Genomic DNA, 72,089 nt, shown 5'->3' with positions numbered 1-72,089 from the left:
TCCATCCAGACTGCACTGACCCTGCAGTTCCCCTACTGTGGCTCACGGAAGATTGCACACTTCTTCTGTGAGGTGCCTTCACTGTTGAGGTTGGCCTGTGCTGACACAGCCGCCTATGAGCGGGTGCTCTTTGTGACGGGTGTGGTGGTCCTCCTGGTGCCCATTGCCTTCATCACCACCTCCTATGCCTTAATCCTCGCAGCTGTGCTCCGGATGCACTCTGCGGAGGGGCGTAAGAAGGCCCTAGCCACCTGCTCCTCCCACCTGGCAGTCGTCAACCTCTTCTACGGGCCCCTTGTCTACACTTACATGTTACCTGCATCCTACCACTCTCCTGGCCAGGATGATGTAGTATCCGTCTTCTATACCGTCCTCACACCCATGTTGAATCCTGTCATCTACAGCCTCAGGAACAAGGAAGTAACAGGAGCAATGAAGAAGGTCATAGGGAAGTGTAGGGTAGGTAGGACTGTTTAAGACCCAGCAGAGAAGGATCCTCACCTCTAAGATGTGCCTGTGGCTCCAGGTGCCCATTCTAGGATTGCCTTCCAGAATGAGCAGTCTCAAATCCACATACAGAAAAGTGAAAGGGGCACTCCTCATTCCCTTCCAGCTCCCACACTTCAAAGAGATGCCCAGATGGTTTGTGTCCACTCCCCACTCACCTTCCCCACCTCGACAAACTCCAGGCCAGCTCCACCATCCATCCCTTGTCTGAAGCAGCAGTCATTCATCATCTCCATGTCACTGAGTGTCCAAGGGCTTCCCTTCTCTGCAAAGGGCCTTCATTGCTGGCTATTTCCCCAAACATCTCCTTTATTCTTCTCCTCCAGCCACAATAACTCTCTTGCTGTTGCTCAAAATTCCTAAGTACAATCCCACCTAGGGGTCCTTCAATGCAAAGGTCTCAATCCCTGGGCACTTCCCCCTACATGTTTGCATGGTTTTTGCCTTCACTTCATTTAGGAACTGCTCAAATGTGACCTTTTAGGGATTCCTTCACTGGCCATCCTGTCCAAAATGTCATTCCCACTCCATCATCTTTTTCTAACTTCATTTGTGTATTCTACGTTTCTATTTCCCTTTAAATGTACAGGAGTACAGAGGCTTTGATTCTTAATTCTGATTCCTAGAAGAATGACGGGCACATGGTCCATCAATAAATACTGGTTGAATCAACAGATAAAGCTAAAGAACATTTTCTTACTTTATCCAATGTTGGCACTGTTGTTAGTTCCTCCTTGAAGATCTCTCTTCTGACCCACCCCTTCCTATTGAGTGATGAGTGCCTCTGGACCTGGTGCCTATGCCTTCTCAATTCACACTCTCTCTTATCACTCTAATTCATGGCTATGACTTCAGTTACCACCTGACACCAAACTTGGTCATATATTTATAAGCTAGCCAGATATCTCCTACAAGACCTTTAATACCCAACTCCACATGACACCCCACTGGATTTTTCAAAGGTACCTCAAATTCGTCACGCCAAGACACAAAGTCATGATCTCACTTTCATGTCAGGTTGAGTGAATGTCTCACCAGCTCAGTAGGTGTGCATCGCCACTCATATTCAGTCTCTCACAAAGTCCTCAACACCGTCCCTTTGACTGTCAATGCTTACCTTCCCTTAGGGTGCTTTCCCTTAGGGCTGCAGCTACCACTACCGTATCTCTAAAGATACAGTGGATGAGTCACGAATGTCCAAACAGGTCTCCTTGCCCCCATTCTTACCACACTTCATGTACAAAACCACAGGTTTTTTCCTCAACATGTAGCCAGTGAGATTTCTGGACACAAATCTAACCCCATGCCACCGACTTCACCCTATAGCCTCCCCTTAAATTGTTTTAGCAATTGCCATTGTTCCTTCACTTGTCATCCTCTGACACATGATATATTTTTACATACATATATTGTTTGCCACCTGTCTTCTACTCTAAGGTAAGCTCCATGAGGACAAATGTTGTCTTTGTACTTGACACATAGTTAGCATTTATTAAATATTGAATAATGACTACATGAATGAATTAATGCACTCAGGCAAAACAAATAGTCTTTCCCATTGCTTACAAAGCCCTGAAGAGTCTGGTCTTCTTGGCTTCATCTCATGTTTCTTTCTTCTTAATCCTGCTCCTCTGCTCCTTCTTCCTTCCGGGTCATTTCCAGAGCTGTTCCTCTGCCTGGGATGCTGCTTTCTCCTCTGTGCTTAAAATCCTTCCTTCCTTAGCCCAAGTATCATCTCTTCAAGGAATTCTCCATAATTCAAAACTAAGTCAAGTTCTTTTAGATATGTCCCATATCCTTCCTAGCCTTTAGTTCTTCAATTAAGTCTGTCTCCTCACAGTGCGTGAGAGCAGGGAGTCTCCATGACTTCACCACAGTGCCTAACTTTGCACCTGGCACATTACAATGCCTCAATAAGTATCAAAAAGAAAGAAAGGAAGAATACAGGCAGAAAGGAGGGAAAGCAGAAGGCAGCAGGAAAGCAGGGAGGGAAGAAGAGATAGAGACTGATTTGCAGTCTTGTACCTCCAAATTAGACCAACTTTGCACCATAAATCTTTGCTTATATAATGCAACTGCCATAAGAGATGCCACCAATCACTCTATGTATTTTAAGATGTCTCTAAAAGTCTTCAGAGGCCAGAAATCCATCCTGAAAGCCCAATCTACATCCTTTATGCCAAACCTGGATAATAAAAATTGAGAACAGGCCAGCGTTTTCTTCCACTTCTGGTCATATATAGTGAGGATCACATTGTGCTTCCAGATGCTTCAGGTGCATCTTCAGTAGGAGTTAGCAGTGTAGCAGAAGACATCAAGACCAAAATCAACCAGACTGTCCCTTTTGACAGTTGCTTCCCCCACCAGGATCAGACCAGGAACTACTGACAGAACTACCTGACTTCCACTGCTATGAGAAGGCAATGATTGCTAAAGCGGGAGAGAGAAGGGGCATGTGCTAATGGTACCTGCATGTGTAAAAGTCCTTCTACCCCACATCCTGGGTATCAGCCGGGAATGACTGGCAGACAGAAAGAGTATTTCCTGGGAAGATGTGATCTGGCTCCATCCCAGTTCCTCTGTCCTCCATCCTTCTCCCAGTGTGGTGAAGGAGAACCTAAGTACATGGTGACCCCCACCCTAGGATCCTGAATCATGGCTTAACTAATGATAAATTACTCATTAGAAAAGTCGGTGGGGGTGGGGGATGAGAACATCATTGAGAAGTATGTTTTCACCCAAACACTTTAACCACTTTCCCTTCTCAAGAAGAGATTAACTAAGGGGAGAGTGAGTTCTATTCCAAAGGATTATGTGCAGGCCAACGTCTTATAATCTCATCCCACCACAGAATTCCAGAACAGGATCCCCTTCTTCACCACAATTCCCAACTCTGTACATTATAAGCATGATCTTTAACTCCTTAGCACTTGCCCAAGCAAAGGAGAAAGCCATAATTTGCAGCTATTGATATGTCTGACCTCTCACTCATCAAATAGGTAGGCAAGTTTTGAAAACTGACAAGTGGAAGATAACCTGTCTACTCATGCCTTCCTTTGCTACAGAGAGCAAACTATATTAAGATATAAAGTTTGATCTTCTTCTTTGTAAATATACCCCAGTTTCAACTGAGCAGACACTGCCTAGAATACGTTTCCCGGTTATCAATGCAGCTAGGTATGGCTATGTACCGAAGCTCTGAATGGTGGCCCCTAAGCACAAATGTAGCCGTTCAGCAGGGTCCTCAAATGTCAGGGCAGTGTCACATTCCTCTCCACCCCACCACACTTTCCTTCTGGCTGACATGTAGTCATAACAAATGGAGCTTCAGTGGACATCTTGGAATATGAGACAGAAACCAGGAAATGAGAATATCAGAACAGCAATAAGGAAGGAAATTGAGTTTCTGAAATCATGGAGTTGATCAACCACTGTGTTTTCTGGCACTTGCAGTGAATCTAATTCTAATTAACAACACTTCACACCACAAAAGTGAAAGGAAAAATTGACCCTTTTCATGGTGTGGCAGGAATGGCTGTATAGCCCCATACTGCTGTAATGCCAGGGAAAAAAATACTTTCTGAAAACCAGGTTAAACACACCAAAATGTACACACCAGAATACAACATGAGGACTGTAAGTAGCTTTGAGAATTTGATCTCCACATGAAAAAAAAATGTCAAACTCCAATTAGAACTGGCATTTAAGAAAGTACACATCATAGAATGTCCAATTTATGATGTAGGCTACTAGCTTTTTCCTTTTAATAGAATATGAAAACATGAAAATGGGAAGATTTTAAAACTGACTCAGCAGGAAATATTTGGCAAATGACATGGGAAAGCCTGGTTCTATTAGACATGAGAGATGCCAAGCATCCTTTATCATAAGTCCTATACTTAGGAAGCAGAATAAATAATAAGAAACATAATCTAGATAGGGATCTTGTTATGTCTGTTATGTGTGTGCATGTGTGCTCAGTCATGTCCAACTCTTGGCAACCCTATGCACTGTAGCCCACCAGGCTCCTCTTTCCATGGGATTTCCCAGGCAAGAATACTGGAGTCAGTTGCCATTTCCTTCTCCAGGGAATCTTCCCAACCAAGGTATCAAACCTGTGTCTCCTGCATCTCTTGCATTGGCAGGTGGATTCTTTACCACTAAGTCACCTGGGAAGCCCGTAGATAGAGATCTAGATAGATAAAGCTTTTAGATATAGATCTCAGATAGATGATAGGTCATATATACACATATGATAGATAACAGATAGATGATAAATAGATCACTGACTAGATAGGTGATAGATACATGTATACATAATCACATTTTCTTCATTCACTCCTCCATAGATGGACATTTACATTGTTTCTCTATCTTGGCTATAGTGAATAATGCATCAATGAACATGGGAGTACATATACCTCTTCAAGACACTAATTTCATTTCCTTTGGGATTATCCAGAATTGTGATTGCTGGATCATATAGTAGTTCTATTTTTAGTTTTTTGAGGATAATGTTTGTTTATGCAAGTGTAAGTAGTGTTTCCATCTTCTTCATGGCCTTGATATTCCTCTGGAGAGGTGATTTATAGTACTTTTACTATCAGCTTCTTCCTGAGAGTAGGCCCACCCCCAAAGAAAGAATTGATGGCAGCCTCATTCCTCAGAAGTGGTTGCTTTTAGTAAGATAAATGAAGCTCTGAGAAGGCTTCTTTCTTTCAATCTGTTAATGTCAAATATCTTCAGCTTAAAATAATCTTCATATCAACTCAGTTTCTGAGCAGGTCCCCACACTTCACTGCATAAAGGCATAAAGATTCTCCAGTTTCCTACCAGTTGGCATTTTCTCATCCTTAGCAGCCAGTGTAAAGGTCTTGCCCTCAACTGGTAATTCTCACTGCTTTTTCCCCCCAATAGTAGCAGCCCTGAGATTTGGGCTGAAAGCTGGTATCCCATCAAAGGTCTGATAACTCCACTTGAGGCATTTCCTTGAAGGATCCTTTCCAGCCTTTCTTTCTCCCTTCTTTATCTGGAGAGAGACCTGGGAGACTATACTCAATAGGCAGATGGAGGGGCAGGGTTTACATACTTTCGGATACTCCACCCCTGATCTACCCAAGCCTAGGACATCACCCACACCTCCTTGCAGGGCCTTTTCCAGCTAGTCTCTCACAGAGACTCTCGTTCCCTTGGTCACTTTGGCAGTGTGCCTACAGACTACCTCCTTGCCCTCGGGTGCAGGAAAGCACACACCTGGGACAGGAAGTAGCAATGTAGCCAGCTGTGTCTCTCCCTTTCTTGCTCTCAGCTGGGACATAGACAAGGCAATCTCAGAAAATCTTTGACTGTTCCATCTGTGACCTTCACCACTTCTTTTCACTTCCAAGTCAACTTCCTCATCAATTATTTTATTTTTTAAATTTTGGACTATTTATTCAAAAGATCATGGCACCTGGTCCCATCACTTCATGGCTAAAAGATGGGGAAACAGTGGAAACAGTGGCAGACTTTATTTTGGGGGGCTCCAAAATCACTGCAGATAGTGACTGCAGCCATGAAATTAAAAGATGCTTGCTCCTTGGAAGAAAAGTTATGACCAACCTAGACAGCATGTTAAAAAGCAGAAACATTACTTTGCCAACAAAGGTCCGTCTAGTCAAAACTACAGTTTTTCCAGTAGTCATGTAAGGATGTGAGAGTTGGACTATAAAGAAAGCTGAGTGCCAAAGAATTGAGGCTTTTGAACTGTGGTGTTGGAGAAGACTCTTGAGAGTCCCTTAGACAGCAAGGGGAGCCAACCAGTCCATCCTAAAGGAAATCAGTCCTAAATATTCATTGGAAGGACTGATGCTGAAGCTGAAACTCCAATACTTTGGCCACCTGATGCAAACAGCTGACTCATTTGACTCATTTGACCACCTGATGCTGGGAAAGATTGGGGGCAGGAGAAGAAGGGGATGACAGAAGATGAGATGGTTGGATGGCATCACCGACTCAATGGACATGACTTTGGGTAAACTCCGGGAATTGGTGATGGACAGGGAGGCCTGGCGTGCTGCAGTTCATGGGGTCTCAAAGAATCAGACACGACTGAGTGACTGAACTGAACTGATACTCTGCATACTAACACAACATTGCAAAGCAACTACACTCCAATAACTTTTTTACAGTACAGTGTAAATATAACTATCAAATCCACTGAGAACTCCCCCCAAATTATGTGACTCCTTTTATTGAGCTACTTGCTTTATTGTGTTGGTCTGGAAACAAGACCTCACTATCTCCAAGGTATGCCTACATGTTACTAATGTTAATTTCACTTGTTTATTTTTACTTTTCTTTGTAAATTTAAAAATACAAGTGTAGCTCATTGTATTTTTATTGGACTGCACTGGTCTAGATTATTGACAGTCCAGTGAAATATTTACCTTAGACATTTTGTATTGTCTCCTTTGTAAGGTGCTGTTCTGTCTGTTTGCTTATCACTTTATGTAGTCTCATTATTAAAAAAAATTTTTAAATAAAGTTAAAAGCTTTTTTTCTTACCAGAGAAAAGAAACAAGAAAGTGTCCAAGTGCCCAAACAGTTATTGATGTTGCTAATTATTGGTCTGTGTTAAACCTTAAACCTTTTCACAGAAATTCCTCTCTTTCAAGGCACATGGTAGGATTACTCTGCCCCAGCCCCCTGAAGTTAGGCATACCCATTAGAATGTGATCTGGGGGGACATTTAAGAATCAATCCAATGATTGATTTGTGTATATCCTTGCATCCCTTGAATAAATCCCACTTGAATATGGTGTATTATCCTTTTAATATGTTGTTGGATTCTGTTTGCTGCTATTTTGTTGAGGATTTTTGCATCTATGTTCATCAGTGATATTGACCTATACTTTTCTTTTATGTGGTATCTTTGTCTGAGCTTGGTATGAGGACAAGCTTGGTGTGGTGGCCTCAAAGAATGAGTTTGGGAGTGTTCCTCCCTCTGCAATTTTTTGGAACAGTGTCAGAAGGATGTGTATTAACTCTTAGCTAAATGTTTGATATAACCCTCCTGTGGAGCCATCTGGTATTGGACTTTTGTTTGTTGGGTGTTTTTAATCACATTTCAATTTCAGTACTTGTGACTGGTCTGTACATATTTTCTATTTCTTCCTGGTTCAGTCTTGGGAGATTGTACCTTTCTAAAAATGTGTTCACTTCTTCCAGGTTGTCCATTTTATGGGCATATAGTTACTTGTAGTAGTCTCTAATGATCCTTTGCATTTGTGTGGTATAAGATTTGCCACACTATCTTTCCCCTGCTGTAGTGACTGGGGAAGCTCAATTTGAGACAGAGCTTCCTGCCACTCCATGGCAACAAGGAGTATAATTTAGAAATAAAATTATATGTTCATGGTGTTAAGTTACTGAAAATTGTGATGATTGTTACTACAGCAAGACCTGACCCATTTTGACTGATGCATATTCTATCACTGGTAATTTAGACAGGAAGCCACCCTGATCAGGTATATACACAGTGTGTGTTGCTGTATCTTATAATTGTTGGACTCCAGTCTCTTACTGGACTCTGAGTTCCTTGAGGATAGAAATAGTATGCACTTAATTTCTTCACACCACCATCAGATCTGACACATAGTTAGAAGTTAGCACATATTTGAAGACTGAATGGAACAAATGAATTAATCGATGAGTCTCATAACAGGTAGCTAAGTCTTTTGGGCAGGGAGATTTCTCAGAGGAAGATAGAATAGAAGGAGTAAAAAGATTGCCAAATTAAGCTTGGAGCTCAAATAAGTATAATAAGCATAAGTTTATTGTAGCATATAGCTACAGATATGAGTGTTCATTTTTGGTTTTCATTTTGTTCTTCTGTTTGCTTGCTTGCTTGCTTGAGTTTTTTGTTTTGTTTGCTAGCCCTGTTCTAGTGCCTGTATGATTCCAGAATCAGATGTTGGCAGGTCACCTGACAAGAAAGAATACACTAAAGCAGTGAAGGAATGAGTCACTAAAGAGACAAGAACTAGAAGCTAAACTTGATCAGCAATGATAAGATAACTCCCCAGTGGAAGGTGATATAAAGGTGTGTTTATAGCAGTTGAGGCATTAGTGGAGCTTGAAAAAGTAAATATCAGCTCAAAATCTTCCCACCATTGATCAGGCTGGGAGAGAAGACATAGATAAATACCAGGTGCAAAGTTAACAGGAAACATTTCTCCTGGGGTAGGAATAAAGTTTTTATCTCTTCAGTTATAAAGTTGAATGACTATTGCTTTCTTAATGAGAAACTTGCCTAAAAAAATCTAAGTCACTTTGCAGACAAATATCTTTAATCTCCAACCTAGGAGAAAAGGTGCAGATATGAGATTTTAGGCATTCACTTCTTTTTTTTTTTCCCATTTATTTTTATTAGTTGGAGGCTAATTACTTTACAATATTGTAGTGGTTTTTGCCATACATCAACATGAATCAGCCATGGATTTACATGTATTCCCCATCCCGATCCCCCCTCCCACCTCCCTCCCTACCCCATCCCTCTGGGTCTTCCCAGTGCACCAGCCCCGAGCACTTGTCTCATGCATCCAACTTGGGCTGGTGATCTGTTTCACCCTTGATAATATACATGTTTCGATGCTGTTCTCTCAGAACATCCCACCCTCCCCTTCTCCCACAGAGTCCAAAAGTCTGTTCTGTACATCTGTGTCTCTTTTTCTGTTTTGCATATAGGGTTATCGTTACCATCTTTCTAAATTCCATATATATGCGTTAGTATACTGTATTGGTGTTTATCTTTCTGGCTTACTTCACTCTGTATAATGGGCTTCAGTTTCATCCACCTCATTAGAACTGATTCAAATGTATTCTTTTTAATGGCTGAGTAATATTCCATGGTGTATATGTACCACAGTTTCCTTATCCATTCATCTGCTGATGGGCATCTAGGTTGCTTCCATGTCCTGGCTATTATAAACAGTGCTTGTATCTTAACATTGTCATTTCAGCGGTCCACCTCACAGTCCAAACCTGACAAGGATCTATCTACATATAGTGGTGCTTCACTTTGAACTTCATACAAATTTCTCCCAAGTGTCACTCTTCTCCCAAATTCTGTAATAATTCTTTGTTTGGTGACATGTCCCAGAGTTCCTACTCAAATCAAGAAACTTAACTATGTGGGGCTACAGGGTTATCCTCCGTTATCTAGTTGTTGAGTCTAGCAAAGTTTCTCAGCCTCAGCACTATTAACATTTTAGGTCAGATAATTCTTTGTTGTAGCAGTGAGGGAGACAAACCTGTGCATTGTTCAGCATGCTCAGCAGCACCTCTGACCTCTAGTCACTAGACACCAGTAGCACCCCCAGTTGTGACAGCCAGAAATGTCTTGGTACCCTGTCAAATGTCTCTGGAGATTACATTCACCACCCGCTGAGAGTCACTGGGCTAGGACATACATTATCAATGGTGACCATATCACCAGTAAGATCTTCAAATTTTTAAGTTTTGTAACTGGAGTATTTTTGAGGAAGGGGGAAGAAATCTTATATATCACAATAGTGTGTGGCCCTCCAAAAGATCATAGTACATGTACAAATAAACAATATAACAGCGGTATTAAAATTTCACAACAGAGGAGCCAATAGGAAGAAAAGGGGTCTAAACAGGCCCTTGTAGAAGGGCAATAATGGAAAGAAGTTGAGAAACTACAGGCCTGGATAAGCTGCAGTGGAAGCGGAAGTGAGAGTGTTGGAAGGAACTGAAGTTAGAGCATGAGTAATGGCAGACTCCATTCAGGGACATCTGTCTGGGAGTTAGGAATCCTATTCTGTGGTTGTGTGGGAGTGCAGGGAAGGCAAAATGCAGAGGAGAGCAATCTGATAGCTCTGGGGTTTAGGCTATTTGAGTTTAAAGTAATTTAACATTCCAATTTACCGCCTAGCTAGCTACGTTCTAAGCATACAACCACCTCCAGAGCAGAGGGGGGCCACTTCTACTGGTTACCTTGGGCTGCTGTAACAAACTACCAAAATGAATGGCTCAAAACAACAGAAATGTATTTTCTCATTGTTCTGAAATCAGGTGTTGGCAGAGCCACCCTTTCTCCAAATGCTCATGGGGAGTGTCTGTTCCTTGCCTCTTCCTGCTTCTAGTGGCTGTCAGAATTCCTTGTGGCCATATGAGTTCAACCTCTGCTTCCATAGTCTCATAGTCCTGTTCTCCTCTCTGAGTCTTCTCCTCTGTGAGTCTCTCAGAACTCCTCCTGCTGCTCTCTTCTAAGAATACATATTAAGGGCCACCCAGATAATCTAGGGGAAAGGTCTCAAGATCCCCAACTTAATCAAATCTTTTGCCATCTAAGGCAATAATCACAGGTTAAAGATTAAAATATGGATATAACTTTAGGGACCCATCCAACCCATCACAGTACTATGCTAACACAGATATAGATCATTTTTTGTTGTGACCGAAAGTTCTTTTGCACAGGGCTATAGCAAGGAAAATTATAAACCAAGAGTCAAAACATTTGATGAGGGCTTCCCTGGTGACTTGGTGGCAAAGAATCCACCTGCCAATGCAGGAGACACAGGTTCAATCCCTGATACAAGAAAATCCCATATGCTATGCAGCAACTAAGCCCATGAACCACAACTACTGAGTCAGCACTAGACTCTGTGCTCTGCAAAAAGAGAAGTCCCCTGCTCGTCACAAGTAGAGAAAAGCGCCCCCAGAAACAGAGACCCAGAACAGTCAAAAACAAATAATTAAATAAAATTATTTCAAAAAATTTTGAAGAGTCGTCAGAACTGACCTAGCAGCTAGTGAACTTATCACAAAGAATGAAGTCAATGTAAATGTCAAGGGAGTAGTTCGTGTTTTTTTTTAATCGCGGTTTTGAAAAGCCATAAAATTTCCCATTTTAATTATTAAGTACATAATACAATAGTGTTAACTATAGTCACATTATTGTGCAACAGATCACTAGAAATTCATATTGCAAACCTGGACCTCTATACCCATTGAACAACTACCCCTTTCCTCCTCTCCCCGCCCCCCATCCCCAGCCCCTAGTAACTATTGCTTTGCTTCCTGTTTTGAAGAGATGGAGCAGAGATGTTTAGAGTTGACAGATAATTGGATCAGCCACCATAAGATATCTTTAAGCGGGTATGTGAGTGAACACCAAACAACGAGGAAAAGCGGTAACTCAGCTTAACTCATTTCTCTCAATTCTCTGGACCACGGAAACAGCCCATCAGCCTTTTTCCAGTCACGTGAGCTTCTGAGGCTCTAGCATCTCGTTGGCCACAGCTCCCGCGAAGTGTGGGAAGAGCAAGAGGAGGGACCAGTAGGGATGGGCCAATCAGGAAGCAGAGGCCCCGCCCCTGCGCTTGCGCAGTACTCTCTGGCCCGCTCCAGGAAGAGCTGTGTTCCCGGGTGCAGGTGCTAGGTAACACGTGTGGCCACTTGCCTGGCCACACAACACACCAGGGAGCTAGACACAGCCTACTTGCTCCCGGAACCCTATAGAAAGTAGCGGACAAGCCGGAAGGAGCCCCAGACCACTTCTGAATACCAGGTGCCTCCAAAGGCCAAGCTCACAGTGGCCCACCCAGCAAGTAGGGCCTCAGGAAGGGTTCACAAGTGGCAGAAAGCCTATTCCTGTGGGAGGTCGATCCTGGACAGACTGGGTGTTTCTTCCTGTGGACCTGGGCTGACTAGCTCCTGTCTTTCAGAAAGAAGGGGACAAGGTATCAGCCATGCAACAAGCAGCTCCCAGCAGCCTTCTCTTGGCCTGTAGCCTGGCCTTGGCACCTTTCCTCGCAGGTACGTGTACAGGGTGTGTCCCTAGCCAAATTCTCTCGTCACTGCTTCCCCACCCACATTCCTGTATCCCTAGCTGAGTTATCCTCTGTATTCCTCTTTGCATTCTCTCATTAATGCGCTCATTCCTGCATTCCCACCCTTGTTCTTCCATTCTTGTCTGTATTCTGCAGACCTCAGTGACACTTTCCCTGTGGGTGCTATGCTCGGCATGGACATCTGCAGTGACTATACAGGCATCATCCCTGCCCTCATAGGTCTTACAATGTACCGACCAGTGCTGGGAACAGAGTCCTGAGTGTCAGTTCAAATCAACTCCAACTCCTTACTGCCTGGCCTCAGGCAAATAACTGAGCCCATCCACAGGGCTTCCCAGGTGGGGCTAGTGGTAAAGAACTCGCATGCCGGTGCAGGAGACATGAGAGATACAGGTTTGATCCCTTGTCGGGAAGATCCCCTGGAGAAGGGCATGGCAACACACTCCAGTGTTCTTGCCTGGAGAATCCCGTGGACAGAGGAGCCTGGCGGGCTACAGGCCACAGGGTCACAAAGAGTCAGACACGACTGAAGTGACTTAGCCCTCACGCACATGCCTCTAGTATGGGCTTCCTAAGTGACTCAGAATCTGCCAGCAATGCAGGATACATCCCTGCATTGATTTGATCCCTGTGGGAGGAGGGCATGGCAACCCACTCCAGTATTTCTTCCAGTTCAGGTATCATTGCCTTGAGCCCCAGAGGGCACAGGGAGGCTCGAGGGCAACTTCAAGGGGAGAGGAGGAAGTAATACTGCCACACTTAACCTGGTGACCATTTTTCTTCAGATTTGCCCTCATTTACTCTGCTGGTCAGAGCTTGTTTTGTGGTTATGATTTATAGTGAAGTTTGCTTGAATGTTCTCTACCATAAGCCTTTTTCCTGGTTTTATTAATATAGAATTAACATACATCACTGTACATCACTGTGTAAGTTTAAGGTGTGCAGCATAATGGTTTGACTTAACATTTATTGTGAAATAATTACTGAGTACGTTCAATTTTTCCCTTGTGATGAGAACTCAGGATTTACTCTCCTAACTTTCAGTGTTAACTATAGGCATCATGTTGTATTACGTCCCTAGTACTTTTTCCTTATCACTGAGAGTTTGTGCCTTTTGACCACGTTTTCCCAATGCCCCTTTCCATTACCTCTGGTAACCACAAAGCTGATTGCTTTCTCTATGAATTTGTTTTAGATTCTGCATATAAGTGAGATACATACATATCTTTTTCTGTCTGGCTTACTTTACATAGCATAATGTTCTCAAGGTCCATCTATGTTTCCACAAATGGCAGAATTTCCTTGGTTTTTATGGATGATATCTATATATATACACACACATATATATAAAGAGAGAGAGAGATCTCACAATTTCTTTATTCATTCATCTATTGATGGAAACTTAGGTTGCTTCCATTCTTGGATGTTAGGAATAATGTTGTTGTGAACATAGGGGTGCAGCTATCTTTTTTTTTTAGTGTTTTCATTTCCTTTGAATGTATTCCCAGAAGTAAAATTGCTGGACTAAATACAGAGGTACTGTATTTAATTTTTTGAGGATCCTCCATACTGTTTTCCATTAGTAGCTATGCCAGTTTACAATTTCTTTTCTCCACATCCTCACCAGCATTTGTTATCTCTTGTTTTCTTTATGATGACCATTCTGTCAGGTGTAAGGTGAAATATTGTGGTTGTGATTTGCATTTTCCTAATGACTAAATATTGTGAGTCATTTCAGTCCTGTTGGCAATTTGTGTATGTTCTTGGAAAAAATGTCTATTCAGGAATTTTGCCTATGAATGTTTGGTTTTTCCAGGCCTTTTCTTAAGGGACAAAAAAAAACTTTAGGACCTATCTTTTCTATTATTTCCCATTGTTTTTATTTACTTATATTTATTTGTTTTTAATTAGATAACTTTTGGAATAAATAATATATGCCCCGGTATAAAATGAAAAAGGTATAGGGTGGAGACTGTCTTCTCCTCTGTAGACCCCCAGCTCAGTTCTTGGAGCTGTGGATAACCAGTTATCCCCTTCATGTTTACCTTTCCGAAGATGGTTCATGTATTTATAAACATATTCAAATGTACCATTTTCTTCCCATGGCAGCATTTTATACCTAGCATTCTACATCTTCCCTTAAAGGTACACCTTGGAGAGCTTTTCATATCAGTGCATGTTAGAACAACATATTCTGTATATATCCATTTCATGGACATCCCAGAATCCATGTAACCATGAGCATTTCAGTCACTTTTAATCATTTATTATTACAGGGAATACTTCAGTAAATGACTTGGTATAATTACACATGTAGGAAAATACCTAAGAATTGATGGATCAAAGAGTTTGTGGGATCTAAATTTTTACTCTATATTTATCAAGTTGCCCTTTAAAGAAATTATCCTAATTTACTCATTAGAAACAGATAATGCCTGTTGCTCAAACTCTCACCAACATGCTTTAGTTTCAATTTTCAATTTGTGTTCATCTTACCATGAAAGACTCTAGAGCAATGCTGTCCAATGGTATTTTCTGCATCAGCAATAGGTCTGTGTCTACACTGTTTGGGACAGTGGTCACTAGCCACTGTCACATGTGGTTATTGAGCATCTGAAATGAAACAGGTGAAGCCAAACTATTAATTTTTAAAATTTTAACTCAGTTTCAATAGACACCTTGGAGAAAGTAGCTTCAATCAGAGTGGGGTGTAAAAGAGTTTGGAAAGAGAGAAAGGGGCATATGAGACATATTGGTGAGAAACTATGAATTGGAAAACCTCTTTAATGACTTAAAATTTTTATAATTTGTTTGATTTTTTAAATTAATTTTGCCTTTCTGTATGTGTTCCATCAAGCAAGACTCTCTAGGGAAGGCAGGCCAGGTTACCCTTAAAAACCTTAAATCTCAAGGTTTTATTTTGTTTGTTTGTTTGTTTTTTTTTTGGGGGGGGGAGTTTAGTTACTAGTAATGTAACAGTGTAGGTTTTTTAATTTTTTTAATTGAAGTATAATTGACTTATAGCACTGTTAGTTCCAGGTATACAACAGAGTGATTTGATATTTCTAACATATTACAAAATGACCATGATACATCTAGTTACCATATGTCACCGTGCAAAGTTACTACAATTTTATTGACTATATTTCCCATGCTATACACTTCATCTGTTTGACCAGTTTATTTTGTAACTGAAAGTTTGTACTTCTTAATCTCCCTTATCTATTTCACTCATCCTCCTACACCCCTCCCCTCCAACCACTTGTTTGTTTTCTGAATTTATAAGTCTATTTTGTTATGTTTGTTAATTTGTTTTTTAGATTCTGCATGAGTTAAATCATATGCTATTTGTATTTTCCTTGATGAATTATTTAACTTAGCATAATATCAGAGAAGGCAATGGCAACCCACTCCAGTACTATTGCCTGGAAAATCCCATGGATGGAGGAGCCTGGTAGGCTGCAGTCCATGGGGTCTCAAAGAGTCAGTCACGACTGAGTGGCTTCACTTTCACTTTTCACTTTCCTGCATTGGAGAAGGAAATGGCAACCCACTCCAGTGTTCCTGCCTGGAGAATCCCAGGGATGAGGAAGCCTAGTGGGCTGCCATCTCTGGGGTCGCACAGAGTCGGACACGACTGACTCGACTTAGCAGCAGCAGCATAATATACTCTAAATCCATCTATGTTGTTGAAAATGGCATTCTTTTCTACTGCTAATATTCCATTGTATATATATATATATATATATATATATATATATATATATAACACATCTTTATCCATTCATCTATTGATATTTAGATTGCTTCCATATCTTGACTTTGTAAGTAATGCTGCACTAACAGGGGTGCATATATCTTTTCATATTAGTGTTTTTGTTTTCTTTGGAAATAGAAGTGAAATTTTTAGATTATTTAGTATCTCAAAGGGTTTTAATCTGGATTCTGCTTCTTCCTCTTCGTATGGTAGCATGTGACTCTCAGCCCCCAGAAGCCAAGCCCCCAACCCCTGCTCTTGCCCAGGATGGAAGGCTTGCTGCTCTCACATTTGCAGCACCCAGGGCAGCACGGCTAAATATTTAAAAGGTACACATTAGGCCAAAAACAAAAAGGTGTAGATGGAATCTTTGTTTTACTGGACAAACGTACCTTCAGAGTGACCTAAAATGCCTGGGATTTCCCCGCTCTTTGGGATCCCATGCCAGGGAATGCCAGCACTGAGAGATTCCCGCCCTGGTCTCCAGCCCACTTCCTCTCACCACCCCACCTTCCCCTTCACTGACACACCAGTTTTCAAGTTCAAGCTCCCCCATTCCACCTGCTCTGCAAACTGCTTGTGGTACTTGAGCAAGAAATTTCAGGATTGTTGATATCCAGGAAGGATGAGGGGAGGGTATGCAGACACCAAGTGGGCATGTCCCCCTGGTGTCACTCTACTCTCCCTGTGGGGCTTGGCAGAGCCAGAGAGGGGAGGTCCTGTTGGAGGGGGAAGCTAACTAATTTGAAATCACCTTTCAGTAGTCTGAGAAAAGTTTTGCTAATAAATACTGACTTTTACTCCCTTTTTTCAACTTGCTCTTACTTTCCACAGGTTTCTACTTCTTCATCCATCGTTTCTTCTATTCCCTGCTCTGCTGCACATCTTTCACTGGGGCAGCCAGATCTAGTCTTTGTTCTTAACAGTAGCTGGTAGTGGGGACACTTGGATAGAGGTACAGGGGCTGGTCAGTGGACTTCAGTTCACTAGGATGTTATCAAGCCCCAAAGGCAGAGAATGCAGGGGTTAAGGCTCCCTCTTGTCGGCCCCTTCTTTGAACATCCCATACCCTTTATTTGTAAGACTTAGTTATTCTGTACAGGTATTTGGAAGAAGATCTCTTTTAGGACTCCATTCAAAAAAGTTTCTCTTTCAGTGAGAACTTCCCAAACCATACTATAAATTGCAATCACACCCTGCCCTTCCTGTCCTGTTTTGTCTTCTCACTAGTATTTATCAATTTATCATCACTTGACATACTGTGTCGTTTCTGTCTGCCTTCTCCATCAGAATGTAAGCGCCATAAAGGTAGGAATTTTTGTGGTAATTCCAGTGTTAAATGTCACACACAAAATGCCCGGGGAAGGTATTGGGGAGGGTGAATGGGGCAGATCTAACTCTAATTCTGCTCCATGAGCGTGGCTTCATTTGCCTGCCAGTGGTAAATAGCCAGCCAGTTTTCTTCCTTTTATTTTTGTATACAGTCTCCTGGGAGATTAAAATAAATGACCTCGATGAGAAGGATGTTAATAAATTCCAGTCCAATGGCTATAAGTGTCCAACATGCTTTGCTGTGATGGGAAGAAAGTGTCACACTGATCTCAAGTGGTGCCGAGCAGATAGACTGCAGTGTGTTGAATTTTCTGGCATCATAAACACAGGTACGTCTCTAGGTACTTGTCCTTCTGGAGAAGAAAATGGCACCCCACTCCAGTACTCTTGCCTGGAAAATCCCATGGACAGAGGAGCCTGGTAGGCTGCAGTCCATGGGGTCGCAAAGAGTCGGACACAACTGAGTAACTTCACTTTCACTTTCTAGGATGCAATGTAGACCCAACAGGTCGCACCTAAAGTAGCAGTCTCTCACAAGCTTATGGGGCATAGGCCTTAAGGGTGGGGTTGAGGAGAAATAAGCTTTTGTTCAAATCTCTTAGAAATAAGGATACCCAGAGTGGCTTGATTCTGAAAATATGTCTAATTAGTTTTCTCACATTCATTTGTTCATATATGAATTTTTGCATGCTCGTATTAACAGACTTTCTGATATCTTTGAGGAAGTTATTTCAGCATATTGAGTGACCTTTCAACCTCTGCAAACTTTGGTTAGTTTTTTGAAACACGGGTAGTTTGTGTTACCTCTAACCCTGTTTTTCTGTTTTTTTGTGTTTTTTTTAACTTTGAAAGTAAAAACTTTGGAGAAAGGCAGTGACTAAACTTAAACTTTCCTCAAAGGTATCATAAAGCATAATTTACTGTGCTTAATTTGAGACGATCCTACATAAAATTCTAAACCAACTGAAGACACAAATTAGAAATTCATTACGAATAGTAGCATAGTGTGGGTCTTCCCCAGTGGCTCAGCGGTAAAGAGTCCGCCTGCAGTGCAAGAGGTGCAGGAGGCATGGGTTCAATCACTGGGTCACGAAGATCCCCTGGAGGAGGGCATAGCAACCCACTCCAGTATTCTTGCCTGGAGAATCCCATGGACAGAGGAGCCTGGCGTGCTACAGCCCATAGGGTCACAAAGAGTCAGACACAACTGAGGCGACTTAGCACACATGGACACAATACAGTATAGTGTGAAGAGCAGTGGGCAGAGTACCGTGAGGATTGGGTTGTTTTCATAGCTCTTCTTCTTCCTCCTGCTAATTCTGGGGAGTTCAGCCTTCTTGAATTCTTCATTAATGAGATAATCACAGGGGCTAGTCATTTTGGTTGGTCTCTGAGGTTCTCACATTTCTACTTTCTATAATTTGCATAACAGTGATTCTTTGCTTTAACAGAGCAGTCACTGGAAATGGCACCCAGAGGAGGTGAGGTGAAATCACCAACAGCTGCATGTGAAAGGATGTATCTGAAGGCACTTTGAAAGGCAGGGAATACAATCAAAGTGATAGCCTTTTTATGGCTGATATTGATATTTTTAAAAAGATAAAGAATAGGAGATTGGATTTATGTCCTTAAAATCAGAAAGGGTTTATACCTAACCAAAACACAGAAACATCAAATCCTTATAGATCAGCAGCATGCAAGATGCTACTAACAAAGTCATTTGAGGACCAATAAAAGGAAGAGATTCTTATTATTATCTGCATGCTGCTGCTGCTAAGTCACTCCAGTCGTGTCCAACTCTGTGCGACTCCATAGACGGCAGCCCACCAGGCTCCCCCGTCCCTGGGATTCTCCAGGCAGGAACACTGGAGTGGGTTGCCATTTCCTTCTCCAATGCATGAAAGTGAAAAGTGAAAGTGAAGTCACTCAGTCGTGTCCAACTCTTCACGACCCCATGGACTGCAGCCTACCAGGCTCCTCCGTCCATGGGATTTTCCAGGCAAGAGTACTGGAGTGGGTTGCCATTGCCTTCTCCGATTATCTGCATAAAATGTCTAAAACATAAAATGTCATAAAAACACAATGCTAGATCCCCAAGTGATAATAGGAATTGGAAAAAAGCTTATTTAAAGAAGGTTCATAAAGTTCCATGAGGGTTCCAATATTTGACTGAGATGGGCTGTGAGGGGATTTGAGGATTTGAAGGCCCTGTGTTTGGAGAATACCAACCCTGTTAGAGAGAATCATATTTAATGACTCACACTCAAATTGTGTGGCCTGGTTTCTATTTTACTCCAGCCCAGGTTGGGGTGGTAAAAAAGGGATTATAAAGAAGGATGAAGTGGAAGTAACATTTATGGTTTCTTGCAGGTCTTAAAGACATGCCTATTGAAGTGAAAAGATGCATACAAGCAGATCTCTGCGAAGAGACAATAACTTATATGGGTTTTCCAATTGCTAACCAGAGTAAAAATTGCAGACCAGCCATCAACAGTGGGACCAGGATCAGACTCCCACCTCCCGTCATCTTTGTTCTCTTCCTGGAGAAGCTGCTTTATTGAGCTCCTGCAAGGGCCCAGCCATCTCCATTTATGAATTAAACAGTTATTTTTTTGGTTTATGAATTCTTTCATGTCTATTAAATTTTCCCTAGGTGTGTTCAGTTGTCAATTTATTTATGATTCAGCAAGTTTTATTTGTGTATCCACCCTCACACAATCAGTGTTGGCTCCCTTCTTTTAAGAAGATCCCAGGGCATTTTGAGAATAAGGATATGCACACATTAAATGTTTAAAAAGCAATGCAAAAAGCAAGAATGAGAGTGGAACCCCTGCTCAGGTAGCCAAAGCTGATGGTTCTAGACACAAGCTAGATAGAAGTGGGAGAGCATGAATTTGATTAGGGAAAGGTTAAGAATTTACATGAACTTTGAGGAGATCTGTACTATTTGGCCCCAGGGATAGTGTGCATTAAGACACAGAGATGGGAAAGCGGGCAGAGGCTGCAGCACAGCAGCTAAGACTAATAGTAAGGAAAGTGGTCTAGGACTAGCACTATGTTTGCTAGACCTGGCATTTGCTCGGTACATAAGGTTCAAAATTTCCTTTCCTTTTTTTATTTATTTTATATTTTGCAATTTTTTTCCCATAATATTGATTTAAAAACAACAAAAAAACACAAAAAAATAGTAAAATATAAAAACAAATTAATGTTTTATAGACCATGGGAAAAAGAATTTTCAGCAAAGTACAAAAATTTAAAGCATTCCTTTCTTTAATTTTGTAATTCTTTACTGTGGAATAGCTCAGAATGTCACTTCTGTTTTAAGTAACAGAATTGATAACTGAGCAAGGAAACGTAATTTGGATTATAAAATTCTTGCTTTAATAAAAATTCCTTAAACAGTGAAAAAAAAAAAATAGTAGGGAAAGTGGAAGAAGAAGGTGTCAGTAAATATATGGACCTGTCTAGAAGCCTCTATCTGTGCCTGATGGGAAGTGCCACCAATTGGTGAACACAGTGAGCTGAGCACAGGCCCCCTCCCTGCAGGTTGGAAAACAGTTCCCCTCGGTCTGCTAGAGATACCATCTCAAGACTGAGACCTCTCTGTGGTTCTTGCTCCTGATTGCTCTTAGAATCACCTGGCAGTTTCAAGTTACAGTGCTCACTTGGGCCATCATTTGGAAACATTTTTTCCTAGTCATTAGGTTGTCTTTTTGTTTTATTTATGGTGTCTTTTGCTATGCAAAAGCTTGTAAGTTTGACTAGGTCCCACATGTTTATTTTTGCTTTTGTCTATTTATTTATTTTTGCCTTGGGAGATTAACCTGAGAAAACAAATAAGAGGCAGATGTTTTTCTTATTGCTTTATTTCACTGGAAGTGTTTTTGCTCAAGTTTTCTAAAGCAGCCTCTATGACAAGTGTTACAACTCTAATAAAAATAAATTTTAAAATACTTTTAAAATAAAAATTGTTTAAAAAATTAAGGATAAAATAAAAATTAATTTAAGAAATAAAATAGTAAATAAGAAAAGGAAAAAGGAAAATACCATAGAAGAAAAAAAGGGCCACAGATAGATTTAAAAGTCATTGAGTGTGCAGTGTTGCAAATGATCATCAGTTTATGGAGCCGTTAAATAGAATATAGTGAATTTAATAATCTTGTGTTGTTTGCCAGTGCTTGTTAAATGAATCATAGAAGAATTTTACAATTATCGTCGTTTGCCCCAATTCAAGATTTCCTTGGAAAAAAAGGAATACTTACCAAGTGTTTAATAATTAAGGACCAGGAAGGTAATTTACATTTTCCCATTGATATTACACTGCACAAGCATGAGATAATATTTTTTTATTGAAGTATAGTTGATTTACAAGTGACTCAGTTATATACATTCTTTTTCATATTTTTTCTACTATGGTTTATCACAGGATATTGAATGTAGTTCCCTATGCTATATAGTAGGACCTTGTTGTTTATCCATTCTATATATAACAGTTTCTATCTGCCAACCCAAACTCCCACTCCATCCCTTCTGCACCCCCTTGGCAACTGCAAGTCTATACTCTGTCTGTGTGTCTGTTTCATAGATAAGTTCACTTGTGTTCTATTTTAGATTCCACATATATGTGATGTCATATGGTGTTTGCTTTTCTCTTTCTGACTTACCTAACTTACTATAATAATCTCTAGTTCCAGCCATGTTGCTGCAAATGGCATTATTTCATTCTTTTCTATGAGTAATATTTCATTGTATATATGTACCACATCTTTAGGCTTCCCGGGTGGCTCAGCAGTAAAGAATCTGCCTGCATCACAGGAGCCGCAGGAGATGCAGGTTCAATCCCTGGGTCAGGAAGATCCACTGGAGGAGGACATGACAACCCAGTCCAGTATTCTTGCCTGGAGAATCCCATGGACAGAGGAGCCTCGAGGGCTACAGTCCATAGGGTTTCAAAGAGTCGGACTTGACTGAAGTGACTTAGCAAGCACACACCACACCTTTATCCATTCATCTGTTGACAGACATGTAGGTTGTTTCCATGGCTTGGCTATTGTGAATAGTGCTGCTATAAACAGAGGAGTGAATGTATGTGTTTGAATTGTAGTTTTGTCTAGATGTATACCCAGGAGTGGGATTGCTGGATCATATGGCAACTCTATTTTTAGTTTTCTGAGGAACCTCCATACTGCTTTTCATAGTGGCTGCATAACTTACATTCTTACTAACAGTATAGGAGAGTTCCCTTTTCTCCATATCCTTTCCAGCATTTGTCATTCATAGACTTTAATTATGGCCATTCTGACCAATGTGAGAACTTAGTTTTGTTTTGTTTTGTTGCTCTTTATTAAAATACAAATTTTTTTTTCCTAAAAAATTCCTTTTTACTTTATTTTTTTCCCAATTATTTTTATTAGTTGGAGGCTAAGTACTTTACAGTATTGTAGTGGTTTTTGCCATACATTGACATGAATTAGCCATGGATTTACATGTGTTCCCCATCCTGAACCTCCCTCCCCATCCCATCCCTCTGGGTCATCCCACTGCACCAGCCCCGACCACTTGTCTCATGCATCCAACCTGGACTGGTGATCTGTTTCACACTTGATAATATACATGTTTCAATGCTGTTCTCTCAGAACATCCCACCCTCGCCTTCTCCCATAGAGTCCAAAAGTCTGTTCTATACATCTGTGTCTCTTTTTCTGTCTTGCACATAGGGTTATCGTTACCATCTTTCTAAATTCCATATATATGCATTAGTATACTGTATTGGTGTTTATCTTTCTGGCTTACTTCACTCTGTATAATGGGCTCCAGTTTCATCCATCTCATTAGAACTGATTCAAATGTATTCTTTTTAATGGCTGAGTAATATTCCATTGTGTATATGTACCACAGCTTTCTTATCCATTCGTCTGCTGATGGGCATCTAGGTTGCTTCCATGTCCTGGCTATTATAAACAGTGCTGTGATGAACTTTGGGGTACACGTGTCTCTTTCAGATCTGGTTTCCTCGGTGTGTATGCCCAGGAGTGGGATTGCTAGAACATAGTTTTGATTTGCATTTCTCTAATAATTAACAATATTGAACACCTTTTCATGTCTCTGGTGGCCATCTATGTCTTCTTTGGAGAAATGTCTATTTAGTTCTTCCCATTTTTTCATTGGATTGTTTAATTTTTTGTTGTTCAATTATATGAGCTATTTGTAAATTAAGCCGTTGTCAGTCATATCATTTGTAAGTATTTTCTCCTGGTCTGCAGGTTGTCCTTTTGTTGTTGTTGTTATGGGCAGAGAATGTTTTTCCTATGTTCTCTTCTAGGAGTTTTATGGTATCATGTCTTATATTTAAGTCTTTGAATCATTGAGTTTATTCTTGTGTATGGTGTGACGATGTGTTATAACTTCATTGAGGTTGTCAAACTTCCCCAATACCACTTGCTGAAGAGACTTTCCCATTGCCCCCCTTTGTCAAAGGTAAATTGATCAGAGGTGTGGGTTTATTTCTGAGCTCTTCATTCTGTTCCATTGATCCATCTGTTTTTGTGCCAGTACCACAACTGTTTTGATTACTATAGCTTGGTAGTATTGTCTGAAGTCTGGGAGGGTAATGCCTCCTACTTTGTTCTTTTTTCTCAGAATTGCTGCAATTCTGAATTTTATGGTTCCATGTAAATTTTAGGATTATTTATTCTAGTTCTGTGAAAAATGTCATGGGTCATTTGCTAGGAATTACATTAAACTTGTAGATTGCTTTGGGTAGTATGGCTATTTTAAACAGTATTAATTCTTTCAATCCAAGAGCATGGAATGTCTTTCCATTTCTTTGAATCACCTTCAGTTTCTTTTATTAATGTTTTATAGTTCTCAACATGTAAGTCTTTTATATCCTTAGTCAGGTTTATTCTTAAGCATTTCTTTTTGAAACATAATTTTACATTCCCTTTCTGATATTTCCTTGTTAGTGTAAATAAATGCAGATTTCTGTGTTGATCTTGTATCCTACTACCTTGTTGAATTTGTTTATCAATTCTAGCAGTTTTTGTGTAGAGTCTTTAGAGTTTTCTATATGTAGGATCATGTCATCAGTATATAATGACAATTTTACCTCTTCCCTTCCAATTTGGATACCTTTACTTATTTTTCTTATCTGATCACTTCCAATATCATGTTGAATATAAGTGTTGTGAGTGAGATTTTAGTAAGAATATTGATCCAGATTTTGCCTTGATCCAGATTTTAGTAAGAAGGTGTTCAGCTTTTCACCACTGAGTATTATATTGGCTATAGGTTTGTCATAAGTAGCTTTTATTATGCTCACATATGTTCCCTCTATACTCACTTTTATGAGTTTTTATAATTAATGGATATTGAATTTTATAAAATGCTTTTTCTGAATCTATTGAGATGATCATGTAACTTTTGTCTTTTCTTTTAATGATGTGTTGTATCACATTGATTGATTTGTGTACATTGAGCCATCCTTGTAAACTTGGGATGTATCAAACTTGGTTGTGATATATGATCTTTTTTATGTGTTGCCATCTGTGTTTGCTAATATTTTGTTGAGAATCTATATTCAAAGATATTAGCCTATAATTTTCTTTCTTCGTGGTATGTTTTTCTGGTTTTAGTATCAGGGTGACGGTGGCTTCATAGAATGTCTTTGGAAGTGTTCACACCTCTTCAGTCTTTTGGAAGAGCTTGAGAAGGATGAGTACAAGTTCTTTGTATGCATGAGCTAAATTTTAATCTCCAATAAAAAGAAAAGCTAATTTGTGATATTTCTAGATAGACATGAGATTTTATGTTGAAAATGAAATCTTTCATAGAACAAACCCATAATGATTTTACATACTTTTAACATGAGTCAACATACTGAAGATTTTAATTGTAATCAGCAGTGCTATGTAAGATCTGTAAAAACGTTATCCCCTTTCTTGTCCAATACCTGTTCCCCTCAAAATTCAGGACTATCAAAGAAAAGGAGGGATTGAAACTAAGAAGGACTCTGTGGGGCCCTCCTGGGTATGAAAGCCTTTCTGTGTTTGCCTTTTCTTGTTTGTAGGAAAAACTTTAGCCTCCGAGACCTTCCTAGTTCCAAAAAACAGAGTCAATTACTAATTAGGGAAGAGAGGGAAAACAGAAGCCAAGGAGGAGCAATCAAGAAACAATAGTGCAATAATAAAGCAGGGTCTTGGTTCTTCTTCAAGAGATATACATAAGAATGTATCTCTGAGTTCTTATATAGGAATTAAGACCCCCACCCAGGTTCAGTTCAGTTTAGTTGCTCAGTCGTGTTTGACTCTTTGCGACCGCGTGGACTGTAGCACGCCAGTCTTCTCTACCATCACCAACTCCCCAAGCTTGCTCAAACTTATGTCCATCGTGTCGGTGATGCCATCCAACCATCTCATCCTCTATCATCCCCATTTCCTACCTTCAATCTTTCCCAGAATCAAGGTCTTTTTCCAATGAGACAGTTCGTCACATTAGGTGGCCAAAGTATTAGAGTTTCATCTTCAATGTCAGTCCTTCCAATGAACCCTCAGGACTGATCTCCTTTAGGAAGGACTGGTTGGATCTCCTTGCAGTCCAAGGGACTCTCAAGAGTCTTCTCCAACACCACAGTTCAAAAGCATCAATTCTTCACCACTCAGCTTTCTTTATAGTCCAACTCTCACATCCATACATGACTACTGGAAAAACCATAGGTTTGACTAGACGGACCTTTGTTGGCAAAGTAATGTCTCTGCTTTTTAACATGCTGTCTAGGTTGGTCATAACTTTTCTTTCCAAGGAGCAAGCGTCTTTTAATTTCATGGCTGCTGTCACCATCTGCAGTGATTTTGGAGCCCAAAAAAATAAAGTCTGTCCCTGTTTCCATTGTTTCCCCATCTATTTGCTGTGAGGTGATGGAACTGGATGCCATGATCTTAGTTTTCTAAATATTGAGTTTTAAGCCAAGTTTTTCACTCTCCTCTTTCACTTTCATCAAGAGGCTCTTTAGTTCTCTTTCTGCCATAAGAGTGGTATCATCTGCGTATCTGAGGTTATTGATATTTCTCCTGGCAATCTTGATTCCAGCTTGTACTTCATCCAGCCTGGCATTTTGCATGATATATTCTGTATTTAAGTTAAATAAACAGGGTGACAGTATACAACCTTGATGTACTCCTTTCCCTATTTGGAACCAGTCTATTGTTCCATGTCCAGTTCTAACTGTTGCTTCTTGACCTGCATACATATTTATCAAGAGGCAGGTCAGGTGGTCTGGTATTCCCATCTCTTTATGAATTTTACACAGTTTGTTGTGATCCACAGATTCAAAGGCTTTGGCATCGTCAATAAAGCAGAAGTCGATGTTTTTCTGGAACTCTCTTGCTTTTTCGATGATCCAACAGATATTGGCAATTTGGTCTCTGACTCCTCTGCCTTTTCTAAATCCAGTTTGAACATCTGGAAGTTCATGGTTCATGTACTGTTGAAGCCTGGCTTGGAGAATTTTGAGCATTACTTTGCTAGCGTGTGAGATGAGTGCAATTGTGTGATAGTTTGACCAGTCTTTGGCATTGCCTTTCTTTGGGATTGGAATAAAACTGACCTTTTCCAGTCCTGTGGCCACTGCTGAGTTTTCCCAATTTGCTGGCATATTGAGTCAGCCCTTTCACAGCATCATCTTTTAGGATTTGAAATAGCTCAACTGGAATTCCGTCACCTCCACTAGCTTTGTTCATAGTGGTGCTTCCTACGGCCCACTTGACTTTGCATTCCAGGATGTCTGGTTCTAGGTGAGTGATCACACTATCATAGTTATCTGGGTCATGAATATCTTTTTTGTGTAGTTCTTCTGTGTATTCTTTTTGTTTGTGTGTTTGCTTTCCATCTATTTTTATTAGTTGGAGGCTAATTACTTTACAATATTGTAGTGGTTTTTGTCATACATTGACATGAATCAGCCATGGATTTACATGTATTCCCCATCCCGATCCCCCCTCCCACCTCCCTCTCCACCCGATTCCTCTGGGTCTTCCCAGTGCACCAGGCCCAAGCACTTGTCTCATGCATCCAGCCTGGGCTGGTGATCTGTTTCACCCTAGATAATATACATGTTCCAATGCTGTTCTCTCTAAACATCCCACCCTTGCCTTCTCCCACAGATTGATATCTATAGGACATTTCACCCCAAAACAATCCTCTTCTGTGTATTCTTGCCACCTCTTCTTAATATCTTCTGCTTCTGTTAGATCCATACCATTTCTGTCCTTTATTGTGCCCATCTTTGCATGAAATGTTCCCTTGGTATCTCTAATTTTCTTGAAGAGATCTCTAGTCTTTCACATTTGATTGTTTTCCTCTATTTCCTTACACTGATCACTGAGGAAAGCATTCTTATCTTTCCATGCTATTCTTTGGAACTCTGCATTCAGATGGGTATATCTTTCCTTTTCTCCTTTGCCTTTCACTTCTCTTCTTTTCTCAGCTATTTGTAAGGCCTCCTCAGATGACCATTTTGCCTTTTTCCATTTCTTTTTCTTGGGGATGGTCTTGATCACTGCCTCCTGTACAGTGTCACAAACCATCCATAGTTCTTCAGGCACTCTATCAGATCTAATCCCTTGAATACCCACCCAGGTAGAAGATGGTAACTTTACACTGAACACAAGCACATAGACCCAAGACTGGTTGGAACAAAAGGACTGATGGTTGAGATTCCTGTAACACCACCCTGTTATCACACCCCATCCAATCAGAGGAAAATTCTCCAGGGAATCTTCCAGACCCAGGAAATCAAAACCAGGTCTTCTGCATTGCAGGCATATTCTTTACCATCTGAGCCACCAGGGAAGCCAACAGTCTGCAAACCTCTGGCTAAATTTTTCCCATGAAAACTCTTCCCCCAAAATCATTGGGGAGCTCAGGTTTTCTGAGTACAAGCCACCCATTCTTCTTGCATGGCCCTTGCAGTAAATCTTTCTCTGCTCCAAACTGTGATGTTTTAGTTTCTTTGACCTCACTGTACATCAGGCACATGAACTTGAGTTCAACAACAAAACAATAAGAGAAAAAAGGACTCTTCCGATGCCAAATCCCAAGATTAAAACTATTTTAAAGTTTGTAGAATTTGACTTCCATATGGAAAGCTTGGGCTTCCCTGGTGGCTCAGACAAAAAAGAATCTGCCTGCAGTGCAGGAGACCTGGGTTCAGCCCCTGGGTGGGGAAAATCCCCTGGAGAAAGGAATGGCAACCCACTCCAGTATTCTTGACTGGAGAATCCCATGGACAGAGGAGGCTGGCAGACTATAGTCCATGGGGTTGCAAAGAGTCAGACATGACTGAGCAACTAACACACACTCTGCATATAAGTTAAATGAGCAGGGTGACAACTTTTAGGTTGTCTTTTTTTTTCAGTCAACAGATGCTATTTTCAATCTACAAGGAAGAGAATCTCACACCCTCCTTCTGTCTTCCCAGCCCAGAAAGTGAGTGTCGGGGAGGAGGGCAGGGTGGAAGGACTTGAAACCTGGTGGAAACAGTGCCCTGACCTCCTCCTTCCATGGGGAAGAGTTGTTGCTGAGAAGAGCTGACCCCCCAGAACCTATGTTGCCCATAGCCTTGTGCCTAGGTGGTGCCAAATAGCACCTCAGTTCGGTCCAGTAGAGTTAAGTGCCCTTCTTACAAGTGAGTTCCATTCTGAGAGCACATTTGTAAGTCCAGTTTGTTCATTAAGTCCAACAAACTTAGACTAGGTACCCAACTAACACAACTGGCTATATAGTACTGTACTGTAAAAGGTTTTATAATGTTTTCACACAAATAATAAATGAAAAACAAACACAAAAAATAAAGAAAATGTTTTTAATTGTGAAATGAAATACTTCCTGCATAATGGTGGGCAAAAATATTTCACAGCTATCTGTGATTCTGGCCCTCCAAATGTGAATGTGGGAAAGGGAACACAATGCCTGGGATCCAGCAGTTGCCGACACCCTCCACAGTGAATCCTGAAGAGCTGGGGGAATACAAGAAGCAGCCATCTGCCTCACCTGCCAACCCTTACAGTGAACGAGGAATTGATATAAACAGTCAGGAAACAGGATTTGGCCCCCAGATAGCTGTGGGGCACATGAAAGGAATAAATCCAGTGAGCCCAAAGGCTGATGTCTTAGCATACATAGGAGAATGCTAACTGCCTTAACTTGATATCTGAGTTTCCTTACTTACATCTTTGATGTTTAGACTGCCTGCCCACCCCGCTGCTTTGTTGCAAGCTTGTGTATAACCTGACTCCCACTTCCACCTCCTCAGAACTATTGAGATGCTGTCTCCAAACATTTCCAACGAATGAAATAACTCTATTTACAGATTGTGACTAATATTTTTTAGTCAACATAATCTTACAGTACAGTACCTTGAAAAATACAGTAGTACAGTAAAACGGCTGGCATACAGGGGCTGGCATCAAGTAAACAGACAAGAAGAGTTACTGACTGGAGGAAGGAGAGGAGGAGGGAAATGATAGAGGCGAAGGATTGTGAGCAATAGGAGATGAAAGGCAATCTTCAATTTCACTCAAGCCTGATATTGATGGCACAGGTTCTGGTTCCTACTGAATTCAATTCTATCTACTCTCTTGAAAAAACGATCCAGTGATGTCTAGTTAGTAGCTCTTTTTCTTTTCATAGATGAGACATAACACTGGACTGCATACTGACCAGCTGCTGCAATCATTGTGTACCATCCTACTTTCAGGTCCTGGGCCTCAAAAACTAACAGTGCCTCCTCAAACAGAGAGAATCCCCTTGCCATTTCCTGCATCGTTAATCTCTTGGGTTCTTCAGTGTAGGGAAAGAGCAAATTAGCCAAGATGATGTGGTCCATCTCTCTCACCCCACAGCCTCTTGCTCTTGCCCCACGTTTTGTAAATAATGATTACGTAACAGCTGAGATCATTTATAGCACTGCTCACGTGTGACAGGAGGTACTCGCTTGGACAGGGGCTACTTTTATTATATAAGCTCCACTGGAAAAGTCCTGGGGGCTGTGTGTGGTATGCCTCTATGAGCTTCACTATGAAAGCCCTGGCTGCTGCTTCCCTGGGGCTACACTGGAGCAGCATAATGATTACGTTTTATGAGGTTATGTTATGGCTGCCATGCCAGCCAGGAGAGAATAAATGTGTCTGCAGCTCCTACGGCTCCTCACGTCTTCTTCCAGCCTCTTAGCTTCTGCCTTGCCCACCCCGGGTTCAGCAAACAGTGTGAACAGCAAGACAACTGGCGTCACGATCAGAATCAGCAATACATTCAGTTACTTCTTCCTCCTGTCTCTCTTCATGCTTTCTCTGGGCCTCCAATTCCCTCAGCTCTTCATTGATAAGCTCCTCGTGCTGGACAGCAAGGAGTTCAGCAAAGTCATTCTAGAGCAGATCTAGCTTCAAATAAAGATATTATACTACTGTACTCTGTACAGTACACAAAAGCACAGCCACTTGTGGAGGGTCCACGCATGTGACAAAGTCTGCCAGACACATGAACTAACTTATGTGACCGGACACACAAGTGCACATTCACATCTTTGAAAGTTTACAACTTGGAGATTCATATGTAGAGGACTTACTTTATGAGCAGAAGAGCTGCCTGACTCTTCCAGGGTGGGACAGCGAAGATGCAGGTGGAAGCCTGGGGCCAGAGTCAGGTGGACTTCAAGGAGACTGGGGGACCTTGAGGATATAGGGGGAGAGAGCTTCTATATCTTGTCTGAAGGAGTGGTTACCTGGGCACATTTGTCAAAACTCATTAGTCAACACATTTACATTTTACTGTATGTAAATCCGACAATCCCGGAGGAGGATATGGCAACCCAATGCTGTATGCTTGCTGGAAAATTCCCATGGACAGAGGAGCCTGGCAGGCTGTAGTCATACATAACTGAGCATTACACACACAAATCCTACAATATATGAATAAAGATTATTCTAAATAAAATAACCTGGGCAAATTTTCAAATTATAAAGAGCAAATTGTAAAAACCACTGATTTTTAAATCAGTGATTCATGATTTGTCCAACTGTACAATGTAAACACAGAATTCTGTGGAGCTCCTCAGACATAGGGCTTATCCCAGAGCTCTGGCAGGGACTAAGGAGGAATTGGCAGCAAAGGGCTTTATCTAGGTGGGAAGTCCTAAACCCAGCCCAGAGGACAGGAATCCAGAGCTAACTATGAATAGCCAAGGGAAGGAATGTAGACATTGAACAGGAGTGGTGCTTTGCCCTCTTCCCTACTCTTGGTGAGGAGGCAAGTGGCAGCAGGGCAAATAGAAGTGCATAGAATTGTATCAATTACTCTCAGTTATGCAATGTGAAAGAGTGCTTGCCCTGGGCAGGTCCCTACTACTTCTCTGTTTAAACTCCCTCCCTGAAATATCATATGACATCCCTATATGTGGAATCTAAAAAGAAATGATGCAAATGAACTTACTATAAAAGTGAACTTACTTACTAGGAAAAAAGAGAGAGACTCACAGACAAGAGAACACACAGTTGCCAGGGGGAAGGTTGGAGGGAAGGGATAGTTAGGGAGTTGGGGATAGACATGTAACACGCTGCTCTATTTAAAATAGATAACCAATGGAGACCTACTGTATAACACATGGAACTCTGCTCGTTGTTGTGTGGTCGCCTGGATGGGAGGGGAGTTTGGGAGGGAGAATGGATACATGTATTTTTATGGCTGAGGCCCTTTGCTGTTCATGGGAAAACTATTACAACATTGTTTGTTAATCAGCTGTACTCCAATCCAAAGTAAAATGTTTAAAAAGTAAATAAATTCCCTCCCTGCACTGTCTTCCTGTTGTCTTTCTACCTGCACCCTACAGTCTGAGAGAGCTTCCTAGTATGAAAACCCAATCCTCTTCCTGCTTCTGTACTTACCTCTGCCATGGCCCTCTTCAGCCCTCCATCTAAAGCCTGAGTCCTTCCACCACGTGGAACCTCCCATAATATAGCCCTGCTCACTCTCCAGCTGCCTTCCCAAACCTCAGCACCCTGATTCCCATTCCTGTGTGACTCTTTGCTGTTCCCCTAAAGTATTGCTTCTTCCTCGCATCAAGCCTGAGTGGGGAATTTCCAGGAGGTTCTAAGAGCATGTCAGCTCTGGTGGTGCCCCTGGCAGCTGGAGTCAGCAGCCACATGAAGATGAAGATGTAAGCAAGCTGTGCTGTGGCCTGTGCAGTCACGGTGCCAGTAACTATGGAGCTCTGGGGAGGAAATGAAAAGGGAGAGGGGATCCTGAGACACAGAAGCAGCTGTAACCTCAGTGAGGTCAGCATGGTCTGAAGGAAGTGGGCCAGGGCTATGCCTTCCACATCACTCTTTCTGGTAGTCCTCTCTCTCCCTAGAGCATGGAGGGAGCTACTTTCAAACTGGAGTCATTTGCTGATGGCTAGTATTTGCTTCTTGCCAGGGAGCTATGTTGGCAGCTCTTACAATCCCACTCATCAGGCAAGTGATAACACTATCCCTTTAGTACAAGTGGGAAACTGAGGCCTGGCGAGATGACATATGTTGCCCAAGTTTCTAGACTGGAATTTGAAGCTATGCTTCTGACTCTCGAGGCCATGCCAGGCTTTTCTGTTCATAGAATTTTCCATGCAAGAATACTGGAGTGGGTTGCCATGCCCTCACCCAGGGGATCTTCCCAACCTAGGGATCAGAGCTGCATCTCCTGTGTCTCCTGCAATGCAGGTGGATTCTTTACCTCAGAGCCACTGGGGAACCCCACTACCAAGCCATACTGGCTCTAAACCTGGTACCTTGATCCTGCAAGCTGCATTTGAATAAACTACTTCCTCGAAAGCCATGTAATTGAGGCCTGACCCCTGGGGCAGGCTGCATAATCCTCTAGACTCTCTTCTTGTCAATAAGCTGGATGCAGAACACTTAACCAAGATCCCAAGAATCCCAGGGAATGGGAGAACCAAACTGTAGGAAAGAAAGAGTCAGGCCACTTCCTCACTCTTAGAGGGGAGCTGCCCAGTCAGGAACATCTATATGGGTTTAAATAACTTAGAAATGAACTTTTCCTGTATTAAACCCCTAAGTTTTTTGGTTTTGTTTTGTTTTTGTTTTTTACTGATATCCATTTGTTACAACAGCACAATTTTGCAATTTGTTATTAATTGCAAAGAGAAAAAGCAGTAACTTTATGTTGGAGAAACCTGGCTGACATCACCTTAAAAAACCAATCAAGATAAGCATCACCAGTTGATACAACGTCAACATCATGTATGGAGAAGGAAATGGCAACCCACTCCAGTATTCTTGCCTGGAGAATCCCATGGAAAGGGGAGCCTGGCGGGCTGCTATCTATGGGGTCGCACAGAGTCGGGCATGACTAAAGCGACTTAGCAGCAGCAGCAGCAACATCATGTAACTTCTGGGACTTCCTTGGTGGTACAATGGCTAAGATTTCATGGTCCCAGTGCAGGGGGCGCTGAGTTTAACTAGATCCCACATGCTGCAACTGAGAGTTCGTATGCCACAGCTAAAGAACCCACATGTCACAACGAAGACTGAAGATTGTATGTGTTGCAACTAAGATCCAGTGCAACCAAATAAATAATGTTTTTAACTATGTAGCTCCTGGTAAGATGCACTGGAGTTCCATACCCATGTCCCATTTCATGAAAGGCTATGAGACATACCATTTCTGTGGGATACTTGCCAAAAAACATAGCTTCAATCTTATCATGAGAAAACTTCAAACAATCTCAAATTTCTAAAAAAACAACTGGTCAGTGAAATAAAGACTCCAAAACTGTCACAGAGTATGGGAGACTGAGGAGACATAAACAACTAAATGCAAAGAATTGGATCCTGTACCAGACAAAGGACATTAGTGAAAAGTGGCAAAAGTCAGATGAGGTCTATTAGCTAACAGTATTATTTCAATGCTAATTTCCTAATTTCAGTAATTGTACTGTGGTTATCTAAGATGTAAACATAAGAGGAAGGTGGGTGAGGGGGTACTAGAACTCTGAACTGTTTTTGAAACACTTTGAGAAATCTAAAATTACTTCAAAATAAAAAAAAAAATTAATAAGTAAATAAGAATGAATGTGGTGATGAGCTACCACCAGACGGCCCTTCTGGTGGATTTGGTCTTAATCGTCATTGGCAATCCTGGACAATAAAGACCCACACTGGGTTATACCTTTAAAAGTTTTTATTACAGAAAACCCCATTCTTCCAAGTCCAGCTCAAAGCACCCCCCCAGCTTTTTTTTTTCTTTTAACGAAATCTGGGCTTCTGTACATATTGGATCAAATGATTTTCTTGCTCCTTGGGTATCTACTACGGAGTCGAGGACTCTGCCATTGATTGTAGTTCTCCAAGAGGAGGGGCTGGGACTCTGTAGCCATGTTCTGTTCCGTGACATCTGGTCAGCAAGGTACTAACAGCATTATGCCCCTGCCTGGGAGGCTAGGCGGGGAATCTGCCAGCCTTCAGCAAGCCCTGTGCACCCACTTTGGGTCTCATGGTGACCGGGCTCTAGACAACGTCACTGTGATCTCTGACTACAGCCAATACAACTACTGGCATCAACACAGGGCATTATGGCTGGGACCCTCCCTGAGTGTGAGAATGGGGAGAGTGGCATGTCAGTCCCCAGAAGCGCGGGATTGTAGGCAAAAGATGCCAGCACAGCAGAAGGGTCTGCTTCTCAGAAGCAAACTGGGCAGGGGTCAGCGAGGTCCTGGGAGAACACACACGAAGGTGCAAGGATTTCAAAGGCAAGGAGCTGCGAAGTGATGGTGGACAGTGGCCTGAAGGAAGCCCAGCCCAGAACATATCAGGACAGATTTGATCAGCGAGTGAACCAATGCTTTAATAATAAAGAATAATGTGGCTATCACAGGACATTGCCTGGATGGCTGTGACTGCTACTGCTACTCACTGAGCATTTAAACAGGGGTGGGGAATGTTTGAAGGTGCAGATCTCAGAGCAGCAGCCTTAGCAGGAGGATGCTGGCAAGGGCCAAGGGTGTGAAGGAGGCTTGAGCGACAGTGTCAGAGGTGGTCGAGGTAGGGGAAGTGGTTGTTGGTGTGCTGGAGTTGTCTCCACACTCAAACTTTCGGAAAGTGATTCCTCTGAACATCTGATTTGCAACACCCAGGAACTCACAGGTGGAGTTGCTGACATTGGAGCAACCTTTCAGCACGAGTGTTGTCGTCTCTGTGAATGCAAATGAGACAGTAAGGGCTTTACAGTCCCTTCACCCTCCCTCCCCAAGTGACCTGCAAGAGCTGAAACAGGTCTGTTCCTGCAACCGGAGCTTGGCGAAAGGAGCCCAAGAACAATGACTGAAGGGTAATGGCAGAGTGACCATGGAGGTGAGGGTCTAGAGCCCCTCCCTGACCCAGTCCCAGAGGAAACTGAGGCTCCTGGAGGTGGATGTGAGCCTGAGCTCACAGGTCAGGGCCAGAGCTGGGCCTGGGACTCAAATCTTCAGTGTTTTCCTGAGTCGCTGGCAAGGGGTGAAATGCAGGAACAGGTTCAGACCCTCCATAAATCCTCTGTCCTCAATCCAAGAAGAAGTCAGCACTTCAACTGCTCTGGGCCTCCACTCCTCTAGGCTCTGCTTTCCATCCCCATTCCTCTCTGGACCTGAATTCTCTCTACCTGAGTTTTCCTTGAGAAGAGGAGAAACAGTCAGAGGGGATATGAAGAGACTACCACGTCTTTACTCCTAATTCATGTTGTGATGTGTTGAACTCTATTTTAAGGTGAGGTCCTAGGAAAAGACCAAGGGAATTTGCAAAGAAGATGTGATTGTGATTGCAGCTACCATTTATTGAGTACCGATTATGTGCCAGTATTTCTTTATAGTAGTGCATGTGTATTATTCAGTTGTTAAGTCTTGTCTGACTCTTTGCGATTGCTTTGAAGGCTGCAAGCCAAATTGTCCTGAAGGACAGGCAGTTCACAGAGGAAGAAGGCGCTGGAGGAGATGACTGGCTATTTGTTAGAGGCAGGGCTACAATTTGAGTTCAAGGCTGACTCCATCCTTGCTCTGAGAAGGAAGGAGAAACTTCCAAATACCAGTAAAGACAGAAATTCATTGTTGTTTTAGAGCAAATATCAGTGTTGAAGGTTGAATTAGAGTATGTGAGGAAGATATGTTGCTTGGCACATGTCCACAGTATTTTTTTAAGTGACCGTGGGCAAAAACAAAAACAAAATCCTACATTTATGATGACTTTGATCTGTCTGGCTTTCAGATTGAGTCAAGGCCTGGGACTTTGCAGACACCTTGGAATAAGGTAAGCAGAAACAGCAAGTCTTTCTTATGCCATTGCTGCCCTCAGGCAAAGCTTTAGAATTAGACATCAGAGCTGTGTAGACATCAAGACCCTTAAATGCATATTATTGCCTGACATAAATCACTCTGAAAAGGCTACAAACTATACGATTTCAACCATATAAATTCTGATAAAGGCAAAACTATAGAAAGAGTAAAGAAAAATCAGAGGTTTCCAGGGGTTAGGGTTAGATAGAGCACAGAGGATTTTCAGGTCAGTGACACTACTATGCATGATACTATGACAGTAGATACATGCCATCATACATTTGTCAAAACCCATATAATATACAGCACAAACAGTGAATCCTAATGGACTCTGAATGATAGCAATGTGTCAGTATAGGTTCATGGATGATAACAATGTACCTTTTTGGTGGGTGATGTTGATAGTGGGAAAGACTATATATGTGTATGGGGAAAAAATTATAGAAAAAATATATCTTCCCCTCAATTTTCCTGTGAATCGAAAACTTCTCTAAAAAATAAAGTCTATTTTTTTTTTAAGTAAAAAGAAGTTCAGGAGAAGTATGAAGTTTGGCCCCACTAAGAAATCTGCAATTACAATTAAGCATCAAATTCCAAAACCATAACTGCCATTTAACAAAAGTTGAAATCAAATTGTACTTGGATATTGGTGCTCTTTAAACTCTTATTATTGTAAGGCATACTGTGGCAGAGACTGACTGACTGTTCATTTTAGCTTTATGCCTCTTCCTTTCCTGCTGTCACCACTGGATTAAATTTCCACCTTCCAGGGCAGTCTGAGTCCCAGACAACAGAATGTGGAAGGGAGTGAGGCACTCGCTTCTAGGCATTGCCTGTAATAACCTTCCTGCCTTCCTCCACTCCCCCTCTTACTCCACCTGCTGGTGAGATGCAAAGGATACAGAAGAGAGCTGCCAAGTCCTGAGTGAGTAGGGGCTGGAACCTCAAGATGGAAGGAATCCAGGGCCCTGGACTCTGCAATGAACTGCTCCATGAGCAAGAAATAAGCTATGTTGCATTGAGCCATAGGACATGGACGTTGCCCTTAAACAGTAATTAACTAACACTAATAGTGTTATATTAGTAATATTAGCATTAGTAATTGGCTAATAGTAACAGTTAATAAATGTATTATTATTTAAATAATCATGCATAACATTTGAATATTTAAAGAATAATATTTATTAGTTTTATATTGTATGATGGTTCATTTGTATCTCATAAGTTAGTATCAAATTACTTCTGTAAAAAAGAACAGTTGGTTGGATTTTTTGAGAGAAATCATCATTAGTGTTCATTTTCAAATATCCACTGACTTTTTCAGGTAGGAAACAGTGTATTGATTTACACCATGACCAAGGGGAATAGATTATACCTAAGGTGTAAAATAGCTTTTTTATTTCAGTGTTGTTTTTGTTCTTTTTCCAATTGGTTGGGTATTAAAGTCCAATTTGAGTCTCCCTTCTAGGCAACTCTAGTTGTCAGAAGCCAACACCTCTCAATGACGGGTAGAGAAGGGAAGTTACATATAAAAAGTAATAAAAGTCGAACCCACCCACACCTACAGAACAGCTCAACCTAGTAAAGAAATAAATGCCAGGAGTGACGTGATGCCCTTAAATGAGCCTGGCTTGATTACAAGTCATAAAAAGAATAGAATTCAAAAGATGGGCAGCCCAAGAGCAATGACACTGGACTGAGGAGGCAAAAATAGCAAAAGCAACTCAAGGCTACGTTAACAGCCTCACTATCTCAAAGGTACCCTGACCTTATTTCCTCATCCTATCTCCACCAGGCCTTTTTTTGTGAATCCAGAATTTATAATCCAAGGTGTAACATGTGTTTTAAACTCAAGACCCATAAAAAGGAATTCACATACCATTTATAAATTCTGCGATTATACTGACACATCTTTCTCCAGAACATTTCCGGGTTTCATTACAGGAAGTTTCGTTATTTCCATAACATGCAGGGCACTCTACAATGCTGGGCATCACTTGCTGTGGAGGAGCTGGGTAGAGTAAGAAACGTTAACTCAGAACAGTGTTTTCACAAAGATCATGGTATTGCCTGGAGTGGAAGGGGAAATGCAGACAAAGATGCTAGCCAGAGAGACCTCTCAGGGTCTCTGCATGCTCAGGAATCTCCAATCCTGCCATAAAAATACCAGTCATCCTATTCCCATGTCCCACCAAAATATTTGCAGCACTTAACCTCACAGATCTGCCCTTACAGACCATCCACTCTTCAAGAACTGTGGTCAATGAGTGTGTTGGGATGAGAAGGGACAGGGAAGATTTTGAGCTAAAACTAACATTAGCCAGCTATTCTGGATTTAGCCAACAGGTGTGTGACTATTACTAAATCTTGCTCTGAACAAATGAAATCAAGTAATTATTTATCATTATGACTTTGATTTTTTAAAAAAAATTATATGAGACCCAGCTCTGCTATTAATGAACCATGCTTTATGACTATGGCCACATTTTCTCCTCTTCAAAACAAAGGCTTTGATCTAAGCCAACAGTTCTCAAATGACGGTCCAGGAACTCCTGGGGATCCCTGAGATCCTTCCAGGGAGTCCACTAGGTCAAAATTATTTTCATGGTGATACTAAGATGTTCTTTGCCTCTTTTTCTTTCTTTCATGAAAATACAATGGAGTTTTCCAGTGGCAACATGACGTGAGATTGCAACAGAATAAATGAACAAGCAAATCTGAAAACCAGCTGTACTCTATGAAACCAGAAATTAAAGTGCTTTGAAAAAACATAGAGCAATGCCATTCTTTCCACTAAATATATTTTGTTTTGGAAAATAATTATTTCTATTCTAATAACATAGAAATGTTATTAATGTTAACATGTAGTGGGTTTTATTATTTTTTAGTAACTAACAAATATTTTAAAAATTTCTTAGCCTTATTTTTAATACAGTAAATATTGATAGATATAGTCCACAGAAACAGAAGTTATTTGGGGTCCCTCAGTAATTTTTAAGACTTAGCATCTGGAAAGACGGTGTGAGGCCACAAAATTTGAAAGCTACTAATGAGCATCTACTGCCTTCCCACACAGGTTGAAGAGCTGTGATTTCTGTCTTTACTGAGAAGCGGAAAACATAATAGCAGTGCTGGTTTTCTTCATTTGTTTCTCAAGTAATTGTCGTGCGTCAGCTGTTAATGTTACCCAAATAGGCACTGAAGTGCCTAGACTTAAAGTGTCCACCTAAGATTGACAATCACAAGTGGTGAGAGAAGGGATGGATCTGGGAGAACAGAGGGAAGATGTGGCCAGCACCCACCAGTGGCATCACCTGTTTGATTGCATGCTTCTCCTAGGCAACACTGGCTTTCAAAGTGGAAGATTTCTTTTTCAGATACGTAGACCATGAAAGGCTGGACCGTGGTCTCACTGCAGTTCTCTGCAGAGCAGGCATGATCCTCATACCATACGGAGTTTTCTCCTACACAAAGGCAAACACAGACTATCAGTCCTAGGTACAAAGCGTTCAGGGAGCAACCGCTTTAGGCAAGGACAGAAAATATACTCTCAGCTCAATGCAATTTAGGGGACACCGAAGAGAATTTCCTGCAAAAAGAAAAATCCTTCCCCAAAAAGTAGTTTCTGACTTCAGCAGGAGATTTTTGCAGCTTAAATTCCAGGTGAAAGGCTGATGGGTGAAGTGGATGATTCACGCTGACACCCCCAGAGCCCACTGGTCAGTCTTAACATCTCTAAATATAGCCAAGCAGATGTGATGAGTCTATGCACAACATGATATTGAACCTGAAACCAGTAAAGCTTATAGACCAAAGCTATGCAATGTGGTGGTCATTTATAAAGCTCTATGTGGTCATTTACAAATCACTTCCTCATATTTCAAGAGATCAATAACTGAATGCACATATAAGCCAGCATTGATATACACATTAATACCATTGAAAAAACTTCTACTGAAAAAGCATGAGTGCCATTTATAGGAAACACCAGGAAGAGGTGAACAAATGAAATAACATCACAAAGAAGCAATCAAGCAAAGCCAGAATATGAGACAGCTACAGGACAAATGCCCCTATTTCTCCAACAATTCAGTGGAATTGAGCAAAAAAAGAGATCTTACTAAACAAACTAGGCACAATAGACCTAACAGCAAAATGTAATTTTGTTTGGGTCCAAATTCCAATGCATCAATTATATCTCAATATCTTTGAAATATGTTGAATATTTTTAAGGTCACCTTAATTTTAAAATTTAAAATTAGCTAATTTATTAGGTGTGATCATTGTATTGTAGTTATGTAAAAAGCAGGGGAGAGTTCTTATCAGAGATGAATAATGAAGTGTTTATAGGGGAAATAACATGTTATCTAGATTTGCTTTAAAATACTATGGGGAGTAAATTAGGAGTTAAGGATTAAAACATACATGTCACTATATATAAAATAAATAACCAGCAAGGACCTACTGAATAGCACAGGGAACCATACTCAATAACTTGTAATAACCTATAATGGAAAAGAATCCATTTTCCTAAAATGGAAAAGAATTTGTGTGTGTGTGTGTGTGTGTGTGTGTATGTGTATAAGACTCACTTTGTTGTACACCTGAAACTAACACAATATTGTAAATCAACTATATTTCAATAAAAATTTAAAGAATAAAAATGCTATGGGAAAAAAAATAGCAAAATGTTAATTGTTGACACAGGACCCCAGTTCACTATACTCCTCTTCCTGCTTTTGTGTATGTTTGAAATGCTCATAATAAAAAGTTAAAAATAAATCAAAATGCCCTGAGAGAGCTGTAACAATCATACCAGCAAAACACCCTGGAAGGAAGTCTGAGTGAAAGTATGTTGAATCTGAAACAGGAAGGAACACCGAGAGGAAGCAAAGGGGAGCAGAAAATGGACAAATGAAAGCACCTAGAGAAAGCTGACTGCTTTATAATTTAGCTACGAGCTGTCCCTGCTTCTCGTGTTCATTAGCACGGGCCTACAGTGAGGTTTCAGCCAGAGGAGGCAATTCCAAGGAGCCACAGAGGCTTGTCTGCTTGCTTGGCTCTACCACTTGCGTGTTGCTTCTCCTGGGAAGTGCCTTCATGACTCCCTCTCTCTGTGCACAGCCCAGCCTTAGTCTTCCTTTTCCTGGCCAGCCTGTCCAGCACCTGCCCTGTGCAAGTTCCAGAAACGAGAATGATCACCCCCTGAGGCTCACCTTGAGAAAAGTTGGTTGAGAAACTTGTACAGCTGGTGTTGGCATTTGAGGGACACTCCGTGGCATTTTTTGCAATGCAGCCATCTTTCAATGAATTACACTGTACACAGTGCAGTGTATGATACTGGGATTCTGGGGAAACAAAATGTTTGGCATCGTCAACATTCAGGAGACATTAATAGAGTTTGCTTTGGACAAAGCACCACACTTACCTCAGGTTAAAAGAATAGCCAAGATAGCATCCCTTCCCTCTGGGGTCCCCCAAACTTTAAGCTGTGAGATGTCTACCATTCTCCGGTTGGAAGACCCAAACTTGACCCACAGCACAGAGTGGTATCACAGCGGGCAGTGTGCAAGAAGGGGTCTCACAGTCTTCATTGCCCACATCTTGACAAGAGGTCACTTGAGGGGATTCCAGAGCACCAAGACTGACAAGACTCTGGTGAGGTGCAAAATGGGGTCTTCATTCCAAAAGGGAGCAATATGGTTTCCCTCACCTACAGCTGCAACCGTGAGCATGACGATGATACCAGTGAAGAGGAAGCCCTTCATCGTGCTGGACATGTGCCTCCTGAGGACAAGAACTGTGGCTGCAGAGCCTCGAGCCTGAAGAGAGAGGCACAAAGAGGACAGTCTGGGGATTCAGAAGATTGCCAGGGCGTGATATCCCCTAGGGTTGCAATCACACTTCAACAAACCTGGCCCAACCTTGTGACAGAAGCAATCACCATCGTCAGCTGGAAGCACAGAGCCGTGATACAGGTTCAACCCTGCCTTTATACCCACAAAAATCTGAGTTTTCCCTTTGCCTACAAAGGTATCTACACACACAGGTACGAAAGCCCAGGGCATTTCCTACAGAGCCACTACAGATACAAAATGGGCAGGCAGATGATTGCCAGCCCCACTGAGGATGGGGGTCCAAGAAGAAAGCTGGGCTCTCCTCTCCCAGAGCATAGTGTCCACCCTCTAATTGGAATCTTGCCACATTCCCATAATGCCCTTAGGGGCTCTGTCTCTGCCATCACCATTCCAATAAGCAGACACCTATTGAGCACTTACTCTGTTCTGAACATTTATGTGCACTGATTCATGTAATTCCTCCACCTCTGTAGGCAGGTACTATTATTAGGATCACCTTTACTTCAAATGGGGAAATTAAGCCCCAGAGAAGTTAGGTAAGCACTCAAAGTCAAGGTCACACTCCTGAGAGGGATAAAAGCTGGATTTGGTCCAGATCCCTAATCCTCACTCCACACTGCCTCCAACAGACATGACTCCCAAAGCCCCAGACCCAAAGGTCCCTGCACACCTCTGACTGGTCTGTCATCAATCTCTCTGCACCTAAGTTGTCTAATAGCTAAGGTCTAGCTGTATTTATTAAGATCCTGAGAGTTGGGGATTAGAAAATGTAAACTACTATATATAGGATGGATTAACAAGTTCCTACTGTATAGCACAAGGGACTATATTCAATATCTTGTGATAATCCATAATGCAAAAAAAATATTTTTTAAAAAAGAATGCCTATATGTATAAAACTGAGTCATATAAAACTGCTAATACAGCAGATTAGCACAACATTGTGTATCAGCTATACTTCAAATTAAACAAATAAATAAATATCCTGAATCAGAGCTCCTAAAATTTCAATTTGCCCATGTATCAAAGCAGCACGAAAGGAAAATATCTGGCTCTGCACTGAGTCCTTCTTTATCATTAGCTCATTTATCCTGTGAACAGTAGGCAGGAGCCACATGTGGCCACTTACATTTGGATTCACTGAAGGAATAAAAAGGAAACATATTATTTCTCAGACCAGCCATGTTCCAGTGCTCCATGGCCACCTGTGGCTGGTGGCCGTGGTATTGGCCAGTGCAGGTATGAAACAAGTCCCACGGCACAGTGCTGCTATAAAGATTTTTGCCTACTCCCCAGCTGAAAAACCTGCAGAAAGAGGGATAATAAAAATTGCCCAGACTCATTCAGCTTGTGAGACCAAAAGTGGGACTCCATTCGGTGTCCTTCCATGTCCAAAACTGAGTTGTACCATGATGCTGCTGCTGCTGCTAAGTCACTTCAGTCGTGTCCGACTCTGTGCGACCCCATCCCTGGGGTTCTCCAGGCAAGAACACTGGAGTGGGTTGCCATTTCCTTCTCCAATGCATAAAAGTGAAAAGCGAAAGTGAAGTAGTTCAGTCATGTCCGACTCTTCGCAACCCCATGGACTGCAGCCTACCAGGCTCCTCCGTCCATGGGATTTTCCAGGCAAGAGTACACTGCCACTTATTAAAGAACAGCAAACCTTCTATTGGGTGTTGCAACCCACCGCCTGCATCCCACTTCACCAACCACACATGCACCCCCCGCCAACATACACACATACACACACAACACTATGATCATCTAGTTAACTTATTAGGGGCCAGTGAAAAGAAAGAGAAACTAGTCACAATCAGGGAAGACAGATGGCCCATCAATTATCTAACGCCCCAACATTTAGAGATCCAAGGAGAATAATTAAGTAGGTTTGGTTTGGCGGTTGTGGCAGATGTCCTATGCATTGTACCCTACATCCTCCCATGCCCAGTCACTGCTCCAGGCACAGAACCCCAATGCAGAGACAGGTTTAGGGGTTGAGCTTCCCAGGAAGGGCATCTCAAGCCTTGTGGCTATAAAGGAAGAGGAGATAGGACAAAAAATGAGAAAGAGGCCACAGAAGCCACATCAATTAAGTGCACAAATCACCTCGGCCCTGTGGTTCAGACCTGATGACTAGCCTCATTTTCAGAGGGACATAATGGAGGCCCAGAGGGGTCAGGACTCTGCCCAGGAACACACAGCAGAGAGACAGAGACTGTGGTGGGACTGAGGGGCCCGCGAGCTGGGGGCCAGAGCAGAGGGCCCCACAGGGAAAAGGAGAGCAAACACATCTGTACACCCCTTTGCAAAGTCCTTCCCCCTCATTGTATCGTTGGACATTTTCAGCAGTCTGAGAGGGTCCTGTGACAATCGCTCTCATGTTAGACAGAGGAGCATGAGGTCACAAAAACTGTGAGAAGGACACAGCATCATGAACACACAGAGTGAAGTCCAGTACCTCTCGACTCCAGCCTTCCCCTCCCGGGCACTGCTGAAGGAGCGAGAACCAAGAGAATGCCCTGGACCCCAGACAGCTCTGAATGCCTTTCCCCTGTTCTCAGCTGCTCCCAGGTTGGGCCCCGCTTCAAAGCTCAGCCCCAGTCCTTTACCTTCTCTGTCTGGCCCAGAGACTGCCCTGCAGAAGGTGGATCCCAGCAGAAGGCTGGAGAAGGTGTGTGAGGGGCCTTATATAGCAGGTGGTTGCACAATCAGAAAGTACAACTGCCTACAGGGAGGGGCTTCTGAGCCAGACTGGGCCCCGCCCAACGTAGAGTCATACACAGCTTAACCCTTGGCAGCTATGATGCTGGTCAAGTCTCTGAAGCCTCCAGGAACTGGGAAAAACTTCGGTCAGGGCCTGCCTTTGGCAAAAGACACAAAGGAGCCAGATATGTCCCTGGCATTGTCTCATGTGGGCTGCCACCCACCAGATGGATTCCATGACCAGTTGATGGATCACAAGTATCACCTTATCCTGACCTTGTAAAGCAATCACCTTGATCAGCCCATCTACAGATAAGGAAACCAAGGTACATAAGAGAAAAGTAACAGAGCTTCCCTGGTGGTTCAGTGGTAAAGAATCCGCCTGCCAGTGCAGGAGACAGGTTCGATCCACGGTCCGGGAAGATCCGACATACCTCGGAGCAGCTAAGCCTGGGAACCGAAACTACTGAAGCCAATGTGCCTGGAGCCTGTGCTCCGCAAAGCCACCACAATGAGAAGCCCGGGCACCACAACTAGAGTAGCCCTTGCTTGCTGCAACTAGAGAAAAAGTTCACACAGCAATGAAGACCCAGCACAGCCAAAAATAAATAAATGATTTTTTTTTTTTTAAGAGAGAGAAACATAACAGATTCTCCCAAGATTACACAGCTGGGAAAGAGTCAAAACTCAGAATCAGGTCACATGGGGATTGTGCAGCTCAGGGAAGAGGCTCAGGTCTCCTTGGGCAAGTGTCTGAACTTCACTAATTCTTAGGGTCCTCCAGCCAAGATGAGGATAAACTCACTGTACAGTCTCACAGGGTAGAGGGGCCAGGAAGCCCCTGCTTGCAGCATACCCTATGCCCCTCAGTGGGGGGTGAGCCCTGCTGCTGCTGCCCCCCACACCCTAGGCATTCCGTCTGACCGCACGGTCTGGGCAGCCTCTGTTGGTGACAGCAGATGTGGGCCAGGCTCCTCCCAGCACCTTCCCATTGTGGTGTGTGTGCTTCTGGCTTGGAGTGTGGATCTGAACTCCCTTCCCTCCTGCTGTTCCTGCCCCTTCAGACACTTACACACTCACACACACACACACCACACACACAGAGGTTTCAGGTAGGCATCTCACCAACACTTCCCAGCTGGCAGTTAAATATTAAGAGTTCTCTACTTTTGAATATATTCCTTGTCCATCTGCTGCCCGCTCTGTCCAGACTGTGGCCGGTCTCCTTCTTTCCTTAAATTCATTCATTTAATCAACAAATGGGGCATCCCATGCCCACTCTAGGGATTCGGGAGGTATTTGGGCAAAGAAGGACTTTGCCTTCTGTAGGAGTATAGTCTAGAGGGAGGGACACGACACAAATAAAGTAATAAATAAGCAAATTACAGGGTAGATTAGGATATGGTGACCGCACTGGCAAAAAAAGAGTAAAGGTGAGGGATCAACGGTGCTGGAGAGTGGGCACATGATTCAATTTTAAATAGAGAGGCATTGGTCTCATGGAGAAGGCAAAATCTGAGTTATTTCTATATGCAGATCTTCTGGCCGTCTCCTGTTTTCTCCTTTCTTACCCTCTGCCATCAGTCTGATCACAACAGCATTTTCCTAAACAAAGGCAGCTCTCTCCTTAATAGAATCTTACTCAGTGCTAATTCCAGCCTCATGGCAGGGCCCAGTGGGAGAGGTGGGAGCAGGAGCAGCCAATGGGATGTGGGTGGGAGAGGGTCTGAGGACAGAAGAGTTGAAGAGCCCCATATGCTTCCTTTAAGATAATAGCCCAGGCGGGGAGGTAGCCAGGGGTGGGGGGTGGGGGGAAGGGGGGAGTAGTGGGGGTGGGAGGCCGGTGGGAGAGAGGCCAGAGGACACGTTGTGCAGCAGGATCAAGCTGAGGACACACAGGAAAACCAACCTGATCAATGTTAATTTTTCTCAGAAGGCACTAGACACCCAGGAATGTCTGGGTCTGAATCTAGACTTTGCTCCTCATATCTCCTAAATTACTTACTAACCTGGCTTGTTGGGCCCAAGTTCTCCATCCGTCAAAGAGGAACACCATACCCTGAAGAAACACCTACTGATTATTTCCTCCTGGAATTCTTTTTTTAAATATTCATTTATTTATTTATTTATTTTTGTCTGCTTCAGGTCTTAATTGTGGCACAGCTCTCTAGCTGTGGCCCAACATGTGGGATCTCAGCTCCCTGGCCAGGGATCGAACCCACATCCTCTGCGTTGGAAGGCAGATTCTTACCCACTGGCCCACCAGGGAAGTCCCTCTCCCTGGGATTCTTATCCTGTTCCACTGTGTTTTTTGCCAGTGTCATCTAACTGTAATGCCATGAAGGCATTTAATCATGTGTGATGCAGTAGCAACCTCTGAAGTGGGCTGTGCACAACCATTCATGGCAGCCCTGGGTCTGCCCCTCCCAAGGCCCTGGGCAAGATAACTATCATTATCCCCTTGAAAGATGAAGAGACTGAGTCACAGAGAGGACTTGCCTCCAGGACTTCAGGCACCAGGGCCAGCAACCTTTCCATTCCAACACAGCCTATGTGGGCCCTGCCCATTCCCAGCCTCTGCCCATGGGGCTGAAAACACCAACCCAGCTCTCCCATCTCCCTGTTCCAGGGTCACGTCTCTGTCATCACTGTGGGGCTATCAGGATCGAAGTGCCAGGATCACTCCAAGGTTTTATAAGAAATCACCCCCATAAAACAAGCCCTCCTGACTGACCAAGAAATCCAGGGACCCAAGAGAAACAGGGTCTCAATACAGAGCCCAACTTTTACTCTTAAACTAAAGACAGTAGGCATACCCCAACCACCTTGGTTCCATTATCCCCTTAGAAAAGGACAAGGTTGTGTCCTCATGATCACTCCATGAGACAAACTGGGACTCACTTGGATCCTGGAGAGTCATCCTGGGGCGTGAACCTGTAACCCCTGTGGGAAATGGGCTTCTCCCATTTCTCTCAATTTCTCCCATTTCCCTTGATCATTAGCAGAAGGAATGATCAAAGCTTGGATGTAAGTTCTTTGAGGAGACCACTCAGTTTGGGAATAAACTTGCAGAGGGGGCCGGGATTGGAACAGGATGGCCAGAGCAGGAACTCCAACCGGTGTCCAAGCTGAGAACTAGGAAAACGGTCCCCTGCTTCATCCGTTCTCTGTCTGGGTTTGTTTCAGGGAGCTTTCGTTGACTGGCTTGTTCCTCCAGCCTGGAAATGCGAGAACAGGCTAAAAATAATGAAATTACTATCCCTAACTGCAGGCACCATGCAGGAGAAATGTGTGAGCCCTGAGAGATAAGCCTCCCAAATAGTCCATACTCTGGGTAAAATGATAATCCTCTGAGTCTTGAGTTCTCCTTCTGTCAAATGGGAAAAGCATTACCATTCACCTCTGAAGAGCTGTTCTGAAGGCCTCCAGAAAACAATCCCTCCCAATATAGACACTGCTCCTAGAGTCTGCACTAGTGACGCCACAGCCTAGGGGAACACACCACGTCACACGGGGCAGGAGCTAAAGTGGGACCCGACCTCAGAGCACACTTCTGCCACCTACCAGTTGAACTTGAACAATTAGTTACATGTTCTCTAAGTCTGTTTCCTCGCCTGAGAGAAAGGGACATCCATAATATCTAACCTTTCATAAAGATTAAGAGGAAACACTCTTTAGATGGGGCACACAGTGTTATAAATTTAGCTCAAAGAAATTTCGCTATGATACATACCATCAGTTCAGTCACTGGCAGTTTTCCTGGGCTTCCTTTGTGTCATGCAACATGTCTAGGACCAAATAAGTAATCATTCCAGGACATTTTCAATATGACAATTTCTAAAAAAAAAAAAAAAACAGGCTCTAAATATATTTGAAGAACTATTGCATCCAACATTATAAAAACAGTTTGTCTGCCTGATCTATAATGTGAACCTCCACTGGGTTGGGGACAAAGGACAAAAAACAGCAGACAGGCTTTCTCTGCATCTATTGAGATAATCATATGGTTTTTATCTTTCAATTTGTTAATGTGGTGTACAAACTAGTACAGCCACTATGGAGAACAGTGTGAAGATTCCTTAAAAAACTGGAAATAGAACTGCCATATGACCCAGCAATACCACTGCTGGGCATACACACTGAGGAAACCAGATCTGAAAGAGACACATGCACCCCAATGTTCATCGCAGCACTGTTTATAATAGCAGGACATGGAAGCAACCTAGATCCCATCAGCAGACGAATGGGATAAGAAGCTGTGGTACAATTATACACCATGGATATACTCAGCCAGTTAAAAAGAATACATTTGAATCAGTTCTAATGAGATGGATGAAACTGGAGCCCATTATACAGAGTGAAGTAAGCCAGAAAGATAAACACCAATACAGTATACTAATGCATATATATGGAATTTAGAAAGATGGTAATGATAACCCTATATGCAGGACAGAAAAAGAGACACAGATGTATAGAACAAACTTTTGGACTCTGTGGGAGAAGGCAAGAGTGGGATGATCTGAGAGAATAGCATTGAAACATGTATATTATCTAGGGTGAAACAGATCACCAGCCCAGGTTGGATGCATGAGACAAGTGCTCGGGGCTGGTGCACTGGGAAGACCCAGAGGGATGGGATGGGGAGGGAGATGGGAGGGGGGATCGGGATGGAGAATGCATGTAAATCCATGACTGATTCGTGTCAATGTATGGCAAAAACCACTACAATATTGTAAAGTAATTAGCCTCCAACTAATAAAAATAAATGGAAAAAAAAACCAGCAGACAGGCCTGGTTTGACAGCTGTCTATGCCAGTTATCAGCTGTGTAAACTTGGTTAAGGTTCTTGGTGTCTCCATTTAAACAAAGGGACATAAATTTTCTTGGAGGCTCACTCACATAGTGGCTGCCGACACACAAAGAAGAACAGCTGCCTTCCCCTCATCTTTTTTCTGACCATTGAAACTTAAATGTCCTCATTTATTCCATAAATATGTGTTTGGGCATTTATTCTGTGCCAAACCCTGGATAGTGAATTTACAAAGTTAATGAGACAGATGAGCTCCTTGTCATCCCAAAGACTTTAAGCTAATAACAACAACTACAAACAAACAAGGAAACATTTTTTTTTCTTTTTTTTTTCTCCTTATTTAAAATTTAATATTAAACTTATGTCAACAGCATAAATCTTCATATAGTAACATATACTGAAGGATATCCTGGACATGTTGATAAGTGAAAGACCAAATAATAGAGTAATTTTTATAACATGATTCAATTTCTACTTTAAAGGATTATAAATAACCACATCTATTTTTGTTTAAACATGTAAAAGCATAGACACACATATAATACATCAAACCAAGAATAGTTGTTACCTTTAAAGTAAGATAGTCACAGTTGGTATTAGAGATGGGTATAGGACTCTTAACATATTCTTTAGTATTTTTTATTTATAAAATATATGTGTATTACTTTTGAAATTAAGTTTTCAAAAAAGAATTCATGAAAGGAACAACTTAAATTATATCAGTATGAGAAATGAGAGACATTTTTATTTTATTTTATTTTTTTGTGTGTAATAAAGTTTTATTAAAGTATAAAGGAGATAGAGAAAGCTTCTGACATAGGCATCAGAAGGGGGCAAAAGAGTACCCCCGAAACATTTTTTAAGTAAACAGACAAAGATAATTGCAAACTGAAGATTTGTGATGGAAACAAAATGGTAACTGAGTTAGGAAAGAATAGGATTGGGGTTTGAAGGCATCTCCAAGAGGTAAGAAGGAAACAGTCAAGGAAAGAAAGTAGTCAGATGGTTCCAGAACAGAACAAAAAACATGAGCAAAAAAAAAGGTTTCTTAGTCAAGAGCATGCCTTGCCAAAGGGACTGAGCAAAACGGCACACCAGTGTATTGAAGAATCCCAAGGTTATATCCACACCTTACTGAGATCATTTCAACATTTTATGTTGGTTCTTCAACCAAACAGCTTAGATGAAGTGCAAAGAGCATCAGGCTTTATTGACAGAAAATGAGAGTTCAAAACCTAGTTTTGTAATTTACTAACTGGGTGTTAACTTTTATCCATGAGTCACAATTTCCTTATCTAAAATGGTAAAATTGGTAATACTTACCTGAGAGGAAATGAATAATGACTACCTTCATCCATGACGTAGAATGGGAGATAGTTAATTCATCACTGGTTTTATCATTCCTAATGAACATGGTAGGTGATATCCCTTACAGATCATGCCAAGGTTATTGTGTCCATTTGGAGCAAAATCAAGTTGATAGGGAGACTCTGTTGTTGCTGTTCTTCTTCTTCTTGAGTCACTAAGTTGTATCTGACTCTTTGCGACCCCATGGACAGCAGTACACCAGGCTTCCCTGTCCTTCACTTTCTCCTAGAGTTTGCTCATATTCATGTCCACAGGACTGAATTACATTGCCTTCAGAAGAATATTAAGACTCAATTTTGCTTTCTAGGCAATGAGTTAGGTAACCTGCAAGTGTTCCCATTGTTGAGGAGTCTGAACTGGCCCCTGGTAACTCCCTCCTCTAGCCCATTGTTCATTCTTCCCCATCTCAGAACCAGCAACTCCAGGCAGAGGACAGCTTCCATTAGCAGCCGGCCAGAGCCAAAGGTGATAGCAATGCTGAGATTGCAGAAGGGAGCAAGGATTGGGATTCTGTGTCCCTTGAGATGCAGTGGAGTTGAGTTTCCCTGGGAAGAAGGGAGAACAGAGACAATTCTTGAATGTTCATAGAAAACAGAGGGAGGAAAATTGAGGACGAGTGAAAAGAGACCCAGAAGAAAGAAGAATCATCCAGGACAATCCTTTCCACCTTCTGCCTCCTCTGTGAGACCCAAGACAGAAGTGAGTTGATTCAGGCTCCTTCTAGATATATCGGTCTCTTACATTCACCAACCTGTTACTGAATGTACCTCCACCAGCCGGAAACACTGCCTGCCCTCTTTCTGAGAGGTATTGACATCCACTTCCTCATCACTCTAATAACAGATGGCAGTGCTATTTTTCTTTGTTACTTTTCAACATAAAATCTAGGAAACCTATAGCAGCTCCAAATATTGCTTGGGAATCCATGCAGCAGACACCTCATTCTTTTATTCAGTCTGTCCTAAACCCAGAAGCTAGAATTGAGAAGAGCTCAGAAGGACGGGCAGGACTAAAGGAATTAAAAACAAGTACATGGGCAGCTGAAGATAAACAACCCACAAGGCTATTTCTTGCATCTTACTTCCAAGCCTCTGTCTATTTGCTTACTGGTACAGGGACAAATTTCCAAGCCTCTGTGACTCATGCAAATGACATACTCCTTTAGGGAATATCATGCTGTTTCAGAAAAAGAAATGAGTTATTAAAAGGTGGAACAGTAAAAGCCCCATATTGATGTTGGTGGCAATAAGGAAGTGTGGACTACAGGGCTGGTTTCTATTTCTGGCTTTCATAGGCTGTGTGATTTTGGCCAAAGTCCTTCCCCTGTTTGTACCCTAGGAAAGACACTGGGGTACAAATGGGGGAAGTCTAGTTTCGAGTGTATATTGTTTCTTGAAGTGGAGATTTAGATAAGAGATTTGTAGACATGTAATTCAAGGCTGTTTTTAAAATTTCTGGTTGCTTTCTCCCAACCACCAAAACAGTTTTTGAAAAATACTTTTTGACTCAAAATTGAAGATTTTCCATTACAGACCAGCCAGAGGTTTGTTTGCCCTTTTTTGAGCACCAAGGGGAAATATTCATAACATTGAAATCAGCCTATGATGCATTACATGATACAAAATAAATTTAATATGTCTATGAAAATGCTTTGCAGCCTAAACTGTAGTGCTTACACAGAAGCACTGTCAATATTACTAAACTGCTGCAAAAGGAGGAACTTGTCAACACCATTTTGGCTCAAGTCACGGTGATTCAACAGACAGAGTGACAGCCCTGATTAAGGCAACTGATTCAAGCATTCACACAAAACTGGGGATGAAGTGCTATATAAATCATTAAGATTTTATGGAAGAAAGCACATACACTCCTCTCCCATGGACTGTTGAGACTCCAGCATTTCTAAATAAAATGCCGTATAACATTCATTTGAACACTATCTGGAATTCTGCCAGAGCAGATGATTAATTTGAATTGAGGCCCTTTCAGCTTCTTTACCATCGGCAAAAACATCAAAGAAGGCATCCAAAGCCTCTCCTGCTGCCACAAGGTGGTGGGATCTTTGGTGGCAGCCTCAAGCAGAAAGTACCCAATGGTCTGAAGGAAACAAAATACATCATTATCATCTGATATTCCAAGTCAGCCTCCAGAAAATAAGCACTGACTCTAAATGTGGCCAACAATTCATGCACATTATTTTATATAAAACTGTTAGGGAAATTTTAAAATTTTTAAAAGACAACACATATTGTGAAAATACCAAATGTAATGAAGATAATTTTTAAATGTTAGAGTTTAAATTCCTAAATAAAATAAAGATCCATTAAGTGATATATGAAAGATTAATCTCAGAAGTATTTAAAATTTCCCCTCTAACTCTCTCAAGAATGCTTTTTCTCTGTTCTTTCTTTTTTGTTTTACTTTCACCTCTCTTATAGTAATCAGAGTCTGATCCAGCCTGGAGCAATTCTTATCCTCACGGGAATGGAGGGAGAATGGATGAGTATGGTCAGTAAAGGACCAGAAACAACCAGGAATAATAGGGAGAAATGGCATTTTAACAAAGTTGTCAGTCCCTCACTAGGAAGCCCACTTTGGTGGGAGACACTTCTAATCCACACAAATCTTTTTTTTTTTTTTCTTTTAACTTGATTGTGTCAGGTCTTAGTTGCAGCATCCAGGATCTTTTGTTGCAGCACACAGATTTTAGTTGTGGTGTGCAGGCTCAGTAGTTGCAGCATGGGGGTCCAGAGTGAGGCCAAAGTACTTGTGGTGTGTGGGCTTAGCTGCTCCACGGCATGTGGGATCTTAGTTCCCTGACCAGGGTTGAACCCACATCTCTTGCATTGCAAGGTGGATTCCTTTTTTGTTTCTCTGTCTCCCTTTTACTTTTTTAAACTAATTCATTTATTTCAATTGGGGGATAATTAGTTTACAATACTGTGATTTTTGCCATAGAGCAACATGAATCAGCCATAGGTATACAGGTGTCCCCCCCCCCCATCCTGGGCCCCCTCCCACCTTCCTCCCTACCCCATCCCTCTAGGTTGTCCCAGAGCACCAACTTTGGGTGCCCTGCTTCACGAATCAAATTCGCACTGGTCATCTATTTACATGTGGTAATGTGTATGTGTCGATGTTATTCTCTCAAATCATCCCACCCTCACCTTCTCCCACTGAGTCCAAAAGTCTGTTATTTACATCTGTGTCTCCTTTGCTGCCCTGCATGTAGGATTGTCAGTACCATCTTGCTAAATTCCATATATATATATATGTTAATATACTGTATTGAAGTTTCTCTTATTGACTTACTTCACTCTCTATAGTAGGCTCCACGTCCACCCACCTCATTAGAACTGACTCAAATCCATTCCTTTTTATAGCTGAGTAATATTCTATTGTGTATATGTACACAACTTCCTTATCCATTCATCTGTGGCTGGACATCTAGGTTGCTTCCGTGTCCCAGCTATTGTAAATAGTGTTGCAGTGAACACTGGGGTACATGTGTCTCTTTCAATGCTGGTTTCCTCAGGATATATGCCCAGCAGTGGGTCAAAAATGTTTTTTTCCACGATGTCAAAATGCATATAAATGTTATCTGTAACAAAAAAAAAAAATGCTTTTTAAATTACATGAAAAATACTCTGAAAACTTAAAAATTTTAAACACAATTTCAAAAAATATATGAAGCAAAAACCTATAAAATAGAGAAATAATGATTTAATAATAATAACCCAAAACTCCAATTCCCCACTTTCAATAATGGATAGAAAAACTAGACAGAAGGTCAATAAGGAAGCAGAAGACTTAACAATGCTGGAAACCAACTAGACATCTATCGAACACTCCACCCCATGACAACAGAATATACATTCTGCTTAAGTGCATGCAGAACATTCTCCAAGATAGAGCATGTGCCAGGCCACATAACAAACCTCAATACATTTTAAATGTTAAAAATAATATAGGGTGTGTTCTCCAACAACAATGGATGAATTCAAAAATCAATAACAAAGAAATTTGGAACACTCATAAATGTGTGGAATTTAAATAATATACTTCTAAACAGCTGTGGATTTCCTCATATGTCAACTTAGCTAGGCCATGGTACCAGAATTTCACTAAATATTATTCTAGATATTTCTGTGAAAGTATATTTTAGATGAAGTTAACATGTAAATCATCAGAATTTGAGTAAAGCAGATTACCCTCCACAATGAGGATTTTAATTGCGTTAATTGAGGGCCTTAACAGAAAAAGACTGATCCCCTAAAGAAGAGAAAACTTTACCAACAGCCTTTGACTTGAGCTGCCAGCATCAAATCTTCCCTGGTCTCCAGACTGCTGGATTACCCAATATTGGATTTACTAGCCTCCACAATTATGTAACCCAATTGTGTAACTGTTTCTCTGGCAGAAAGAGAGATAGACTACTATGAACAGTTGTATAACAACAAATTTGTTGAACAAGATAAAATGTATATGTTCCTAGAAACACACAAACTATCAACACTAATGCAAGAAGATATAGAAAATATGAATAGACCTACAACATGTAATGAGATTGAGTCAGAAGTCAAAAATTTCCAAAAAGAAAAATCAAAGAAAAACCCACTCCCACGTCCCAGGATTGTTCTATCTGTTGTCTGTTTAATGAAAGATCTGTCTGCTTGAGCTGTAACTAGTCTCTTGTTTCAAGTCCTTGCTACCATGAGACAAGAGCCAAGAAATCCTAACTTCTTGAGCTGTAATTAATCCATCATTCCAAATCTTTGTTACAAGGAGATAAGAACTGAAGAGGAGAAACAAACTGACCTGAGAATATGACTAGAAAAAGATGGCTAAAGAAAAGATGGTCTCACTGGCGAATTTCACCATGTTTAAGGAAGAATTAACATCAGGGGCCAAAGACTCATTCTACGGGGCCACTGCCAAAGACCACTGCTGACAACAGCTCAGAGAAGGCAGCAGTGTTGATGTAGCCTTCCACAATGAGAAAAGTAAGATGCTAGTGACACTGTGTTTGACAGTAGACAAACTGGTAGGAATGTAGAACCTTAAAAACTCACATCTTCTCCATCTTTAACACTCCTGAAATTGACCTACCTTGGCCCCAGCAGCAGTACTTGGCACACCCCTGATTCAGACACCCTCCGCAGTGCCAAGGCTTTAGAATCTGTTGACTCAATCCAGAGGAAGCAGGGGTCCACGCAGGGCAGCCATTCCACGTGTCAGGCAGGAAAGTTAATGGCCCTGGGCTCCTTTCTACAGTTCAAAAAGCAGTTTTGTCACAAATGTCAGTGTCACATACAAAGGGTCAAAGACCTAACCTACAAGGGCCCTCTGGCCATGATACTGTTAGGTAGTTAAAATAGAAAAAAGGAATCCAAAATGGTGGAACTACACGTAAGGGAGTGGGAGGAGTCCACAAAAGAGGATGTTGAGGACCAGAGTTGAGAACCTCTTGCAGGAAAACACACCCAAAACATGCCCCCTTCCCTGACTGGCCTTGAGCATACACCCATTTGCATTGCCTTTCTTGATTACCAATCAGGCATAGGCACCTGTTTTGCACAGGCAGAACCAAGAGGGGACAGGAAGTATAAAAAGGGAAGCAAAGAGGGATCATCACATTTCCTTCAGGGTTGGCCCACTTCCACATCTCGGAAGTGTACTATCTGTTTTCTGTTTAATAAAAGATCTGTCTGCTTGAGCTATAACTAGTCTCTTGTTTCAAGTCCTTGCTACAATGAGACAAGAGCCAAGAAATCCTGACTTCTTGAGCTATAATCAGTCCATCATTCCAAATCTTTGTTACAATGAGACAAGAACTGAGGAAAAGAAACAAGCTGACCTGACAATATGACTACCCGAGCAGCAAATATTAATACATAAGCAAGGCTCTGAAAGACCATGAGTTCACTCTGACCCTCAAAGAAAAAAGTGCAGCCAGTGGAAGGTAATATATTCCATTTCTATCAATTTTTCCAAGTAGAAAAGGGTACTAGCCTGGAAAATGGGCCCCAAAGATATTAGTTCCTAATCTTTTTGGAACCTGTTGATGTAACCTTAGATAGCAAAGACTTTACAAATGTGATCAAGTTAAAGATCCTGCTTTGGAATCCTGGGTTACATAGGTGGGCCCTAAATGCCATCACAAATGTCCTTATAAGATATAGGCATGTTGACTGCCTGACTTCAGACTATACTACAAAGCTACAGTCATCAAGACAGTATGGTACTGGCACAAAGACAGAAAAATAGATCAATGGAACAAAATAGAAAGCCCAGAGATAAATCCATACACCTATGGACACCTTATCTTTGACAAAGGAGGCAAACATATATAATGGAGAAAAGACATCTATTTAACAAGTGGTGCTGGGAAAACTGGTCAACCACTTGTAAAAGAATGAAACTAGAACACTTTCTAACACCATACACAAAAATAAACTCAAAATGGAATAAAGATCTAAATGTAAGACCAGAAACTATAAAACTAGAGGAAAACATAGGCAAAACACTCTCTGACATAAATCACAGCAGGACCCTGTATGACCTACCTCCCAGAGTAATGGAAATATAAGCAAAAATAAACATATGGGACCTAATTAAACTTAAAAGCTTTTGCACAACGAAGGAACCTATAAGCAAGGTGAAAAGACAGCCTTCAGAATGGGAGAAAATAATAGCAAACAAAGAAACTGACAAAGAATTAATCTCAAAAATATACAAGCAGCTCCTGCAGCTCTGTTGCAGGAAGGGGGACCCCTTCCAGGGCCCGAAACTGGGCTCTTGTCTAACACTCGGAAATGAATTGTCCGAGGAGACACATGCTGACAAAGCAAGAGATTTTATTGGGAAAGGGCACCCGGGTGGAGAGCAGTAGGGTAAGGGAACCCAGGAGAACTGCTCTGCCGCGTGGCTCGCAGTCTTGGGTTTTATGGTGATGGGATTAGTTTCCGGGTGGTCTTTGGCCAATCATTCTAATTCAGAGTCTTTCCTGGTGGCGCACGCATCACTCAGCCAAAATGGATGCTAGCAAGAGGGATTCTGGGAAGTGGACGGACAGGCAGGGTCTCCTCTCGACCTTTCCCGAACTCTTCCGGCTGGTGGTGGCTTATTAGTTCCGTATTCCTTATCAGGATCTCCTGTCATAAAACAACTCATGCAAATGGTTACTATGGTGCCTGGCCAGGGTGGGCGGTTTCAATCAGTGTGCTTCCCCTAACAGCTCAATTCCAGAAAAATAAAAGACCCAATCAAAAAATGGGCCAAAGAACTAAACAGACATTTCTCCAAAGAAGACATACAGATGGCTAACAAACACATGAAAAGTTGCTCAACATCACTCATTATCAGAGAAATGCAAATCAGAACCACAAGGAGGTACCACCTCATGCTGGTCAGAATGGCTGCTATCAAAAAGTCTACAAACAATAAATGCTGGAGAGGGTGCTGAGAAAATGGAACCCTCTTACACTGTTTGTGGGAATGCAATAGTACAGCCACTATGGAGGACAGTGTGGAGATTCCTTAAAAAACTGGAAATAGAACTGCCATACGACCCAGCAACCCCACTGCTGGGCATACACACTGCTGCTGCTGCTGCTAAGCCACATCAGTCGTGTCCAACTCTGTGCGACCCCATAGACAGTAGCCCACCAGGCTCCCATCCCTGGGACTCTCCAGGCAAGAGTACTGGAGTGGGTTGCCATTGCCTTCTCTGATACACACTGAGGAAATCAGAATTGAAAGAGACACGTGTTCATTGCAGCACTGTTTGCAATAATTAGGACATGAAAGCAACCTAGATGTTCATCAGCAGATGAATGGATAATAAAGCTGTGATACATATACACAATGGTATATTACTCAGCTATTAAAAAGAATGCATTCGAATCTGTTCTAATGAGGTGGATGAAACTGGAGCTTATTATACAGAGTGAAGTAAGTCAGAAATAAAAACACCAATACAGTATATTAACACATATATATGGAATTTAGAAAGATGGTAACGATGACCCTATATGTGAGACAGAAAAAGAGACACAGATGTAAAGAACAGACTTTTGGACTCTGTGGGAGAAGGCGAGGGTGGGATGATTTGAGAGAATAGCATTGAAACATGTATATTATCATATGTGAAACAGATCGCCTGTCCAGGTTCAATGCATGAGACAGGGTGCTCAGGGCTGGTGCACTGGGATGACCCTGAGGGATGGGATGGGGAGGGAGGTAGGAGGTGGGTTCAGGATGGGGAACACATGTACACCCGTGGCTGATTCATGTCAATGTATGGCAAAAACCACTACAGTATTGCAAAGTAATTAGCCTCCAATTAAAATAAATAAATTTTTAAGAAAAAGATATAGGCGGGTTGAGATTTGATACAGAGAAGATGTGATATGGAGGCAGAGACTGGAGGGATGCAGCCACAAGTCAAGGGATGCCAGCAGCCAGGAGAAGCTGGAAGAAGCAAGAGACTGGGTCTCGCCCAGAGCTTCTGGATGGGGTATGACCCTGCCAAAACTTTGATTTCAGTTCACTGAAACTGATTTCAAAAACTGTGTTGTTTTGAGCCACAAGTGTATGGTAATTTGTTATAGCAGCCACAGAAAGCTGATACAGGAAGTGTTCATAGGAGATGGGTTTTTGTTTCTTCTGCCAAGTGCAGACTTACAGTGGTTTAACTCATGATTTTTTGACAGTACAATGGTGCAAAAGTAATATGCATTCAGTAAAAACCATACTTCGAATTTTTATCTTTTCCTGAACTAGCAATAGTTCTAGACTCTCTTGTGCTGCTGGGCAGGACAGCAAGCCACAGCTCCTGCTCAGCCATGCAGTCATGAAGGTAAACAACCAATACACTTAGAATCATTCTGTACCCATACAACCATTCTGTTTTTCACTGTCAGTACTATATTTAATAAGTTACATGAGACATTCAACATTTTATTATAAAATAGGTCTTGTGTTATTTGATTTTACCTAACTTTAGGCTAATAAAAATCCCATGGATGGAGGAGCCTGGTAGGCTGCAGTCCATGGGGTCACTAAGAGTCGGACACGACTGAGTGTCTTCACTTTCACTTTTCACTTTCATGCATTGGAGAAGGCAATGGAAACCCACTCCAGTGTTCTTGCCTGGAGAATCCCAGGGACGGCGGAGCCTGGTGGGCTGCCATCTATGGGGTCGCACAGAGTCGGACACAACTGAAGTGACTCAGCCCCAGCAGCAGGCTAATAAAAGTGTTCTGAGAACTTTCAAGGTAGATTAGGCTAAGCTACGTTTGGTAGGTCAGATGTAGTAAATGCATGTTCTCTATGTCGGTGTCTCTAATTATACTTTGCAAATAAGATCATCTATACCATTTTTCTAGATTCCATATATATGCTTTTGTTTTCTCTTTCTGAATTACTTCACAAATGGATAAGGGGGAAAGGGAGGTGGAAGGAATTGGGAGATTGGGATTGATACACATATAATTACCGATACTATGTATAAAATAGATAACTAATGAGAACATATTGAACCGCACAGGGAACTCTACTTCATGCTCTGTGGTGATCTGAATGAAAAGTAAATCCAAAAGATACAGGATATATGTATATGTATGGCTAATTCATTTTGCTATACAGCAGAAACTAACACACATATAAAGCTACTATACTCCAATAAAAATTAATTTTAGAAATTAATTTTTTAAAATGCATGTTCTACTTACGACATTTTCAGCTTATAGTGAGTTGATTGAAATTTACCCCATTGCAAGCTGAGGAAAATCTGAGCATGTCTTTTTTCTGTGTGAGTAGGAGAAGGAAAGATTAGGATCTAACTCAAAACGTACCAAATAGAAGCAGATAAAACAAGATGAACCAGGAGGAGGAGTTTCAAGAGGGTGTCCCACAGGGAGGAAGAAGCCAAGTTCCTAAAGGAAACCTCATCACCTAGACTCAATGCCCTGACAAAGATTCTCTCCTGACCAAACTCTAGCCAGACTCCTCTTCTCCACTGGACTTCACCCCATCCTATAAAGACTTGCACAAAATACCAACATAGTTCCTAACAGTTCAGGATCGCATTCATAGTATAGCCCAAACTTAAAATACCTGCCTGAGAAAGCTCAAGGCTGCCAAAAGAATTGACTGTTCCAGCCAGCGCTTGAAGACAGGGTCCCTGTGTCCCGACCTGTGTAGAAGGGTAGGAGCCTAACTTCTATAAGCACCAGTTAGCAAACCCAGACAGGCTTCACATGGACCAACCCTGTCTTCACTATTTTTTTAATTTTTCACTTCCCTGTTTTGGCTCAAGCCCCCAGACCCCTCGATTCTCCCCTCATAGTCCCTCATTCTCTCTTTAAAACATCCTGTCACGTCTCTACAAATCAAAGTTGAACTCAATTCTTGCTGGACTCTTCCTCTACTGCAATTGTATATTACTGATTAAAATCTATCCTTATCACTTTAGCGAGTGTCCAGCTTTCTTTATCTCTGACGCCCCCCACCTGGAAATTGGATCCTCCAGGGCCCACTGATTATAACTGTTAGGTAGTTAGAATAGAAAAAGTAGCCTAAGATAGCAGAACCATGTGGAGAGCAAACAAACAAACAAAAGCCCATGAAAGAGGAGGGCAAGAACCAGAGTGAGAACTTTGGCAAGAAAATACGTCCATTTCCTCAACTGGCCTTGAATGTATGCCCATTTTGGTGGTGGGTACAAGCCCTATTTTACATAGGACTGAATCAATCAGGCTTTGGGGGGAAGAGATAAAAAGTACAAAAAGAGAAGCCTGGGAGGATGGGGCACTCCTTCAAGGGTCAACCCACACTCAAGCCTCAAGAGTGCACTGCCTACTGCCTACTGCCTTCTGCCTGTTTAAGTTGTAACTGAGATGTAACAGAGCTGACACTAGTCTATTATTAAGAATACTGCCTGCTGCCTGCTGAATAAAACTCTGCCTGTTTGAGCTATAAGTGGTCCATCATTCCAAATCTTTGCTACAATGAGACAAGAACAGAGAAAGAGAGAAATAAATCAACCTGACATAACAAAATCTGAGGTGGGTTCCAGGGTGTTTAACTCTGCCAGCAGGTCAAGTCAGATCCGACTCTTAGATACACAGTGCTGGCCAAGTCAACACCAAGAGAACACAACTGTAGAAAAACTACATTATAAAAACAAAACAAGATAAAAGAAAAAAATCTGACAGGAGGAAAACCTCAGGTGGTAATGTGAGTGATGGAAAGTGACCAGTGTGGACTTTAAAGTCTTACTGATGTGTTTAAATGGAAATCACCTAAGGAAAGGTAGTTTTGAACCACCTGGAACTACATAATATGTGTCAGGGCCCAGTGAGAGTTACTTGCTCAGTTACTCAGCCCCAGGACTGTAGCTGGCAGGGTGTCATTTCTGCTTTAAAGTTCTGGTAATATTACAGCATGACAGGGAGGAGTAAGAATAGTAATATTTCTGAGACCTGAAGGAGACAAACCTAAGAAAGGAAAGGAAAACAAAAGAAGGTAAGTGATTATCAATCATTTCCTGGCATTAGAGCAGTTAGAAGCACTGCTGCTGATGTCCCCATGTTTGTGGCCTCTATAATCCTATAAAGGTGTGGGTGTCTTCTCAGTTCCCACTTTTTGCCTTTACATACTATCAGGATGTGATACGCCGAAGAATTGATGTTTTAGAATTGTGGTGCTGGAAAAGACTCCTGAGATTCCCTTGGATAGCACGGAGATCAAGCCAGTCAGCCCTAAAGAAAATCAACCCTGAATATTCATTGGAAGGACTGATGCTGAAGCTGAAGTTCCAATACTTTAGCCACCTGATGCAAAGAACTGACTTGTTGGGAAAGTCCCTGATGCTGGGGGATAATGAGCACAGGAGGAGAAGGAGGCAGCAGAGGATGAGACCATTAGACGGCATCAACAACTCAATGGGCATGAATCTGAGCAAACTCTGGCAAATAGTGGAGCACAGAGGATCCTGGCATGCTATAGTCCATGGGGTTGCAAAGAGTGGGATGCAACTTAGAGACTGAACAACAATAACCTTCTCAGTGCACTTAATCCGTGGTCCTCAACATTTTTGGCACCAGGGGCCAGTTTCATGGAAGACAGTTTTTCCATGGCCAGGTTGGGGGGATGGTTTGGGGATGATTCTTATAAGGAGTGTGAAACCTAGATCCCTTGCATGCCCAGTTCACAGTAGGGTTCATGCTCCCATGAGAATATAATGCTGCAGCTAATCTGACAGGAGGAAAACCTCAGGTGGTAACGTGAGTGATGGGAAGTGGCCATAAATACAGATGAAGCTTTGCTCTCTCACTTCCTGCTCTGTAGCCCGGTCCCTAACAGGCAAGGACCAGTACTGGTCTATGGCCTGGAGTGTGGGGAGACCCCTGCACTGAAAAGAATTTAAATATTCCACAAGAAGCTGACATGTCAGGATGTGACTAATTCAACACATAGAGGTGTTTTGCTAATTTTACAATTAATGTTTACGCATTTGGGCAACTGCAATATGCTAAACTCAAGTACAGATATTTAGATGATTGTTGATTCTTTGCTATATTTAAAAAATGTCTAATTGATAGCATAAGATTAGTGACATGGGTTGTTGCTGTTGTTCAGTCACTAAGTTGTGTCCAACTCTTTGTGACCCCGTGGACTGCAACACGGCAGGCTTCCCTGTCCTTCACTATCTCCCTGAGTTTGCTCAAACTTGTGTAAATTGAGTTGGTGATGTCACTTAACCATCTCATCCTCCCTCATCTCCTTCTCCTACCCTCTATCTACTCCAGCATCAGGGACTTTTCCAGTAAGTCAGTTCTTCGCATCAGGTGACCAAAGTATTGGAGCTTCAGCATCAGTCCTTCCAATGAATATTCAGGGTTGATTTTCTCTAGGATTGACTGGTTTGACCTCCTTGCTGTCCAAAGAATTCTCAAGTCTTCTCCAGCACCACAATTCAAAGGCATCAATTCTTTGGCACTCAGCCTTCTTATGGTCTAATTCTCACATCCATACATGATTACTGGAAAAAACATAGCTTTGACTTCTATGGACTTTTGTCAGCAAAGTGATGTCTCTGCTTTTTAATATGCTGCCTAGGTGTGTCATAGCTTTCCTTACAAGGAGTAAGCGTCTTTTAATTGCATGTCTGCAGTCACCATCTGCAGTGATTTTGGAGACCAAGAAAAGAAAATCTGTCACTGTTTCCACTTTTTCCCCATCTATTTGCCATGAAGTGATGGGACTGGATGCCATGATTATAGTTTTTTGAATGTTGAGTTTTAAGCCAGCTTTTTCACCCTCCTCTTTCACCCTCATCAAGAGGGCTCTTTAGTTCCTCAAATCTGCATATTTGAGGTTATTGGTATTTCTCCTGGCAATTTTGATTCTACCTTGTGACTCATCCAGTCCAGCATTTCACATGATGCAGTCTGTATATAAGTTAAATAAGCAGGGTGACAACATACAATTTTGAGGTACTCCCTTCCCAGTGACATGGGTATTAAATGGCAAGTGCAGGGCCTCGGGCAGTACAGAATCCTCTCTGTTGATGAATTCCAGGAGGTGTGAGGTGTAATGTACAACTTTACTTTTTCCTTCTTGGGAAGGTAGAGACTGGGATGAGGAAAGGAGTTTCCAGAGTGCTGAGGGGAAAGGAAGAATGAAAGGTTTAACTGTGCTCAGCCCCATACCCAGGCAATGGCCAATGTGACTGGGTGGAAGAGAGAGTCCATAACCAGGACTGATCCTTCCCTGGGGTGGGGTAGATAAGAGGGTGGAACACTGGTTTTGTTTTTGTTTCTCTCTTTCTAAGCAGATGAAGTGTGGAGAGCTTCACAGATACTGCCTCTCCTCCTTGCCCCTGACACTAATTCCCACTCAGCAACTTCTCAAAGATGTACTCTTCCCAGAGCTCCATCTGAGTTCGAAGAGCAAGGCAGCAGAGTGAGGGTAGCAAATCCAAGGCATCATATCTCATCTTACCTATATACACCAGCCTGGGCCTCTGGAGCCCACTGCAATTGTGAAAGGGCAGAAATAGGACTCAGCAACAAGGCTTCTGGCTCCAAACTACCCCCTAGACCACAGCTGCCCCTATCACCCCTCCCACTCCTGTACACTTCTGGCAGACCCAGCTTGGATCCCCAGAACACTGTACAACAGTCCCAACACATGCTTTATCCACCCTTAGCATAGATCTCAGGCCACTCTCGAGATCTCAGGAAGCACACCAACCCCTCCATCCCCTTCTGCCACCATTTCTATGTAGGTGGCATCTGCGTACAGTAAAGTCCAAGGGCAGGAAAGGAGCAGTTTAACCATTAATAGCAATTGACTGTACATTTATGATGGGATTACTGTGAAAATCATAGGCCCCAGAATACAAAGACCATCTCCGGAGAATTCCTGGCAACCTCCCTGCAATCAGGTTATAGAGCCCAGGTTGAAACACAGCTTCCTCAGTGGCAGTGGTGAGAAGTGTGGGGAGTGCCAATCCTTTCAACTTCTCTTTGAGATAAGGTTGCTCTCAGCTAGGTTTGACATCTATAAGCTGGGAAAAAAGTTAACATCACACACACATATTCAGCCCAGAGAACGAAGCCTTCCCTTGGGCATTCCCTCTCAAACCTGGTGCTTCCACAGGTTTCCAATGAGCTTCAAGCGGTGTTCAAAGCCAACTTTAATAAATAACAACTGAAGAAAACCCCCACCCAGCCACTCATTGACAAGACTCAAGGTCACTCGTTCCTTAGGCCCAGAGCTCGTGCCCTCCTGAGTGTCATTTTGGTATCTCCATCTCAAGCAGGATATTGATTGTTGGTAAATATTATCAATTTTTAATTTCAAATTACAATTGTTCATTGCTAACATATAGAAAAGAAATTGATTTTGTATGTGATCTTGAATCCTGCAACCGTGATATACTTGATAATTTCTTGTTGCTGTTGTTCAGTCAATAAGTCATGTCTAACTTTTTGCAGCCCTATGTACTGTAGCATACCAGGCTTCCCTGTCCTTCAAATCTCTCTGAGTTTGCTCAAATTCATATTTGTTGTGTCGGTGATGCTATCTAACCATCTCATCCTCTGTTTCCCCCTTCTCCTCTTGCCCTCAATCTCTCCCAGCATCGGGGTCTTTTCCAATGAGTCGGCTCTTTGCATTAGGTGGCCAAAGTATTGTAGCTTTGGCATCAGTCGTTCCAATGAATATTCAGGGTTGATTTCCTCTAGGATTGAGTGGTTTGATCTCCTTGCTATCCAAAGGACTCTCAAGAATCTTCTCCAGCACCACAATTCCAAAGCATCAATTCTTTGGCCCTCAGCCTTCTTATGGTCCAATTCTCATATCTGTATATGACTACCAGAAAAACCATAGCTTTGACCAAATGGTCCTTTGTTGGCAAAGTGATATCTCTGCTTTTAATACACTGTCTAGATTTGCTGTAGCTTTTCTTCCAAGGAGCAAGTATCTTTTAATTTCATGGTTGCTGTCACCATCTGCAATGATTTTGGAAATGAAGAAAAAAAACTATGTCACTGTTTTCACTTTTTCCCCTTCTACTTGCCATGAAGTAATGGGACATTCAAAAAGCTAAGATCATGGCATCCGGTCCCATCCAGCAAAGCTTACCACTCCAGCTAAGCTCAACCCTGACAATATTTGGCTTCTCAAACCTGTTTTTTCTCCTGTTCCCTCTCCCACTGTAGGCAGTGGTACCATAATCCAGCCAGTCAGCCAGGCCAGAAACCAGAGATTTGTCTTAAATTATTCCATCTCCTGCTAATCTTTCTGGCCTCTTAACTGGGGCATACAAAGTCCCAAGCTAGCTCCCCAGCCCACAGTTTTCATTTTTGTTGAGGTTTATCTTTTTTATGAGGGAAGACAATCAAAGAGCTCTCCAGAACTAAAGGAGGCTAGCACATACCTATTCTTTCCTTGGCTTCTGTAACCAATCTGTGGTGACCTCTCTACTCTCCACCCCACTCCTTCCACCTCCTCCATGGCCTCACACTTCCAAATGAGCTCAGGTTTAGTTGAATAGTGACAATCTCCATGCTGGCCAGTTACTCAAATCACCACCACGGGGGAGATGGTGCCCATGTCACCTGCCAGGGCTTTCAGTCTGGAAGACTAAGGTGAGACCAGCAATGTTCACAGTGAGCACTTCTTACAGTCTAACAAGGAAGGCAATTCCATGCACCATCCATAAGAGAAGGCTCCACCAGAAGGGATATCATCATAGAGTCAAACAACCTATCTCTAGGGCCTCCAGCTCATGCTTCCCATAGCCAACACCCAAATATGGTCCTTCCTGTTTGCTGCACCTACATGGGCACCCATCCATGGAAGCTCTCTAACCTCTCTCTTCCCACCAAAACTGTTCTTGGGAGCAACTTGAGATCTGCATTCACACCGCTCTATGATCATAGTATCTCCCCTGCCAGGTAAGCAAGCATTCACAGCACTCTGAATCAGAGCCACGGAGTACCTCCCAGCCCCAGGAACTTGCACAAGTGAGGCTTCACCTATCACTGTGGACTTCCAGCTTGGAAGTTTCTAGGAGAGAGGAGCTCCTCTCTCCTGCCTTCAACAGAGACTGTTCCGGGTCAGCACACAGCAGTACTCAATGAGGTGCATACAGCTAGGACACGGGAGGTGGCCCAGGCCCTGAGAAGCAGAGGCGCAGGCTTGCTCTTGCCCCTACTCCCTGATCACAGCCTGAGACAAACTGCTCACCTGGCCAGGCAGCAGCACCGTGCAGGGAACAGCACGCCCTTGAGCAGAACAAAGAGACACCGCATGTCCAGCGTAGTCCTTTGTAAACTGTGGAGAACCAGAGCCGTGAATGGTCTAGCATATGCCCTGTGATGATAATGATAATGCTATTGTCAAGGGTATGGGAAAACTTCCTGAAATGATAAACACACAGACGTCTCAGTGTTCATGTTGCTTGAGCCCTGCAGGGAGCCCATCGCTAATATCACTAGTGCTGTCTCCTTTGAGTCTCAGAACTGTAGTGTCCATGCTTCATAGGGGCAGGAGAGTGTGACAAATGTCATATCTTAACAAAGAAAGCATCATGGTCATATTACTGCACAGAGAGTGGGAAAGGACAATCCAACCTATATCCAGGAAGGCCATAAGCAGAAATAAAGGCACTGGGCTTTGGTATTTAAAAATAAAACAGCCTGAATTCAAACTCAGCTCCTAGTTACTATCCATGCAATAGGTTCTCATGATTTGGCCTTTCTAAGCCTCAGTGTTTTCATCAGTACTGTGACAATAATAGCAGTAGCCACTACTTACTGATCATTTACTACATACCAAACACGGCACTAAATATTTTACATCTTATTGGATTGACAAAAGAGATATGTGGTGGATGCTACCACTAGGGAAATAATATCTTTCTTATGGTAATGAGAAGCAAATGTGATTACATAAGCAAACCATAGTTGGTGTTTTTAAAACTGCAACTGAGTCCAGTCCTATAAAAGACAGGGCTTCATAGATACCGGAGTGGTAAAGAATCCACCTGCCAATGCAGGAGAAACAGGAAATGCTACTTCAGTCCCCGGGTTGGGAGGATCCCCTGGAATGGGAAATGGTAGTCCACTCCAGTATTTCTTGCCTGGGAAATTCCATGGACAGAGAAGCCTGGTGGGTTACAATCCATGGCATCACAAAGAACCGGACACAACTGAGTGACTGAGCATGCATGCTCTGTGAAAGGTATGGTAGGAGGTGGAGAAGAAGCAGAATAGGAGGAGCTCAAAGACAAGAAGTACAAGACTTAGATGTAACCTTCAAGAAGATTATAGACAGTTGGGAAGATAAGTCATAAGTGCATGAACCAGAAAACTAAAACACTCTCCCTCCCATGGGAGGGTAGAATTTCTCCACGGAGGAATACAGAGAGATTTTTGAGGAAACAAAGAATAAAGTGGGAACTGGAGGAAGATGAGGGAAGCCAAAATATGAAAGCAGGTGGAGACTTCAGGGTCATTTGCTAGTGAGGGCATGAAGAGTTTCACATTGTTGCTGTTTCACATTGTACTCTGCTATCTCAAGACTAACCATGAGTCATTTCCCTGGCCCATCTTGGCTCTTCACATAGTTGTAATCAGCTCTAGCTGGCACCAGCTACAGCACTTGTCTCCTCTTTTTCAGATGAGGAATCAGAGGCTCAGAAGATACAAAACTTAGCTGATCCGAAAGAGAGCTATCTAGATCTTCTAATTCCCTCTAATGCCCATTGTCCTCATCACTAATTTCCATCGACATCAGAAGGCTCACTCTACCTTGCAGCTGCCCCACCTACCCAGTACTGAGGGGAATAGACAAGAGCTAGCTCTTACATCCAAGCAGGGCCTGGAAGAATGTACTAATATTTCCAGATATCACTGACCCTCCCTGGAATAGATTATACCCCCTTGTCTCATTGATGGCATGTTTGGTCATATGATTTGCTAGCATATAATAGTTTTCCATTCTCTCTCTCATGTTTTATTGTTGTAAAATACACATAAGATAAAATATACCATCTTAACCATTTTTAATTGTACAGTCCAGTGGTATTAATCACCATCTCTTTTTCCTCCACCATGACAACTAGCAATTCTTCAAATAAGATGTTCTTCATCAGCCTGTGTCCCAGGTTAAGATGACATGAGGAGAAATTTAACTGACTCAGATGGTGCAAGCAGGAAATACACCTTTGACACCTCCAGCACCTTGGGGTTGACCTCTCCTGACTGATACACAGTATAAAACACTGTTATCTCCAACTTGCTATGCACACTGCTGGCTAAAGACCATGAAAGTTCCATGCCATAGCATCTACCTTGTACAAAAGTAGGAGATACTTTTCAGCTGTTTCCATTACTGGTCTGTACCCTGCATCTTGAGCTTGATAGATCAGGAATGGAAACAGCTGAAAAGAAAGGGCAAATGCATACAACTGAACAAGGGCATTTATTAGCATGGGCATGTTCAAAAGGAAGGCTGCTGAGGACAGATTTTCTTCAGAAGGGAGTCGTTTGACACAGGGTGTCACATCCAATTTTCTCAATCTAAAGAGAAAGGTGGGGAGGAGGAAAGCCAGGGTACAGGGAAGGACGTTTCTTTATCACTGGCTATCATCTCAGACAAGGGACTTTATTGCTATCTATCCTTGATAACTGGAGAAGGCAATGGCAACCCACTCCAGTACTCTTGCCTGGAAAATCCCATGGATGGAGGAGCCTGGTAGGCTGCAGTCCATGGGGTCACTAAGAGGTGGGCACAACTGAGCAACTTCATGTTCACTTTTCACTTTCATGCATTGGAGAAGGCAATGGCAACCCACTCCAGTACTCTTGCCTGGAGAATCCCAGGGATGGGGGAGCCTGGTGGGCTGCCATCTATGGGATCACACAGAGTTGGACATGATTGAAACGACTTAGCAGCAGCAGCAGAATCCTTGATAACATGTGGTTAGACACATAGCAAAGAGAAGTGATGTGTCAACTTGTCCAGTCCTGGCCTGGGACCATTCACCACTTGCACAAACCCTGGAAGCCTACCACCCAGGAGAACAGGGTCTTAGAATAGGGTCTTAGAACAGGGTCTTAGGAGAGGTCTCAACACCTCTGCTGCTTGTTGACAAGAGACAGATGGTGCTTGTACTTCTTTCAAGGACAGACATGTGTCATGTGAAGGTGGAGGAGGAAATAAAGCTCCACAAACACACTCAATCCCTCTTTATGGCACCCATTTGTATACCTGGCAGTTGTCCAAGTCATCAAAATCCCATTCTTCCTGAACAGGTAAAAGGGTGAAAAATGACATGGGTCAAAGTTCAAAGAGCCAGGGAAAGGCCCAGAGGTGACAGAGTCAGACTGAGCATAGGCATTGTCCACCTTAAGGTGACTATGCAGTTCCCCCTCATCTTTGGGGCCCTGGTGGACCCACCAAAATCTATTATGCCCTTTCTAAGAACCTGAGCATAAAGACACTATAAAAGTTGACAGTTTTCTTACCTGGAGTCTGGAGCCAGTGTGCCTGAGTTCAAAACAGCTAGAACAGCAACTGCAAGACTAGACCTGAATAAGGTTTGGCTTTAGCTGCTGCCACGGTGCTCTCAACCATTATCTCCCATGGATCTAAGCCAGGATCACAGATGTATAGGACTAGTCTGAGCCTGAGGCTTGGAATAAGTGAGATTCAGACCAGGCCATGGGTCCTCTGTCTGCAGAAGTCCCACTTCCTGGGACCAATGGGCCAACCATGAAGATCCCAACCCTGAGTCTCAGCATTTTTGTTTAGTCCAAAAGGTGGAGAGGAAATTCATCAAAAGCCACAGCTTGAGGGCCAAGAGTGAGGTGTCATTCCCAAAGCCCACCTTACTCATCTGAGAAGTGGGCGAGTCAAAACACGGATGTACAGCAGAGCATCTGGTGGGAAGGAGTAGGACAGCAGGGTCTGGTGTGCAGGGCATTGTGCCCAGTCCCGCAACACTCGCAGCAGCCCT

The 72,089-nt window shown here is 42.3% G+C and overlaps 3 protein-coding genes across 5 annotated transcripts in view; 2 read left to right on the top strand and 1 right to left on the bottom strand.

The window, feature by feature from the left end:
* Nucleotides 1-477, top strand: part of LOC122439393 (olfactory receptor 2T27-like) — a 930-nt gene extending 453 nt beyond the window's left edge. The window contains exon 1 of the mRNA XM_043464451.1: nucleotides 1-477. This exon is cut by the window's left edge and continues 453 nt beyond it. Within this exon, the coding sequence (XP_043320386.1) occupies nucleotides 1-477 (477 nt within the window).
* Nucleotides 478-11,903: 11,426 nt separating this feature from the next.
* LOC122439223 lies at nucleotides 11,904-20,110 on the top strand. 2 transcript variants are annotated; one of them, XM_043464315.1, is made up of 4 exons: nucleotides 11,904-12,082; nucleotides 12,240-12,330; nucleotides 17,607-17,783; nucleotides 19,825-20,110. In XM_043464315.1, the coding sequence occupies exons 2-4, from the start codon at nucleotides 12,264-12,266 to the stop codon at nucleotides 20,013-20,015; spliced, it is 435 nt and encodes a 144-aa protein (XP_043320250.1). In that variant the 5' UTR covers nucleotides 11,904-12,082; nucleotides 12,240-12,263; the 3' UTR covers nucleotides 20,016-20,110. The 2 variants fall into 2 exon arrangements, with proteins under 2 accessions (XP_043320250.1, XP_043320249.1); XM_043464314.1 differs by having other exon boundaries at nucleotides 11,942-12,082; nucleotides 12,244-12,330.
* A 14,561-nt stretch (nucleotides 20,111-34,671) lies between these two features.
* Nucleotides 34,672-45,345, bottom strand: LYPD8 (LY6/PLAUR domain containing 8). 2 transcript variants are annotated; one of them, XM_043465665.1, is made up of 6 exons: nucleotides 45,279-45,345; nucleotides 42,525-42,633; nucleotides 42,028-42,159; nucleotides 40,114-40,275; nucleotides 38,691-38,822; nucleotides 34,672-35,697 (listed from the first exon to the last, which is right to left on the bottom strand). In XM_043465665.1, the coding sequence occupies exons 2-6, from the start codon at nucleotides 42,589-42,591 to the stop codon at nucleotides 35,462-35,464; spliced, it is 729 nt and encodes a 242-aa protein (XP_043321600.1). In that variant the 5' UTR covers nucleotides 42,592-42,633; nucleotides 45,279-45,345; the 3' UTR covers nucleotides 34,672-35,461. The 2 variants fall into 2 exon arrangements, with proteins under 2 accessions (XP_043321600.1, XP_043321601.1); XM_043465666.1 differs by having other exon boundaries at nucleotides 40,126-40,275.
* Between the last annotated feature and the right edge of the window lie 26,744 nt (nucleotides 45,346-72,089).

The sequence above is a fragment of the Cervus canadensis genome, chromosome 4, assembly GCF_019320065.1.
Source record: "Cervus canadensis isolate Bull #8, Minnesota chromosome 4, ASM1932006v1, whole genome shotgun sequence".
In the NCBI taxonomy this organism is placed as follows: Eukaryota; Metazoa; Chordata; class Mammalia; order Artiodactyla; family Cervidae; genus Cervus; species Cervus canadensis.
This window is presented reverse-complemented; position numbering and strand designations above follow the sequence as displayed.

Coding starts and splice junctions, on each gene's coding strand:
- LOC122439223 (XM_043464315.1), top strand. CDS start 12,264: ATGCAACAAGCAGCTCCCAGCAGCCTTCTCTTGGCCTGTAGCCTGGCC. Junction 12,331..17,606: donor CTTGGCACCTTTCCTCGCAG/GTACGTGTACAG, acceptor TTTTGTATACAG/TCTCCTGGGAGATTAAAATA. Junction 17,784..19,824: donor TTCTGGCATCATAAACACAG/GTACGTCTCTAG, acceptor GGTTTCTTGCAG/GTCTTAAAGACATGCCTATT.
- LYPD8 (XM_043465665.1), bottom strand. CDS start 42,591: ATGTCCAGCACGATGAAGGGCTTCCTCTTCACTGGTATCATCGTCATG. Junction 42,160..42,524: donor GCTCACGGTTGCAGCTGTAG/GTGAGGGAAACC, acceptor TTGTTTCCCCAG/AATCCCAGTATCATACACTG. Junction 38,823..40,113: donor TCAAACAGGTGATGCCACTG/GTGGGTGCTGGC, acceptor TACTCTACCCAG/CTCCTCCACAGCAAGTGATG.